General features: G+C 40.4%; 1 protein-coding gene across 1 annotated transcript; it reads right to left on the bottom strand.

The window, feature by feature from the left end:
* Positions 1-13,571: 13,571 nt before the first annotated feature.
* Positions 13,572-17,604, bottom strand: pim3 (Pim-3 proto-oncogene, serine/threonine kinase). The gene is made up of 6 exons (XM_087787824.1): positions 17,224-17,604; positions 17,046-17,155; positions 16,917-16,967; positions 16,442-16,805; positions 15,774-15,950; positions 13,572-15,191 (listed from the first exon to the last, which is right to left on the bottom strand). Exons 1-6 carry the CDS (start codon positions 17,309-17,311, stop codon positions 14,974-14,976), a joined length of 1,008 nt encoding a protein of 335 aa, XP_087643950.1. The 5' UTR covers positions 17,312-17,604; the 3' UTR covers positions 13,572-14,973.
* Positions 17,605-60,948: the final 43,344 nt, after the last annotated feature.

The raw sequence follows: 60,948 nt of genomic DNA, 5'->3' as shown, positions 1-60,948 counted from the left end.
GAGGTGTGTGTTGCCATGGCGTCCAGCTCCTGTTTATCCTTTGGGGCATAAACAGGGATGAAGCCTGCGAGGGTCGCTCTGCAAGACGTGGTTATACATTTTCTTTATACAAGTCCCCCAGATGCTTAAACAGCTATGCATCCAACAAACACCTAAACAGATGATGAATCAGCTTTAAACCCCCAAAAAAGATCTGCCACTGACTAGATAGGCACAGTCAGGGGCTAGATGACAGTGAGGATGAGTCACATATTGATAAGTATATTGGGAGTCTGGATGACCAGTAGGTGGCACAGCATCAGATGTTGGAGATGCTAACGCTATCAGTTGTTCGGTCAACCAGTGGGGAATGAAACAGTCCATATGATGATATACTGTATAAGGAGGACTATGCAGAATAGGTAGCAGGGATGGCGGCATTCCAGCATCTCAGCAGGGGGGTTAAACATGCCGGAGTTGAGTAATAGTAGGATCAAAATGAAGGAGTCGAGTGTAAATTATAGGCCAGGATCCCACAGGCCACAAGTTTGAGCCCCTCCTTAAAATAACCCTTACCCAAATAAGATAAACAAACCTTTGAGTGAACAGTTTAACAAAAGGCACACAGACCTAGAAGATACCCACACACATCTCAGGATACAACACAACACCTCAGGTAACAACACACCCATCTCACCACACATACACCCCTAAACCAAAAACAGATAACACTAGAAAACCACTAGAAAAACAAACCAAACACGCTAAGAAAACAACACACTTGAGATAACCACACACGCACCAATAAAATCATCACACAACTGAAGAGATAATTACAGCATTACGATAAAACCACAGCAGTAGATTAAACTAGACCCCAACATACACTCCAGATCATCGGTACATGACACCCCAACCCCACATACACACACAAACATCACATACACTTAAATAACCTAATAAATACACAACAAATTTGTGAGAAAATAAACATTAATTCACACATTTTTAGTATTTATTAAAATGTATCCTTCAACTCACACAGCAGAGCGGCCACAGTTTGGAGGAAATTCTCGCTCACACCACCTAAGCTGACATTTAACGTCAGATGTGGATTGAGTGCGGGGGTGCGGGGGTGCGGGCGACTCTGCTGGGTCAGCGAAGCCCCTCCTGTCAGTGGCCGTTGCCGGTTCAGCACTTTTGGACGTATATCTGCCATGTGGAGCTCCTGGCACACACAGAAACAAGCGCCTACATCCACGTGTTCTCAGTTACGCTTCGTGTGCAGATGTGTTTTATTAGGAGGTCACATGGAAGCTGTAAATTCATATATGTGATCAATTACTCGATTGATTAGCTAGGCTTGTCTTAACTGGGTGATTCACTGTTTGCTGATGTTGTCCTAAGTTCTCCTCCGTTTGAACGTTTCGATAGATTTGAGTTAATCACTTAAGTGACTCGAATTAATGAGTCGATCTAGTGGGTCCTCATAGTGACATAATGAAGTCAGTTTAGAGAGACAACAACACACACACACACACACACACACACACACACACACACACACACACACAATTTAGAGTCGGGGAAACCAGAGAGCCCTAAAGAAACCCACTCAAAGATGAAAACTTAACACAGATGTGTCTTCTTGACTCAATCCTTTCAAAGAGTTTCCTCTTTTTTACCCCTCAACTGTGAAGTACAATGAGAAGCGTGTGATCGAGCTACTGCGCAGCTTGATCTGGCTGCTGTTACGCAACACTGGTACAAAATCCTGGTTCGGCAGTTCCGACTTGGCTCGCCGCCGGGCTCTCTTCTTCATCTGTGAATGGCACAGCACCGAGGAACTGAGCGGCCCACTCACCAGCAGCCCTTGCAGACACGCACACAAGCACACACACACACACACACACACACACACACACACACACACACACACACACACACACACACACACACACACACACACACACACACACACACACACACACACACACACACACACACACACACACACACACAGTTCTTGGTCAGTCTATTCACAGAGTTGTGGTTGGACAGATTATATCATTCAATCTCTAATAAATAAATGACACAAACTGATTACTCCAATGAAAGATAAGCATCTCACACACACTCACACCTCCATACGGCTCTCGCCCACACAGCTACACACACCCGCACGCTCAGACCTGCCAGCAGAGTACTCGCAGATGGAAGAGTACCAAAGACCCAATTATGTAACAAATTCCCGATTCAAATCGAACCAGCGAGTCAACAGTTTCTTTCACTCTCTACTTGTCGATACACTTTTATCAAATTGAGTTTTGGAGCCTTAAGTGGTTCATTTATAACATAATATATGTTGTCAGAATGTCAGGACAAACATTTGTTTTCTTTTATTTTAATATGTAGTTTAGGTAAGGTTAGGTAGAACTTTATTGATTGAAATTGTTTTTTTCCAATTAGACACAGCAATGCAGCAATTACTCATAAAAATAAAAATAAGAACAAGAACAAAGAGAAATAAAGAGAAAGAACAAGATGATACAATCTAAGTATAAAGATAAAGACAAAGAACATAGATCAAAGAAAAACAACAAAGACAAAGAATACAAAGATTAACATAGAACAGAACATCCAGATACTTTCGCTCCACTCCTGCCCCGGAACTCAGAATTGTACAATTTAGTAGCCCAAGGAATGAATGAGTCCCTGAGTCTATTAGTGTTGCACCTGGGTAGGAGCATTCATGCACTCATTCTGCTTCTCTGCTCACTGATGACAGTATTCAGAGGATGACTGTCATCATCCATGATGGACAGTAGTTTGTCCAGTGATCTCCTCTCAGCAACTGTACTCATCAGTATGTGTCTGTTTGTACAAAACTCTCTATATATAGATATATTTACATTAGAAAATGTGTTCAGGCCCCGCTCACTCTGCTGTGATGCATTGAGGTTTGTCATCGCGTGTCATCGATCCCGGAATTCTCGACCTCCAAGGGACTTGTTGTATAAACAAAGCAGAGCGTGATTACAGCCGGCTGGAGGGGGAGCGAAGCCCATTAATATATCGTTAATTCGCTCTCATGACCTATATAAAGTAATAACTTTAAAACATCATCACAATGAAGGATTTACTGTATCTTGGAGAAGAAGACTTCAACATTAGAAATATGTTAGGAAGTTAATGTTAGTTAATAAAATTAGTTTTTGACATTAGTTTATCTTTAACACTAGATCATTTGAAGCAATAATAAAATGATTATGAACATTTTAAATTTAGGAATTATGATGAATATTACAGAAACTATATGGTCATAATTGTCTTTATTTAGTTTTAAAAGTATTTTTTATATTTAATTTTTATCTGCGATATGTCTTTTAAAAAAAAATTATGACTTCCTCAATGTTTAACAATAATATTAAAAAATGTTTTCCAGAGACTCATAGAGAAGCCCTCAGGAGGAGAGATCCAAGAGAGAGGAGGATGTTAAGGGACTAGTAAGATGCTATACAGAAGAGAGATCTGGATCGTTTTGTTGTTGATGTAGGGATCTCCGGAGATCTGGGGGTCTTGTTCTCAAGTCAACGGAGGAATTGGGCAGCAACCAATCACCAGCAGATCAGGTCCTGCCAAGATGTCGTGGCGAGTGTAGAGCTGCTCATCTGGATCTGAGGGGTGAGTGAGTTGAAGCAGAGAAACAGAGACCAGATGTAACTGTTGCCACGTACACACACACATCCACACACACACACACACACACACATCCACACACACACAGGTCTCACAGTGTCTTTCCCTCTTAAAACAACATTTCCTCCAGACACCATTATTTTCCACCTGCCTGACCACTAAGCTTAATCTCAATCCCACCAGATTCCTCCAAATCAGCCTCAGTTGGAGCTGCAGGCATCACCTCCAGCATAGGCTGGGGTGTGCGGGCCTCACCGGAGGAGGTGAGGGTGGGGTGGGGCGACATTGCACCTTCCTTACACCTGACAGAAGTGTGAGAACAATGTGTGTGTTGTCAAGGCGACAGTACAAGGAACAAAGGAGGCGTTGTTTTGCTGGTAATAAGCGTCACTACAAGTACAGTGATTGTTGCTGCAACCAGGAGAAAACCCCTTTAAGTGACTCTTGGACTGTTGGACTGATGAAGTTTAACGGAAGGTTAATCAGGAAGACGTCTGTGTTTCCTTCTCACAACTCTTTCACTCAGCTGGGACCTTCTCTCCATTCATTTCTTCATCACTCTATCTCCTTCTCAAACCGCTGACCAGCGCTACACCCTTCTCCTCAACCAATCAAATGATCACAGCATCTCCAGAGACCAGTCATCATTAACTGTGATCCGTCCTCCCCATACACCTCCAGTCTTCACGGTTATAGCTCTGTTCTTCATTGCTGCAGTCAACTTTAAACTGGACAGGACCACCGGATTCAACATCTCAGTTCTAAGTGTCTAGATTGCTACTCTTTGTTTCCCTCTTCCCTCTACCTTGCATTGGGAGGCCGTTCACACGGTCTAATTCTGTTCAAGGTTTTTGCCTCAGAAAGCAGTTTACCTTGCGACTGTTGCTCTTGTGAAATTGCTTTCTCTACCTTCTATTAGTTTTGTTTAAATAACTGTAGTTAGTTCGTAATGATTGAAAATTGATTACCATTGCGTAGAAAGTTACCACCAGCAGTGTCAACACCCCATCTCGGGGGAATACCAAATGTTCACATATCTAACCCTCTATGATTCATAAAACTTGGAAGATTCTTCTTTTGCTACCTCATAACATTTACACGTTTTTCAGAACTCTAAACTGTCCAAGCCTCTCCTGGTTGAATAGTTCATGTTGATGATTGAGGCAAACTGTCAAAGAATTAATCTCTTCTTTGTATCATTTGTTATGACTCGCACCTGCCAAGCAAAGAAAGATTTGAAGATTCACAACATATTTAATTCCAAGGAGTCTCTTGTCAAACCCAGTTTCTGCCCAGAAATTCTTACCCATTTAAATGTCTGGATCATCATCATGTAATTCAAAGTAGTGGTTCTACTAGTATGACTAACATCTGCACTAATATATGTGAGCAGTGGGTCGACATGTTTGCGGCAACTTGCTCACATCATCAATACGGTTCTTATGACATGACATCTGTAGTTACAAATGCTCAAGCTGACAAGTCGTGTTCACCAATCGTATATATATATATATATATATATATATATATAATGAAACTTAGTCTCTTTAATTCTCAAAAGTTCACAACTTCCTGTCTTTAAAGGAATTGAACCAACAATCAGCTATTTGTTATTTTATTGCCCTAACAATGGTGACATTTGATTGTTGTACAGGACACTTTAAAAAAAAAATGTTTTCATGAAAGTCTAATGCGTAGTATTTTGTGTGCAAACTCTTGATGAGTCAGCAAAATTTCATTAAGGTCAGGAGGTTTTTTACGAACCGTGAAATATCTTTCACGGTGTGGAAGAAAATACACGTGCGGTGTGTGAGGCATGAAAAGTTACATGAAAAGTGTGTGAACTGAATTTGAGAGTTGCTTTTTTTTAATTAAAAGAAGTTAAGATTCACTCAGATTTGAGGGACTTAAATCTTGTCTGATCTTGTAGAATCCATCTGTGCTGAACAACACTAGAAGAATTCCAGCGGGACCTCTTGGAGCTCTGTCATCAAGCAGATACTTTGAGTAGAGCTATTCAGCAAGAGAAAGTAAAACATACAAGTGACCTATAATCTTTATTATGGGTGTTTGATTGTAAACAGTACAATAATAAAATGAAATATTGAGTCATCAAAAATACGACCAAAGAAACAAGAATTTGCAACAAAATCAATGAATATACAATGTGTCATTGGCTCTGCTCGTCCTCTTGTTATCATTATCCAGCCGGACAATGTCCGTATGTCACGGATCCGGAATTTCAGGATGAAAGCGGGATGTTGCTGATGCTCACGGCTTCTTTGAGCAGCACTGGACACGCCCTGCGCCCCAGCCAATAACAAAAGACCCTCCGCTCCTGCTTCTGACCGGCTAACCCAACAAACATGTCTGTCAATGCACGTGGGCATTCCTGGCGTGCCTGGCTGTTTATGTGGAAGGGGTGACCAGGGGGGTCAGTGGGGTTCATGTGGGACTGAGGGCAAACCGTATGAATGGACGCAGGCAAATGTCCTGGGTGAACCCGCCGTCGGAATTCTGTCTTTTATTGTGGCGCGTCCAAACCATGGGCGATTGATTGAGCTGGAAGCTCCTGGTGATGTAGAACCAGGTGGAACCTTCAGTCTGTTCGCTCAGGACCTCCAGCAGGCATGTTTCACAAAGAGGAAGTTACTTTAAATAATTAAATAATTTTGGCACAAAAATAGGACACCCAAGACCATTCGCCAGTTCTTTGCAGGGAAATATCATTAAACAGTTGAATGAAATAATAATTAAAAAAAAGCTGTTGAATTTGTCAATCAAGAAGCTTTCAAAGTTGTAATTAAAAGAAGATTAAAAGAAGAGGGAAAGCATATACAAATGTAGCTTTTAAGATATGATAAAATATTTCAACCAAGAAAAGAAAGAATAATTGTATACAAGAATGACTATTCGTATAAAAGGAAAAATAACACACACTATGAAAGTAGATCAGTGCCAAAACAAATTCAACATTTTTAATATACAAATTAAAAGTATTAGTAGGAGGGAGCCAACTTGTCACCTTTCTGTGTGGAGTTTGTATGTTCTCCCCGTGTTGTGTGGGTTTACTCAAGGCACTCTGGTTTACTCCCACAGTCCAAAAACATACAAAGGTTGATTGGAAACTTGGGGGAATTGTCCGTAGTAATGAGTATGTGTGAATTTGAATGTGTCTTTGTGTGCCCCCCCTTCCCCCCCTTCCCCCCACAACCCTCATAACGGAGTTATCTCCAGCAAATGAATTATTTCAACCATGGCACTGACGTACTACCATTCAATACTGGTCTGTTCAAATAAAATAAAAAATAAAAAAATGTTTTTGATGAGTCATTTTAGAACTGGAACCGAAACAAACAATTCTAGTCAATATTTATTTATTAAACCAGAATAGAACATTCTCTGCATATTTCAGCATTGGAGCAGAAAGCACAAAATATCCTGTTGACACAATTTGACAAGAACATGATGTATATTTATTCTGGTATTTGTGTTGACGCCAGCTAGCGTGACGCTGATGAGAGCTAGCGTGATGTTTGTCACGGCGGGCTGTTTGCCATGAATTTGCATATGAGGAAAGAACAGTGTCTTTGTTGTGTGCCGGTCTCTGACACATGACTACGGATGATGAGAGGAAAACACCTCCGACACAGTGACACTCACTCACAACGCTTCCACCCGGTCGAGAAGCACAACAGAGGAAACTCATCTTTCTCAAGGTTTTGAATAATTGACTGAGCCGAGCACGGCGTCTATTTTTAGGACGTCAACAGGCCGGTCATGAGTCACGAGCACGGAGACGTTCATCAGCACATTTGCGTAAACACAGGGAGTCACATGAGTGAAGTCGTCGCCTGCAGACACAACACACAGTTGCTCACATCAGCATAAACATGTTGTGATGGAGATCATCACAACATGTGAGGGAGAGGAGAGGCAATAATATTTTGTTCTAGAACATACCATGTGATGGCAAAATAACTGGATACAACCAGTGAAGGTTTATTGAGATAATCTTGGAACTAGGATGAGGAAATGCATCAAACATGTGTCTAATAATGTTGATATTGATAACATTTTTTCAATAAAATGTAAACTTGTTAAATGGATAATATTGCTTAATTTAGGTTCAGCTAATACTGCAATACCTCTGGTTGACGAAGATCAAACTATTGTGGGGTCCAGAGTTCAGAGTCTTTTGCTTCCAGCTGCTGCTGACCCACATTTGTTCTGTGGCCTGCAGTTGAACCCGAAGGCTGCAGGCAGAGTCCCACCTCTGAAAGCACTTCTGAGCAGGAATCCAAGGTTCACGAAGTGAAGATGCTGAGCTGCAGTATCCAGTCACGTGACTCACTCGAGCTGTCAAACTTTGTGGTCACCCTCCCACCTTTTTATCCATTCATCCCTTCTGATATCCATATTGTATCAGTGGGATCCCTCAAGGTACTGTCCTGGTGCCCCTGCTCCTAATTGTACACCAATGTTTTCAAAGCTGGGATTTGTCAACTAAAACAAGGAAAAAATTCTCAATCATTTCGTGTTAGCACATAAGCAGAATTCTGACGCCATGTCTGGGTCTCTTCAGGGAGCCTGCTGCCCCCTCCATCCTAATAAGCAAGGGTACCTCTGAAATATTCTATTTTATTTGCTTGGAGTGTCAGTTTTCCTGCCTTGTAACTTTCCCAAACAGAAGCTGAAAGTGGGCCGTGACCAGAGGCCCCGCTGCATCTTCGTGCGATGACGCTGGACATGACCTACTTCTGCTGCTGCAGGTTGTGCTGCAGTGCACTCGCTCGCCTCCAATAAAAAAAACCATGTTTGCTTCCTTCCACGGCTCCCTGTGGCTCTCGTGCTGCAGAGAGAGAGGGAGGGAGGGAGAGGGAAGGGAGAGAGCGATGGGACTTCTGGCTCGACTGCAGCAGATTTGAAGTGAAAAATGAATCACAGCAGACTTTTATCTTGGTGCGTTTGTCAATTCAACCTTCAAGAACACAGCATTATAAAGGATAAAAAATATTGTGAGAAAACCAATTCAAAAGGTATGGACATCATTTCATAAAAAGAAGACACATCTAGAAAAACTAAAACAAAGTGGCTGAACCAAAGAGCACAGTGACTTTATGCAGGTACAAGTTGTTCACAGTCAATAAACAAGACAGAAACAACAATCATCAAAGGTGCCGGTGTGCGGCTGTCGTTGTGGAAACCGCTTCTGTACACTCAGGTGTTTCGGGAAGCGTCGTGCTGTGACCCAGAGAGCAGGGGAAGAAAGAAATACAGCCATTAGGGAAACAATTGCGGCTTATTATCAGGAATCCCTTGTCTCCACCTCTGGGAACAGACTGTGCTCGTTGTAACACAATCACGGTGACGACCATCGCCGCAGGTGATCAACAAAGAAGGGGAGGAACAGGTGGTGTCAGCACACTCACAGGATCAAAACACTCATGTGTTGACGTTGTCAGAAGGTTAGGAATCACAGACAACTTGGAGGAGAAGATGCTGGATTGAACCAGAGAGGATCTGTCGTTTTTATTTATTGAGATTGTCCGACATCCTATCTCAGGTCTCACAGTCTTGCTTCAGATCTCATCTCAATTCAATTTCAGACCATGTTCCTGTCTCAAGTACGATTCCACATTTGATCTCAGATCTCAGGTTTCATTTCCGCTCTTGACCCAAATTTGAATCCGCGTTTTTTAAATGTCAACTCAAATTCTGTCTCGTCTTTAGCTCAGGTCTCAACTAAGATAAAGTTCTTGACTCACATCCCATCATTTTGTCCCAGATCTCCTCCCAGGTGTCAACTTGGATTGATATCTTGTGTTTTTATACAAGATCATTTCACGTTTTGTCTCATCTCATATCGTGTCTCATCTAGATCCAATTTCACGCCTCATCCTGTCCTCAAAATGGTGTCTCAGCTCTTATCTCGAGCCTCACCTGAGCTCATCATTTTCTGATTCATTTCCAAACATTCAATCGCAAATCCTGTTCAAAAATGAATCAGGCGGCATGTTCCTGCGCCAGCGCGCTGCCTCTCACGCAATAGTGGTAAACAACAACAACAGAAAAACATTAAAACATTATAAAAAAATCACATTTTCAAATTAGCTGGCGTTTAACTTCATTGGTGTTCTCGTCTCCCACCGTTGTTTACATCGTAAAGTCTCTCATAAACGTAACTTCGTAATGAATGCTGACGACGAGGACGCCAGATAGGTCCCCCCAGAAGGGAGTTCTGAGGTAGAACAAGGATTTCTTAGTGAATCAACGTTTTGTTTTCCACTAATACAGACGTCTTAAAAAGCTTACAAGGCACTGATGTATCGCACTTTTTTTTTGACAAAAAACAATTGAGATAATAAGTATTTTAATTAGAATAAAGGAATATAATTGAACATTTAGCTAATTATGAATAAAATAATAACAATATAAGGTTAGACTGATAATTGTACCTAAAATCATAATGTATCAACAATATTTAAAATAGATAAAAAGTAAATGTAAATTGAAGATTAATTGTGAATAAATATACTGTAAAGTAATACAATGAAAACAAGATTAAACTAAGGAAATAAGATTATAAATCTGAAACATGTAATTAAAAAGATTCCCAGAAATGAATTTGTTACACAAACGGTGACACTTAACACTCATAGTTTCTCACAGATGTGTCTTCCAGGTCAGTTTTAACCTGTGATTTTCGGATTATTGGATTGATGACGTCCCTGGATGAGTTTTAGCACGTAGCCTTCACGGGGGAGACTCTGACTCGATGGATTAGGTGATGTGACAACTCACTCGGACTCAACGGTCTCTTGGTCTCACCTTGTTGTTGTTTGGTTTCCTGGCAACAGAGGTTTGAAAGACCTACTTCTGTCTCTGTCTATGTGTGCACAGAGTGACTCTCCACACGTGTTTTCTCACGTCTTCACAAGAACCAAACACCTTCGTGATGTTTACCGTGTCCAGGTGGAACAATGGCTTCCTTCATAGTGTGAGGTAGAAAGTTCCCGGCCCAGGTTCTAGCCACTGGCGGGGGATTTTTAATGAAGCGGCTGCTGGCAAAAATCCAATCACAGGCAAACAGCCGTCCTGATGAACGTAAAGTTACAAACAAACTCTTCCTTAATCACCACTGATCCAGAATTCATGCCATGAGCTTCATAGTGACCGAAGAACAAGAGCAGCAGAAATATTTATACAGATTTACATTGTTGTTGTTTTTTACTGAATATTGTCCTTTTATTACTATTTAAAAGATGGTCACGATCAAAGGGCCCACGGCTTATTGAAAGATGGTTGAATAAAAGTTAGTAGAAGAGATGGAGTCTTCCTGTTGCAGGCCATCCAGACTGAGCCACCCACCCGTCCATCTGTGCCTATCAGGCCACTTCAGGCCCATGAGTCCATCTGGCTCCTTCCTGCGAGTCTGTCGGCTTGTGGAGGAACCTCCACGTGCTGCCACATTGCTGAGGAAGCATCACGCTGTCTCACTGCGCCTGTAGTCTTACGGAAACACATACTGTCTCACACCCTCACTGATACGGAATTCAAGGGTGTCATCATTTGTTTAAATTGACAACTTCTCCCTCGCTATCGACAGCTCCTCAGTTTCCCCCTCCCCTCAGGTCCAGAGTCTGGGTTCCATCCTAGACTCTGCACAGTGTGTCTTTGGAGGAAATTAAACCCCGCCTCCATGGTAAAAGCGGTAACTAATCATTTTGACGGGAGCTTCTCTCAACACGAGACACAAGTTAACACCATTACATTTTTTTTTTAATTGCAAAACTTCCACAGCAACAGGCGTTAATGAGAGAGTAATATTGCAGAGTTAGTGCAAGAAGCAGCGGAGTGGTTGAAAGAAATTGACGATAACCAATATTTATGTGTGCAACCTGTACACATGCTTGTACATACATTTGTACATATGTGTGTATCAGCCTATATGTGAATATCTCCAAACAAACCTAGTAGCTATATTTTTAGGAATACCATTTAGTATTCAGTAAACATTTTTAAATTCATTCATTAGTGCCTTCAATGGTACTTGTTACTTATGCTGTTATACTGATTGTTTTTCTGTTTTTGCTGCTCTACGTGAGGATCTTATTTAGCAGGTCACATGACCAGCTTGCTCTGAGACGACAAGGGTGAGACTTTTCTTTTGCACCTTCTAGTTTGGCAATTCCCACCAAGGTTGCCACCGTGTGTCCTCCTCCTCCATGATAACTTGATCTTCCTCCCTCGTCTTCTCTCCTCCGCCAGTTGTCCTTGGCTTCTGTTTCTAGCTTTCATCTGACTGCATTCAAAATATCACTTTTGTCTTCTGTTAAGAACTGTTATGAGAACCAAGCAAATGATCCATTTTAATCTGGCCACAGATAAGACATTGACAATGCTTTGAAAGTTGTCAACACAATCTCTCTCCAGTGTTGCTCAATGACTTACCAGAGGGGGCAGCACCTCTGCGAGAAACGCAAAAAATCACTTTGCTGCTGAGGAGTAAACCACACATACACAAAACATACGCACACAGAAAACTCATAACACTCACACAACAAAAACACTCACACACGCCTGCGTCATCAGCAGCCTCGGTTACTCACAGTCTTCCTGCCTCTAATAATGGAAGGACTTATGTTATTGTAAAGCTAGGTAGTCAAAGGGCAGGCATAAAATGGAAAAGCAATTAGTTTTATTTTCCGAGTGTGTATATGTGTGTGTGATATGCATACACACTCGGCGCTCAGCCTCACTTGCTCTTTCAGAAATATGCCTTCAAAGAGCCCCACTGTCAGTGACGATCACTCAGTTAATGGTGCCCCCGACTGCTGCCATGTGACACGTTTGTGTTATTATTATGATTATTACTGAAGGCACAAGATTCACCTTCGATCATATCAGGCGCAGATATTCCAATTGTGTCACATCGAAAACTGTAATTGAGTCAACCACATTTGAGCATGTCTATTTACGCAGGTAAATGATGGTCGGAGTCCAGCAGTGAAAGAAACAGCATCAAACATATCATCTTACTTACTCTGACTGACTGCAGGCAGCGTCACCTGTTGAAGACAGTCATCACAGACCCGCTGGCAAGTGTCCTTCCATGTTCTCTTACCAAAAGTTACTGAAAACTAGTGGACACAGTGTTGGGACACATTACATACTCAGAAGAAAGCATGAAGCAAAGTAGAATATCAACCCTAACATGGTGAAAACAGAAACTTTAGGGTTGGTTCAACAACAACGTAGGGATGTTTGCATGAGTCGAAGCCATGAGACAAGAACAGTAGTGCTACTGGGTTTTTTTTAATAAGCATCTCAAGCAGATCTGTGGTGTGTTACCCACTACAATCATCACCAGCAAGCAAGTGAACAAGCTAAACCTAAATTTGATTCAAGTTCTTATTTGTGGAAAAAAAGCCCCTATATCGTTATTTTGAGCTTTTTTCTGTGTTTTCCTTGTTTAAGCTTCTTATTTGTTGATCTTGTTTATCTTTGGTTTGAAGACCCCCACAATGATCCCAGGTAAATGTGGAAATGCATTTTCTCAACCATGCTCTGGAGGCTCATGGTGAGTTTTCCAGCCTTGCATCCTGCACTTATCTCTCCCACTAAGGAGGAGCAAAGGCTTTCAAATGCAGCTCAATCCAAGAGAATTATGTAACAATTGATCCACAGGAATCCTAGTGTAAAGATATTTAATGTTTTGTCTTTAAAAGTTCAAAGAAAGAAAAACGTAACAATTGTATCATGAAACTTGAGCTAATGTGGTGGCAAGCTAATGCTAGCTGGAGATTGTTGTTCATTTGTAATATCATAGGTATAGTAACTTAAAAGTACTTAATGAAGATGAAAAACATGAGGAACACAGACACTGTTGATTCTGTACATAAAAACGGGAGTTTAATTGAAACTTTTGTATCAAAAAATAGCAATATCCATTCATCACAGCCACAGACAGCCGAATTGAAAAAAAAAAAAAAACGTGAGGCCGCATGTTGAAACTTTCCAACTAAGGAAAAAAAGCTCGACAGCGACAGGAGCCAGGTCCATGGGATGAACGCCATCAGAACATCTTTTGATTAAGTAGTTAAATAACATTCAATTACTCTTCTGGAAAAAAAAAACTGAAGTAAACTTATTTTATTCTGCTTTTCATCGACAACCACATCAGTGCATTCTCAACATTCCCCCAAAATATTATTGATATGAAGAAAAAAAAAAAGGTTTTAGGAATGCAAACTAAAAGGCCCAGAGGGAAAGCAAAAGAAAAAAAAAACATTAATTAAGTTAAAAAAGGGGTTTAAGCTTAGACAATAAATAAATAAATAACCACAAGTGTGGAATGTCTACATGTGTACGAATAAATTAAAAATGCAAATAGAAAGAAAAATATACACACAAGAGAAAATCCACACTGTACAATATTTTAAAAAATAAAAAGTATGAATATTGCATTGATTGTGCATTTCACACCCCGAACCCTCCCAAAATGAGGGAGGTCAGGGGGGTGGGGCCACGTAGTGTTGAGCAGTGAGATGGCAGGAGAGCAGAGGTCACCCCCTCCCCTGAGGAGCGAGGGCAGCAGAGGGGTGGAGGTGTGTGTGTGTGTGTGTTAGACATTCAGAGGAGACAGGATCCAGTTTCCGAAAAACACCTGTTCAGGCTATAGAGTGAGAGAGCAGCTTCAAAGAGAGTGATACAGAGTAGAGTCGGGTGTGTTTCAAGTATTCCATTGTTATAGACCCCCCCCACGTCAACCTACCCACCTCCCAGTAAACTCCCCAATAGTTTTTCTATTCTAATGCTATCGTAGCCTCTTGGTCGGGGGGGCGGTTGGCTTTTCAGCACTGACCTCCTTCCATCACAGAATGGAACCCCCTCTCCCATTAAAAAGAAGAAGGTTGAGATAACCCCACCCACACGAGAGAAAAAAAAAAGCAGCGTTCCAAAAAAGGCACTCCAAAATCAAAACATTTAAATAAAAAGTTCATCTCCGAGCTCTATGAGAGCAGCCGTGTCTGAGCAGGAAGGCCTCGCCAGCTGCATAACCAGCTCAAGAGTTAATAGGAGGGGGGAGAGTTTGGGGGGGGGCGAGGGTGAATAAATAACGCTGGTAAAACCGCTCAAACAGCAAAAAAAAGTTCCCTGTTAGGAAACGAGTGAAATGGAAACAGGATTGGGGGTTGATAAATAATTCCCTACAAAAGAGGAAAATAAAGTTTTGAGCTCTGAGGCTCCGGTACAACCCTCCTCAGAATCAGAAGTCTTATTCAGGGTCCATCAGAGGCTCTCCTTGCTCGAGGTTGTGCTTGATGAAGAGTCTGTGTCTATGGTCCTGAGGCGGATCTCGTCACCGCTGGAGGGCTCCTCCGCCGTTTGGGGCGACTCGGATGGCGTCGTGGCGCTCATCCTCATCCAAGGGTGGTCGCAGATCTGCTCCAGTGTGGGACGGTCGGAGGGCCGCAGGGCCAGGCACCACTTGATCAGCTGCTGGCACTCTGGTCGGGAGAGAAAAGGATGTGTGAGCTTAGAAGATTCCATCAGTATGATGAGTATGATGGTGTTTGCATGGATCTTAGTGGCTCTGATGTGGATTCACTTGATGTCTGGAGAAACTCAATATCTGCCATGGTTCATTAGCTTGTAGATTATTTCAGTGAATCATTTTGCATATTTTTTTATGTTAATATAAGTTTATATTAATTATTTGTTTTCATTTGCAATTTACCAACATGTTTTCCTCACATTTGATATGATGAATTTTAAATAGGATGAACAAAATATATATATACTGTATATATAATCTATACTATAACCTGTACTGTACCATTTTAGTTTTTACTGGACACATCAAACAGCCATTCTTATAGATAGTTATAGATATAATTAATATGTGTATTCTAATAATCTGAAAGCCATTTGTAATAATCATTTAAGTCCAATTTATTGTTCAAGTCATCAAATAATTTCCAGTTATAAAAGGGAGGAATAGGTGCAGTACAGCTCACTGATGCTAGGGGGTAGCAGAGTCTGCAGTCTGTGTTGTGCGTTGGTCTGTGGGGGTCTGTGGGTTCACTCACCAGCTGAAACCCTCCTCCTGAAGTACAGCCGCCCCCTGAGAATCTCCTCATCTTGCTCAAAGGGGATGTCTCCGCACACCATGTCGTACAGGAGCACACCTAACGACCACACCGTTGCCGAGCGACCGTGGTATCGATGGAAGCGGATCCATTCGGGTGGGCTGTAGACTCTCGTCCCTATAAAAAAACAAAACAAAAAAAAACACATTAAAAAAAAGATCTTGAGATGACGCAGAAAAGTCAGACTAAACATGTGCGACACACACAAAGTGGCTGAGTCACATCGGAAAGACAGGAGGGGAGGGAGGTGCAGCTCGTCCTCCCTCCCCTCCTTTGGAAGGAGGAACCTGGGATACCAAACACAAGAGACTGCAATGTGATCCCATCACGTGAAGACCTGACTCGGGTTTCACAACAAACAGATGTTACGTGGCACTGACCTAATACCTACAATCGGTGACTCACTAACATAACAACAACAACATTCCTAATACAAATTAGATGTCATTATTGGCCATTATTTCTGCTGTGACAAAACGACGATGACGATGATAATGATGATAATGATGATGATGATAATGATGATGATGATGATGATGATGATGATGATGATGATGATGAGGAAAACCCTCCACTAAAAACAGACCCCTGCGTCACTGAACTCTCACCGTCGAAGTCGGTGTAGACGGTGTCCTTCAGGAGGGCTCCTGATCCAAAGTCGATCAGCTTGAGCTCCCCGGTGCGCAGGTCCACCAGCAGGTTCTCGTCCTTGATGTCCCTGTGCACCACCCCGCAGCTGTAGCAGTGCCGAACCGCCTCCAGCACCTGGCGGAAGAAGCCCCGCGCCGTGTCCTCGTCCAGCGCGCCCTTCTCGGTGATGAAGTCGAACAGGTCCTTGACCAGCTCCGGCCGCTCCATGACCATCAGCCAGCCGTCAGCGCGCTCGTAGTAGTCCAGCAGTTTAATAACTCCACGGAACGACGAGCTGACCTTCTTTAAGAGCAGGATCTCCAGCGGTACCATAGTTCCGTTCTGGAGGAAAACAAACAAACAAACAAACGTAAGTCACTGGGCTCGGAGTCCCGCCTCCAGGCTGCTCCAGCCGGGGGGACGCGACCAAAACAAACCGCTGTCTATACTTACAAGTGTGCCCCACTCGGTCACCCGCTCCTTAGCGACATGCTTGACAGCGACCTGCACAGGATCACAACATTAGCGTCTTCACGACGACACACAGGAAAGGTCGCGTCAATGGCGGATCATAACACTGACCGGTGCTCCGTCTGAGATCCGACTGCCGGCGTACACAGTCCCGAAGCCTCCGCTCCCCAACACCGACCCGACCTGGTACACCTTTTCAAAAGGCTCCTTCTCCAGTTTAACTAAAGTCAAAATAAATAAATAACATTAAAAACTCGCGTTCACCGCGGGGATGCCACGCACTACCTACCCGGCTGAAGCTGGATTTTCACGGGCAGATGATCCATGGTGGTGGTGTTGCAAATGTGCGAGAATGAGCCGAACTTTGACAGCAGCATATTCAAACCCAGACGGTTCCGATCGCCCTCAAACGTGAGAAAAGAACTGGAGGAGAGCCGGTGTCGTGTGGATCCAGCCCAGCAGTGCGCAAACTCCGCCGCACCGCGCCCGTTGGAGTCACGACCGAGGAGTCGCACGCGCGAGAACCGGCATTAAATCTGAACCATAGCAAATAGATCCAAGGATGACGAGTCCACGCGTGGATCCAGTAAACACCTCCGACTAGATGTGGTGAGAGAGGCGGCTGAAGAGAGAGATGGACGCAGCAGCTCCACAGCGTGTTGACGTTAAGAAGAGTCGCCGCTGTCTGAGCTCCGCCGCGGTCTCCCCGAGCCAATATTTTGACTAGCAGTGCGGTGGCTGTATCCCTCCGCCATCAACCCAACTCGACCTTTCTTATCGAAAAATATATCCACTCCGAGTGTACACAGTCCTCTTCACCATTCAACGAAGGACATCCTCGCACGAGATAGACATTTTTTAAGCGGTTTAGAGATCGTAAATATCACTACGTGTCGCGGACTACTTTCTCATAGTACGAGACGCCCATGAATCTCCTGTCTGGAAGCTCTGCGCTATGTTCACTACAGACTCGGCGCTCTCGACCAATCAGGTATCGTATATTAATATACCTTTTCGTTTTTGGACCAATGAGGTATCGTATATAAATACACCTTTTCGTTTTTGGACCAATCGTCTGAAAGTTATTGTAATAAAGCGGGCGTTTGAGTGCACGTGGCGGCAATTTTGAGACTCCCCCTCCTCTTCCCCTCCCTCCACCTCTGCAATGACACACACACACACACACATACATGCACACGCACAAACACATGCACACGATCATACACAAGCCACGTTTTTCCTAAATATCAGTCTCAAATTCAATCCTATTGTGATCAAGGTTAGGCATGAAGATTGAACACCAGGTGACGTTGACATCACGAATGAAAGAAAGATGAACAAATGTTTTTTTTCAGTCTATAGGAAAGAGCTGAGCCGAAAGGCAAGGTTTGTAACGTGCCAGATGATGTCTACTCATAACAAATACCTTATCAATCACAATTCAAATCAAATTTTTCATCACACATGGCTGGAAATGTTTCCCTTCTGAATCTGAGAACAGTTGATATTTGTATGTTTTTAATGAACTAGCTTAGGGAGAAAAGAAAAGGTATTTTTAGATAGAATGTAGATTAACTTTATTAATCCCTCTGTTGGTCTCCTTCAGGAAATTGTTTTTCCAGCTCACAGCAACACAGACGATAGATTCATAAAAACAAGAACAAGAACAAAGGCAATGAAAAGAACAAAGTGCAAGACAGACACATCTCAGTATAAAGAACATAGATCAAATAAAAACAACACAAAAATACAAAGATTAACATAGAATAGATTCATCTTTCCACTCAACTCCTGCCCCCAAACTCAGAATTGTAAAATCTAATAGCACGAGGAATGAATGAGTCCCTGAGTCTATTAGTGTTACATCTGGTGCGTAGCATTGGTGCACTTCATCTGCTTCTCTGCTCACTGATGACAGTGTGTCGTCAGCATACTTCTGGATGAGACTCAGCTCGGAGTTTTAGCAGAAGTAGTACTGTCCCCTGAGGTGTTCCTGTACTGCACACCATCAGTCTCCTACCGGCTTTTGACTTCAGTGACAGCAGCTCTTCTCTTGAGTAAAACATACAATTCTCTCCATGTTAAAAAGTAAACATTGAATACATTATTAATAAAAACCAGAAAGTTATTGATTGTTGCTGTGGAGCAACACACAGCTGGAGAGGCGGCTTTTCTCTTCAAAGCCTTGTGACGCTATTATTTTAATGATATGATAAAAGTTATTTGTGTCATAACCAATAAGAATAGTTTGTAAAAAAACAAGCCGGTGCTCCTTCTTCGGATTCAGGATTAACCTGAATATAACAATGTAACATCAACCTGGTAGAGGGAAAGATGATGGTATTTCACTCAATAAAAGTAACTAGATGACTGTGCTGTCCTCAAATAAGGGGTAGGTTCTGAAAGTGTCTGATGTTTTGAGCGTGTCAGGTAGCCACACAGGAGACTTTATATACAATTATATATATAAACAATCTTGGTCAAGCTAATCATATTTTCAGATTCCGACTATCTCTGCTTTACGGTTCTTAAAGACCAGGAAGTGACAGACCAGAACAATTAAAAAAAAAAATTAATTGACAAAGGTCATTTTAATTGAATTTAGGGTCAAATCAAACGTTTCCTGTGAGGTATAAATTTTAATCAATTTCTTCAATTGAGATTTCTTTATCTCATAAAGCACACTTGCATAAACCACTTGAATGGCATGCCTCACTAATCCCAAAATGCAAGTTTAAATTTAAGGGTAAGACTCTGTCAGACCCGTTAGCTTGATAACTAAACAACTGATAACACACAGGCATGGAAAAAACATCTCAATCTTTTGTGGAGCCAGCTGGTTCCTTTCAAAGTGTAAACCTTCTACTTTTGAAACTGCAACACATCTGACATGACCTCGGCTCGCGGTGAACTTTCCACTTTTTATCTGCTGCTGACGATAACCTAGATGTGTGTGTTTGCGGGCGTTTGTGCTGCCGCTAACCAAACAGGAGCATCTGAACATTTCTGGGAAGCCTAATCTCAGCGTGGGCCTGTCCACTCCATAGTCATGTAAATACACAAACAGTATCGACCACCGCACTCTTCTGCTGAGACGCTAATGATACTTTAGTTTCAAGATAGTTTCAAATCAGGCTCAAGTTCTTTCACTCCAGTTAGGACCATGAAACCATGAACTCTCATTGTTCATGATGTCATAAAGTTAGAGCAGGGTCTTCAAAGCCCGACGGAGTTTGTTATTTTGTGGAGTTGGAGAAGGTACTTGTTATCTAGCAGCATGTTAACCCTTTTCTCTACCTTGAGTAGTCCACACCTTCCTGTCAAAACCACTTTCCTGAAGGAGAAACCAGAGTCTGGGAGGGTATGATGGAGCATGAGATGAACAGATGATCTTCAGCCTTCAGTCATGAGGACTCTATCACTCTGTCGTGGAGAAAGATTTATGCCAAAAGACAAAGCTCTGCATTTACTAGTCAAGTCGTTCTTCATTTCTACAGTAATAATAATGGACAATATTAATTAACTTCAGAGAGGAAACAATGCAATAAACATTGTTTACAAATCATTTGTTTTCCCAGCAGGACAGCAGTTTATTAGCCTTACAGACGTAGAAAAAAGCTGTTACCATGGGAACGCAGCAGGCCGTGTTAACTTTAAGAATCGAAGTCAAAGAGGCGAGGGTGACCCTTTCAGCTTTATTTCCTTTCCATAAGCCGTTGAATCTATGAGAGGCGGATAATATTAACTCAACTCGTAGTGTCGTGTTCTGTGTCACGACCCTGAGAACAAGTCGCTCCACACTCACATAGTGTTTGAACTGCGTCCAGTAGGTCTTGAAAGGCATCCAGTACATCATGAGCTTCACACATCGTATCATAACAGCCACTTCACCCCGGGCACGTGCGTGAAGGGTAAACCAAACTTGGTCCACCTTCTGCAGCCAGGTGCTGAAGAAAGTGCTTTGTGTTTCCTTCTCCTGGCGGTGCTGTGACAGCAAAGAGTGCGAGTTGAGGTCAAGACAGACAACGATTGGAGAAGAGCCATGGAAATGAAAATTCATTACAGCTCATGACTACTATTTCCTTTGCATGTGAACTGTTAAACTTTAGGAGGAAGGAAGGTTTTGAATTGAAGACACTTTTGAAAGAATGTTGGCATTAAAACGAGAAGCTACTCAGAGAGATACACAGAATTGACAACATATGGCATGAATGGTACAAATGCTGAACATGTTCTCTCCTGAAGATATAAGAGCTCCAGCACGCTGCTGTCATAGTAAATGTTTTATGAAAGAAGATAAGGTTGGCTACGAACAAGAAACATTTTCTACATTAAATCCTTTTCAATTTACTCATGATGACAAAATCTTCCTTCGGGAAACACATTTTAATAACATCCAGTTTTATTTGCAAGTAAAGGTCAATGGCCAACACCTATTCATATGTCTGCTGGCCTGTCTGTCTGTCCTTCCTTCTATCTATCCCTCTTTTCATCCATCCATCATCCCTGCGATTGTCCATCTGTCTGTGACAGAGCAAAAAAACTACAAATCAATGATGTTTGTGAGAACCTAAGTCCAAACCAAGATCTAGTCCAGGACCAAGACCACCAGGACCCTAAAAGTCTCTAGGACACTAGAACAGTATGTTGCGAGCTTAAATCAGAAATAAACCATTGGCTAGGCCTTAATATGCTCTTTTGGCAGAAACAAAAACATTCAGCGAAACAACACTACAGTCTTAATGCTACAGTCAAGATGATGTTTCTGTGATGTTGGCGTAAACCATGTGAGGAGTTCCATCTGCTGACCAGTGCAGTAGTTTCTCTGATGCTTCCTATGTTTGTGGCGTGTTCAAAGCTCTCCTGGGAAATCATCATCGCCCAAGAATATATTTATGTTCGCCCATCTTTTTGATCCTAGGACATGGAGCGGCGAGGACGTCAGGGTTGAGCAATGTTTGCTGATGTGTCGTTTTTGTTCCATGTAGCCTGCGTCTATGATTTGTGATTCTCCTGCACACAGAAGGAACACGGCAGCTTCAGAGCCTCTGCTTGTCACGATTATTTTTATCCTCAACTGGCCGGACCAAAAGGTACTGGCGAAAATATATCCAGACTCAGTTACAGTATATTTATGATAACCCTCTGCTTGCTCTAAAAACGGTTGATTGGTGCTGTCAGCTGTTTTTAACATAACCATCAGCAACATCAACACAACACACACACAACTAATAACACAAAATGAATCACCCTCATAAAATAGAGCAGTACATGATGAATAACACAGTGGTGACAAATACGTCATCATAATAATAATACAATTATCTTATTATTTTTTATTTATTTTTGATTAAGAAACTTCACATTTTTTTGTATGTATTAATATTTATGTTGCAAATTACTAAGAGGTAAAGGCGCTTGAGTAACGGAGCACTGAGTCGCACTATTCTGGTCGCACTATACTTGCGGTCACAGGAGCGTCTAAGCTCGCCATATGGATTACTGTCTTGTCTTTATGTTATGTAACGTCAGCAGTAATCTGGTACTTGCATAACTTCTCATTAGCTCGTTCTACACTTTCATTCACACCTTCCTCTCTGCTCACTGCAATACTTTCTGATAACATCTTAAAGAAACACAAGATACCTTCCTCCGAGCTACAGCGAGATGTTTACTATAGTGTGTGCGGAGGAGTAACCAGAGTGGAAAATGTCTCTTTTCAGGATGTAAATATATTTATTTCCACTTGCTGACTCTTGTCATGCAGTCGTCAGCAGTAAATCTCCTGTTTTACATGTTTGGCAAAGAGGCTACGATATTTCCGCTGGAAAATATTCATGAAAAGCTAGACTTGCAGAACAAAGTTGTCATGTGTTTTCAATCGCGTGATGGAAGATCACAAGTGGACAGAGGAATGTTGGTCACAATAGAAGTCGTGAATAAAATAAAAATCAACTTGCTGTGCTACCAAAATAGAAACTGTGAAGGGTTTTGTGTGGCCCCGTGATCACAATTTGGAAGATAATCGTTGCACAAATTGAAGCTAAAATGAATCGAAACTATTCCTTTGTTATCAGTTAAAATTTTTGTATGAGATCAAGGAATACTTTCTGGGCCACACATTGAGATTGTGACACCCACAAGATTCCTTGCTGCCAGAAGACACAGTATCAGTAAAGACAAATATTACTGACTCCTAGGTTCATCTAATGAGTCATCTACACAGACAACTGCTTAGCTTGTTTATAAAAAGTGTAACGCTGTTATTTATCTTTGAGTTTAGGAGTCATGTGTTTCTTGAGATTGATGCAAAAGTGCTGAGTCATAATCACACAACAGAAACACTGCTCTTTTGAATTGAGTCTCACCATGTGAGCGCACACACACGTTTACCCACAACCAAAATTTTAATTGAGACGCCTCGTGTGTCCAAGTCCTTAACCCGGTTTATTTATATCTGCGATCCTAATGTATGACTTGTGTTTATATCGACATCAGAGGAAGGGACAGAACAGGCCGTGGGGCGACACTTTAAAAGAAAAAAAGTCCTGTTTCATCAGTATAGAAGTTGGCTTTTATTATGTTAGCTCTGCCTTTTTGGTTTGACCTTTGAGTGAAGAAGTCTGGCTGGCTCCCGACTCGGCAGTAAAACACTTTGCTACAGGAAAGATTTGCCTGATCATGTTTTAATAGCAGCGTTACTTTCACTGATTTGGCTCCTGAAAGGTTGCGGCTCCACACGGACACAGTTTCTGCTATAAGTCCGTTGACTTTAGAGTAAATGGTTTGTGAAGGTTCACTCCCGTCCTTACCAGCTCAATGTCCACATTCACTGTACACATGTAGGATTGAGCTAAGTGCTGTTCTTCTTTCACCTGACCTGATCCTTTTAACTGCCCATCCCAGTCTTAAGAGGATACTGAAACCAAAGCCTTAAATCTGCAGGACCACGACCCGCGGGGGGGAGGTGAGAGGGCAGAAATGGATGAGCAGGATTACACCTGTGCGTTTAAAAGTCTAACACCTTGATAACCTAACCCTGAACCCTTGATGAATTTCAAAATGTCTGATATTATGTGAATCACAAATATATATCATATATTTCTGAAATACTGAGATGCTCCTATTGTTGACCAGGTTTAACTACTTTAATGCAACAAAGTTGCTTTTGTGATATTTTGACTCATTAACCAGGGTCACTTAAATGTGTAAGAAATGTGCTCAGACAGTCATGGTGATTCAAACAAGATATCTGATAACTAGTTCTGCTTCTTCCGACTTCTGAGAGCCTGATGCCACATCTGGTGGTGGACGCAGGCGGAGCAATGACATTTGCATCTTTGTTTTGTTGTTTACAAATCTGCTGGGTTGCGTTTGGAAGTTGATGGAGATTTATCTATGAGATTGGAGGTTGCAGTGCAGGGTGTAGCATACGTTTGTGAAGTTAATTTGCCGTTTTAACACGCATTTGCTTCTTTGTTTAATGCTATTTCAAAGAGGAATGACAGTAGTGCAACTTTAAAACAACTGTAAACTGGGAAAATAATCTTTTAATTAAAGTCATTGTCGCACCAATACTTTATTTTGTAAACTATACTAACTGTATTGCATGGTGAAGAAATCATCTTGTTTAATCTGTTTTACTATTTTAGTTTTATAGATAAAACCCCAAAACTTTCACTCATGTACTCAAGACGTACTTTGTTTTCCCAACATACATTTTAATTTATTATTGAATGTATGTTCAAAATTTCTTCGCAGACAAAACTTTTTCTGCACTTCCACAAACCTCAATGGTTTTCCACCTCAACTCCAACATTATTGGACCAACGGTGTCTCTCCTCTCAACATGACCATGTCTCCAAACCTCCCCAATTGAACTGTTCCACTGAATAATTTCTGACTTTGGTCTTACTTGTATCAACTTGAGTATTTTCATATCTCCCACTAAGTCTATTGCTAGACATCATGTTGGAATATATACCAACATTTAAAGTAAATAGAATAACAGGTGTCACATCCATCATAACATTTCCAAAACCCAACAATCAAATGAGGTCATCATGCAAGACCCTTGTGCAGCGACACTATGATGACATCATTATTTATTCATCAGCGTGGCTGACAAACACATGTCGCTGCCCGAACAACGCCATTTGAACTCTTGATCTGAAGGGCATGATGTTACGACTGCGACAAAAGCAACCCAAGCAGCTGCGGCAGCCTCCTCCAGTGTCACCTATGACACGGGCACAATGAGGAGAACCCGCCTCTCCCGCCTCCCCTGCTGCACAAATCCTTCACACCTGAGTGCTCGTGGTGAAATGAAGTCGACAGCGCTGGTGGAGTCTCTATTATTAGGTCTTCCAACTGAATTGGTGGAGGGTGGGCTAACATGCTGGGGTAATTAAGAGGTGTAAGGTGGCTTTGTGGTGGGCGGGGGGGATCATGATGAATTCTTACCATCCCACTGACACGGAAACCTAAAGACTCAACTCAGCTTTGTGACCCTGGTCTAGAAAGGCGCTATATAAATAGAGATTATTATTATTATTATTATTATTAGGCATCAAGGAAAATATGGCAATAGTTGTCTTTGCTGGTGTGTGGAGGGTTGATTGATCCTTATTGCAAGTGTATATTATCTTTTAGAAGCTTATTTACTATCCCTAGTCTCTAAACCCTTGTGATATCTCAGGGTCAAGGTGACCCAGAGGCCTGAAAACAAACGTGTTTAAGGTTTCCCTTGTTTTGTCTGAAGGTGAATGACCTCCACGACACTGTATTTCTGAAAGTCAGGAAGGTCTTTCATCTTGACCCAGAGACAAGACAAGGGTTAAGAGACTAGGGTTATTAAATGTGCTTCTAGATAAAATACACTTGCAATGAGGCTCAATCAACCAGACACTACTGTCCATCATGGACGATGACAGCAACCCTCTCAGCACTGTCATCAGTGAGCAGAGAAGCAGAATGAGTGCACGAATGCTCCTTCCCAGGTGCAAAACAAATAGACTCAAGGACTAATTCATTCCTCGGGCTATTAAATTGTACAATTCTGAGTTCGGGGGCAGGAGTGGAGTGAAAGTATCTGGATGTTCTGTTCTATGTTAGTCTTTGTATCCTTTGTCTTTGTTGTTTTTCTTTGATCCATGTTTTTTGTCTTTATCTTTAGACTTAGATTGTGTCATCCTGTTCTTTCTCTTTATGTTCTTGTTCTTATTTTATTTTGATTTATTTTTTATAAAAAAATGCTGTTTGTATTGGCTATTGGAAAAAAACAATTTCCCGAAGGAGACCTCCTGAGGGATCAATAAAGTTTTACCTTACCTTACCTTACCTTTCACCAGCAAAGGCAACTACTAGCAATACAAGGGTTAACAACATATGCAATGAAAACATGTTTTATTTTATAATTTTTTATCATCTCATTTAATTTTAGTGATTAAGCATGTATACAGTCATGTTATTACAGTTTGTTTTCTTCAATGTCTTATTTATGACAAAAGCAAAAATATGTCAGTTTAATTTAAAAACAGATTTTCCATGTTTTTTTGATGATGAATAAATGATTTTACATACAACAGTTATGACATTTTAATGACAAAAACAGTGCTTTTAGGAATGTCATGTTTTCTTTTGTTTCTGTTGACACACACAGGGATTGATAACACATCAGTGTTTACAAATGTATCAATATTCTATGGTTTATATTTGATAGAGAGATCAAAGGAGTGCACAGGGAAGATTTTTTAAATTATTATTACTGGCTCTTATACATCCCTTTACTATGCTTTTTATATTTATGTTGTAACAATCATGTGAAGTTGCTTCTTATATTATAATTTTGGGTAAAATACATGATTTAAACACCTTCACATTCAGACTTTGTAGTGTTTAATAAAGCAAGATCATTTTTTTACGTAATTAGAACTGCTCAATAAACTTGAACACCCTCTAAGGTCCACAGAGATGTTCCTGTTTGGCATTTTTGGCTAGACTTTTTGTTCTCCACACAATGATGCTAATGGGAAAATGTCCAAATAAATGAGTCAGTTATTCCTCACTGAAGTAGGTTTAACTTTTTTAATTGCTCATGACATCTTTCAGCAAATCTGTGGGGTCCTTCCCCTGTGCTAATTCTGAAGTATCCTTTCCACATTATTCGGTTTGCTCATAGTGGAGTGAAAGTATCTGGATGTTCTGTTCTATGTTAGTCTTTGTATCCTTTGTTATTTTTCTTTGATCTATGTTCTTTATCTTTATCTTTAGACTTAGATTGTATCATCTTCTCTTTATTTCTCTTTGTTTTTGTTCTTATTTTATTTTGATTTATTTTTTATGAAAATTTGCTATATTTTCTGTGGCTATTGGAAAAAAACAATTTCCCGAAGGAGACCTCAATAAAGTTTTACCTTACCTTAACTTTATATCAACAAATCAATTTAGAATATGGTTGTTGCTACGTTGAGTTCTACCTAAAATGTACATCATTTTCACACTTCAACACTCTTCGCTCAGTCTATGTAATCTTTATTTCTATTTCTGTTACCTGTTCATTAACCTGTCAAGCAACATCGCAATCCAGGCATTAGACCTCGGATGGATTACAGACCTCCTGTCAGGAAGGAAGCGGCACGTAGAGCTGGAGTAACACCCCTTTGACTCTTTAGATTATCAGCTCATACCAAAGCCGTTTTCGCTCCTTTCAACAGTCTTACCTACGGTTCTTCATTGCGACAACGCCAACAGGATATGCATATTTAAGCCTCCATTTCTCCCTGATTTTATCACGAGAGGATCATTACCATGTTCAGTGTCTCTCCAACACTGATTAATTTGCAATCTTCACATGCAATCTTAATGTAGATAATATAAGTAACATTCACAAATCAGGATCCATATCACACTGTATGTCCGAGGTTACTAGATTTTCTGCACAATCTTCTGACTGATGACAGCCAAAGATCCGATCCAAAACTGTTGTGGGTCAGCCACATGGTTTGTTTACCTTCCTCAAGTAAACGTGGCGCTCAGTTGTCTGATTGTAGATCCAAGTATACAAAACAACACACATAAATGATGAGAATTAAGGCTAAAGTCAGAGCACAAGCATTGAAACATCTTCTCATTAGCACGGCTCAGCGGTTTGTATTACATGATTGGTTCTGCCCGTTGTAATTGGGTCACTCACCGTGGAAGACTATACGGCAGAAGAATGAAACGCTTCTCAGTCAATATTGGTCTGTGCTAATGACATTGAACAGGAATATGGCACAGCTCCAGTGTGTTTATAAAAATATAATTATTCCGACAAATGAGTCTACATTCATTATTAGCTAATATTCCATGAACCTGAACTCCTTCATTATTGTCGACCAACGTTCTTGATTCAATTTGGAACTACTAACATTGTAATTAGTGCCGATGCAGCACAGTCAGGTGGGCTAAGGTCTGAATCGCACATTCCTGATTTCCTTCATGAATTTTTAGTATGGAATAGTTCAATTGTGAGGATGTCAATTTGAGCTATTATATAATCAATCATAATCCATATTTGTCTTTACATAACCTGCACTTTTTCTAGACGTGAGATAGCCTTCTCATTGAGGCCAGCTATATTTTGTACATGCAACATGCCCAAATATTATATCAAAAGTCTTGAATCAGCAGTACTTTTCAGGATATTGAAATCATATGGTGGCCTATGCTAAGTCCACTGTGTAACCCTTGTCTAGCTCCGCCCCAAACTGGCCCAGACCTAAAGTGACTTCCTGGGGGCAAATGTGATAGGTCAAGCAAATTGCCAAAACGTCTCTCGGTCTCAGTCTTCACCAAAAGGAAGATTTGAGTACCTTAGTTCGAGAAACATAAAATATGTCCTGCCTCTCCTGCAAACTCATCCGTCTCTTTCTCTGAGTGACAGATGGATTGCAGGTTGTTACGTTGGGTCCTTGAACTGCAAATAATTACGAACAGGAATGTTCACACCTGAACGCCGTGAGAACTCACCCGTTGGCAAAATTGTTAATTATTTTCTTGAATTTAAACTAGCGAGGAATACCTTCGACTCCTACCCCCTCAACACACACCAGTTTGGAGAAACACCTGCGAGTGTGACACCACCACCTCTACCCCCCCTTAATTTTAATGGTTTACTGAGATTCCACACAGATCCACTTCCCACTGAAATTCCTCACTATACGGTCTGAGAGTGCGATCAGGAACCGCTGGGGTGGAAAAGATTATGAAAGCAACCCGAGAAAGATGTTTTTCTTTGATTATAAGTGGAAATGATTAATAATTAACACAACACGAGTGTTACTGCCACGCATGACTAGACACTTAATGAACTTTTGCAGTCTTTGTTGGACGCTTCCTAACATCAGTGATTGTTTTCGCTCCACCTGCCATCTCTCATTCAAGTGATGAGCAAAACACGTTTGGTCGATGAACCCTTGCACCGGCCCACCCCACATTCTTCCTGACATTTAATTGGTTGGCCAGCAGGACCCCGACCACTGTTTGTCCAGGGCTTCCACATTAGCGTGCAAACAGCAAAACACACATAAAACTCACACAAACACACCAAAAAAACATTGAGGACATGCGATAGGAGCGGCAAGGTTGATTTCCAGAGACCGCCCGGTGCTGTCTGTGGATCAGGAAACAGAGGTTATCTTAAACTTTCCACTGCAGAGAGAAAGAGAGAGAGAACACCTTGACTCTAGCAAGCCGTGTTTGTCTTTCATCAACACTGTTGGTGTGTAAATAGACTTTTTTTCGTTCAATTTTCCATCTCAAACTTACCAAAACACCAGCAGCCTGAGGGTGCAATCCCCACTCCCGTGAGCCAGAAATACAATGAAAATTGAAAAGAAAAAAGGAAAGTTTGAGTAACACCTCCCTGATTATAGATACATGTTAATATTATCTACAGAGAAAATAAAGGCTGGGAAAGGAGGTTATAAGGGGTACAGTAAATGCCACATTTTTGCATGATAGATGAATAATAAAAATTAATACAAATTACCCAATTTATATTTTGTCCACGTAAAGATAACCAGATATGTTATTGAGCATTATAATGTATGTGTAAGCAAAAGGTTTCCCGTGTGTAAGTATTTATAATGTTATGGCAGATTATATAATAGAAAATGGAAATAAGAACATGTTTGCTTATTCCTCTCTATACTCTCTGTGCTACATAAGGATCCAGATAAGGATAAAAAAGCGAGACTTTCCACTGCCAGTGTTCCGAGGCGCTGCTGTGAACAGCACCACATGTGACCTGATGGATTGGAAGGTGAACCTCAAACTCACCGCTGGACAAAGTGTCGCGTGTCTGAAGGTATTTTTATTCCAGCAGTGGAATCATTAACAGAGCCAGAGCTTTGATCAGATGTTGCAAGGTCGGTGTGTGTATGTGTTGCAGCTTTTTCTGGTTGAGACAGAAATGAAGCTCTTCACTGCTGGTACACATGAAAGCCTGTAAAAACTACACTTTTAAAGTCATTATTCAGATATAAGAGGTTATAGTTTGAGGTGGTGGATCTCAGGAGGTTCTTCACATGAATCTTCACTGAACAGCTTATTCAATTGTTTGCTAGACTCTGGTTTTGATGATAAGGTTCCAGGGTTGAGTCAGTACTTGGGTACTTAGGCCAGTCTGTCAAACTGAGCCTGAGAAACCTGGGTGTTGTATTTGATAAAGACATGTCTCTAGTTCAACACTGCAGAAAACTGACCAGAAACTGTTTCCTTCAACTGAGAAAAATCTCTAAACTTATGAAAATGTTGTCACAGCATGATCTGGAGCTTGTAATCCATGCGTTTGTGTCTTCTCGTCTGGACTATTGTAACAGTTTGTTTTCATGTCTTAACAAGAAGGATCTGTTTCGCCTGCAGTTGATACAGAACTCTGCAGCGAGAATTCTGACCCGCTCTAGTAGAAGAACTTACATTTCTCCGATCCTTAAAACCCTTCACTGGCTTCCAGTTTCTTTCAGGATCAACTTTAAACAACTGGTTCTTACTTTCAGAACTATTCATGGTCAGACTTCTACTTACATCAGTGATCTGATCCAGCCTTACGCCCCACCTCGGGCTCTGAGGTCTGTGGATCAGAATCTACTGATGGTTCCTGAACACAATTCCAGACCAGTGGAGAGAAATTCTTCCAGACTGTTGCTCCTAAACTTTGGAACGATCTTCCTCTTCCTCTGTGTTTGATGGATCTACTGACTCCTTCAAGAAACATCTTAAGACATTTGTAGTTGTGCAGGTTTTTCCCTGAATCCATGGGACTGTGTTTGTTTTATGTGTCTTGGCCTTTTAAAGTATCTATTTTAACTGTGCATTGTTTTTGATTGTTAAAGCGCTTTGTGACCCTGGTCTAGAAATGCACTTTACAAATAACTATTACTTACTTACTTACTTACTTACTTACTTACTAACTTATTTACTTACTTACATGTAAACATTATTAAGGAGCCTTGAAAGACAGCTGAGTCACAGCTCAACAGGGTCCTAGATAAATACGTATAAAAAATGTATAAAACACCATGTTCTTCTCCCAGTTACAGAGCACACAAGGGAAAAGTCGAGTAGCTGCCAACACAAGATATCAGAGCTACCTGTGTAGTGAACTATGACTAGATTATTGATACAAGAGGCTGAAGTTAGTTTTTTCTCTGTTGTCATCAACCTAAAGATACTCTAGTATATTTTTTACAGTAGATTAATCATTTGTGTTTCTTCTAATGACTCAATATGCTCACAAACTGATGAATAATCACACTGTGTGTATCCAGGTAAACACCAAACTCTTCACACAGCCACTGTATGTGGTTTCAAAGTGATGAGAGCCAGCCAGGTAATGTATAGGTTTTTATAAGAAAATATCAGGACAAAAAGATTCTTATAAATGAATGTCCTGGCCAAAAAAAACAACAAATACAGCTGCTTCTTCAATGGAATGACGCAGTTGATCTGCCACGACACATAAATCACAATCATGTATTGTAGCCGCTGGCATCTTGAACACTGAACAACACATAAAACTATATTGCCTCAAGTCTGAAACACTAGAAGAGGACACAAACACATACACGCAGTTAGGCCAATACACAGGCACACACAAAGACATAACGTGCTGTAGTCGGCTGTGACGTTATCCCTCGCTCCGAGGTAACTGGAACGCAGTAACACACCTGGACTTAGACACACACACACACAGAAGGCATCACAAGCGAGAGGACGAAAAAACGTGATAGATGATATATTACAACGAGAAACTGCTACGGGGGTAGTGAAACTGACGTTAACAAAGTGCGTGCGCAACTTTCGATCGTCACTTCTGGTTTTGAAAATTTGTGTTGTTTCGACTTTGAAATCACCAATTTATTACACACCAAAAGCCAAAAGAAAAAGGGTTTTAAGCACCCGTGTGCAAGGTTGCACATGGGGAGTGAAATAATTTACTTTAGATTCTTCAATTATTTTAATTGATTAATCATAATCTAATTTGTCTCATAGATTAATGTGTCAACATCAACAGACTCTCTTTAGATGCAAAAAAAGTCCTTTGACCGCTTTGAGTGGGATTGCAGACCTTGAAAAATAAGATTTTGGACACAACTTTATTTCAATGATTAAATTGCTATATAAGCGACCTACAAACAAGCTACTCTCAAGCCACAGGAAGTAGTTGACATCATTCTTAAACGCTGATTTCATGACGGTGTTTGACTTCAGGACTCCACAGCGAACACCCCAAGTGTGTGACTTTGCCTAGGGTGCAACCACATTATCCTTCAAAGAGTACACATGTTTGGAAGGACGACCCACAGTGTGACCAGATATAAACTGTACGTCGCGCGCAGTGGGCCACACACCCCAGTCTGTTTATGAGCTTGTGAGGTGTTTTCCCGCTCAGAACAGTCCACTCTGGTTTCCATGATCAAAGAGTCTGATGTTCCGCCAATTCTTTTGATGCTGTGGCAACAAAGAGCCTGTTTATAGTGTGATTTCGACAGCTACTTACAAGAAGGGCCAGAGCACTAGTTAACCAAAAGACTAGGCTGCCTCTATATCTTCCTTTAGCCCGGGAAGTTGTGAAATAGAAAACACTTTTTTAATTTTCAGTTAATATTCCCAGGAATTCTTTCTTCCACAACAAAATGTGTATTCAAATGTTAAATCATAACTCCTGACAATAGCTTGAAAAAAGATTAAGTAACATCATTTCATTCCCACATTTCAGGATACCCACCGTGACCAATTCTGTGTGAATCCGTTTGGAAAACTGGAGCCTTTAATAGGAATTCCGGTTAATTACTTTCTAATGGTTTTTATCTTTCCAAGGAGAAATTGGAATATTAGCATGAGAAATTAATTTCATTTGGTTGACTTGAAAACGGGAAAGTCCGGTTGACGACGAGCCCGAAGCATAATTGTCTCTCGGAATATTGTTTCGTTCTGTTTGACTGCGTCGTCGTTTCTCCCTGTCGTTCAATTAATATTCAATGAAATTTGTTAATACATCAAGAGTGCGGCAGGCGACGGAGCAGCTCATTTGTTCATGATTAAAGATACATTTTTTTCAGTTTTGTTATTTAAGAATCCGGATAATAGGTTTTAATAAATGAAGCAGAATCAATCCTTCACACTTCGTCATTTCCTTAGTCTCCTCCAGGCCCATTGGTGCGTCACGGAAAGTGGCTAAAAATCCTCTTGTTCCTGAGTCGGCTTGCGGTTTGTCTTCTACCAAACAGTCACTGGAAGAAAAAAAAAAGATGCAGCATGCAGTTGACTTACTCAATGTACTGATAATTAATATCAATGAAAAGTCAATAGAAGAATTATTATTTTTTTTAATGAAAAGAGTAAACTATAATGACAATAAAAAAGCTTCATATCAATCAATTCAAATCTGCTAAATAAACATATGACTTTTATAAAAGTACGTGTAATGTATTAACAAAAGCTACACATTAAAAATCTATATTTGTCAATGTTTAAAAACGTTAAAAAAAAAACGTTTAAAACATATCAATTTGGTAGACGAAATAAAAAGTCAAGAAAAATGGTGAAATAAATTGCTTCCATTTAAAGTTGCGTGGTGAAAAGAAATGATAAAACACATCATTCTGGAACATTGGTCTCAAGAAGTTACACAACTTTTACACAAGCTACAAAAATGACTTTAGTAGTGAGAAAAAAAGATAACAAAAATATTGTAACGATGAATGTTAAAAAAGTAGTCTGAGTGGGAAGTAGTGGTCAATGAAATGCAGACAACAGAAAAGGCATAAGAAAAAAAGTTTGTACAATAAAAAGTCAGTCAGTTTGGCGTTTCCAATAAAAACAAAATATTGTTTAAAAACAGCTTTAACGTGTTATCATTTTTAACATATAAATGTTATTTGTAAATAACAACAAATCAAATCCGTTCTCACAAGCTTAAGACATGCGACGCAACACAACACTCACAATTTGTGTGTGCATCTTCATTCTAGCTGTCACGGATTTTGTCCAGAGTTCATGTTGATAGGTGTGAAAACCCCAGAGAGGCTTTTCATGGAACACTTGAGCGGGCACAGTTTGTACGCCTCTTTGTGGATTTATTTAAGGGACGCGAGCATGTGCGCTCTAAACATGTGTTGAACTCTTCCAGCTACAGTAACACATGGCTTTATCTGCATGTGATGCCAGTCAGTGAGAACCCATGACTGACACGTTGGAGTGGAAAAAAGATAATTTGACAGAGAACATGAGAGAATTGCACGTGAGTAATATTGCCGTTTAGATATGTATTTCTGTGGATCAGGACTAAAACTCAAAAGGGTTTAATACTCTTGTAAAGTGATTTTGAGGAATCCCTCTCATTAATAATGTATGTAAAAGAGATCATACATTTTTTTACTAATTCAATGTCTGGGATGGTAAAAAAAGAAAATTGATCTGCCCTATGAAAGAGACTACTGGTTTACAATATAATGGGAATCTTAGTGAGTATAATGTAAGAATGTTACGTATAAATAATGTTAAATAAATAAATAAAGTTTTCTAGAGTGACCAAAACCCAGTGCTCACTTTAAACACCGGCTGATGGATAGAAGTTTATTCAATCTGTAATTGTTCTTCAGTGTCAGCAGCTACACTACACTGCACTCCTCTCTCTCCCCCTCTCTTTTTCCACTACAGGCTCGCTCCAGCACCACTCTGGAGGTGTGATGCGTCATGGAGGGAAGCCAACTATTCAAAAGTGTGAAGTAGAATTTTTACTGTAATGTCACGTCCCTGTTATCTGCAGAGCCCTCAGGGGAAACTAACTTGTGTGCTAAAGCACAGCATGTACCATCAGAAATAGACTAAGAGGGAAGTAGAGAGGCAGGAAGGAGAGTTGAAGTCATGTCAGATAAGGACATTTATTCCTGGTAAGATCCAACAGTAGTTTGTTTTTCGATGGAGAGTAAAACAGACCGTTTCTTAAAATGCTTTCTGTGTGATTCTTTCGGTTCTGCAGCCAAAATGAAAATGACCCAGATTTATTAACCAGGACTGGCACTCATGATGTCTTCCCTCTATACTAGTACTTGTTGGAGGGGATTTGTTTTGGTCAGCGCTGCTGTGTCGCGTGTCAACAGTGTGGTGCGTTGATGTGGCAACAAAAGCAGACGTAGGTGAGTGCCACTGATGCACGTGTGACCTGCTAGCTGCTCCAATCTCTGTTGACGGTCCAAACAATGCGTAAAAGTGGTAAAATTCCAGATTCTTGGCATTGTTGTTTAATATGGACCGCAGCCACAGCAGGGAGTTGTCAGTGGAGGTGAGAAGACCAGACAAAAATCCACAACAAATTAAACAAAAAAGCACATACACAAAATACTAGCTAAGTCTTTGGGGGTTATCAAGTTCTTTGCTTAATCAAAATTCCTGGTTGTTTTTTCCCTACCAATATTAATTCATTCTCATCACGGGTGGCTTCAGCTGCGTGTCATCATCCAGCACCGCTCACCCCGTCAACGCTTTCATAAAAGTAAATGGTTATTAATCTGAGCTAATTATCAGAGTTTCAACTCGTCTCCCACGTCTTTTTTCCTTCCAATTTGTGCCGGCTATTTCAACGGCTTCCAATCGTCCTCGCTCGGTTTAACCAGCGCCCCCAACCCTTCTTCTCCCCTGTCTTGAGATGATCACATATGGAGAAGCTGAGTCGGGATATCCCAGCGTCACTGTTGATCTGCGTAAACAGTCAATAGCTGTCGCTGAGCAAACATCTCCACAGCAAACGCTAACGCCTGATGACTCATCGTTATTCAAAAAGGAGATTAAGAAGTACTTTTTGAGTAGGAAAACCTATGAGTCACTCATTTTTACCTGAGAGTCTGCTTCACTGTGAGTGTCTGAGGACACCTGGCCTGGTGACGTCCCTGTCCTCAGGAAGATCATTGGAATACGAAGGTGAAAACTCTATACATTTAAACATGTTTTAAACACCTGTGCTAGGCACCCTTCTGTTAAACAACATAGTCTGACACCAAGTCAAGAAGTGGTTAAAAAGCAAGAAGTGAGAGGTTGTTGGCTCAATTCCCTGTCATTTCGGTTTATTGGAAAAATCTATCTAATCTTACTGTTGTTCTTTTAACGTGTTCTTTTTATTGTCAATTTGTTGTTTAAGGACAAACCCTAAAACGACAAAGAAAATTTATTGGAAACAAGAATGTAAGCGTGTGTTTTATGTATGACTATATTTATTGATCTATATTTATTTAACTACTGATGTGTATCGTTGCAACTAAATTAACATTTCAAACCCATTTTTATTTTAAATGTCAGCTGATGACAGTACAGGATGGGAAAAAAATAAAATAAACAAGTATAAATGAAATAAAATTAGATAAACAAGAGAAACAATAAAATAACATAATACATTTTATTTTTTATTAAAGTGGCATATAATATTAAAAACAATTTGTTTAATAACTTTAAATACGTTTAATGAATTTCTCAGGGAACAAAGCTAGTAAAGAATCCTTTTAATAGGAATTCATCAGCAGGAAAGAACCTGTTAAATATAAAGTACAAAACTTGAGTTTGTGAAGTGCTTTAATGTAATGTGTTTTTAGTTCTTTTTTAAAATCCAGGTTTCTCAGCCTTCATCCCTCTCCCGCTCCTTCCATCTCAAAGGAACCTGCTGAATCTGGGATATCCCAGCGTTACTGTTGATCTTAGTCAAGTACACAGACGGTAGCAGAAGCTAACATGCTAGACCAACACCCCACCTAATGCCAACAATCCATGATTCAGCGTTGATCAAACAGGGTGTGGATCAAAGTGACGCCTTTGACCTTTCAAAACTGCTGCGGGGACTCAACCGACATGCTCTTCATCGCACTCCTTGAGTTCTCATCGCAGAATCTTCTCACATTATTGTCAATAGATAACACTTACTTATTATGATCTCAATTACACGGCCGAGGACATCTTAGTGTTCTACGATCAACACAGCTTTCATCCACAACCAGTCTCTGCTAGAGGTTCTTTTTATCACAGAGATTCTAAAGATGTCTTTGAACTTTTTTTGAAGTTATTAGTTCATAACTCGTTGAACTCTAATGATAACTCAAGTTCTTTGTTTTAACTTTTTTTTTTCTATCATCATAGACTGAAAGAAAATGGGATTGTATTAACAATCTACATTTCTTGGCAGTTTAAACATGCCACAGTTAAGTAATGACAGGATTCAAATGACGGGGTCGACCATGTAAATGAGCAAAACAGTCATTTGGGAGCAGATCTGTGCAATAAAGCTGCTGAAGAGGGAAGTCTGGATGTCTTTACATGAATGATACCTTGAATAAGAGGACGGACTTTGATGCATTTAAAAAATGAAAGAAGATTAAATTAATTTACAGATGACTGAATATTTGAAGGTATGTCAATAATTCTAGCCTCTCCTTAATTCTGGAGAAAGTGAACAAGTTCTTATCAGAAGAACTTGTTCACCTTAGTTAGTGATGCTTTAACAAACTGCCTCAATCCAGCTTGTCTGCTTACCTAACTCCTTCACTCAGAGTTGCCTACTCAAACACGGCAAGGGACTCCTGCCTGAAGGCAAACACATCTCGATTCTTCCTGTGACACGTTTATTCAAGGTGTAAAGGTGCAAATGTGACAGCCAAGTCGTAGATTTATGTGAAATCTCACAGGTGGATCACTATTTAGATTATTTTGCTGTTTATTGGATCTCTAAGGGACGAGTTGTGTGGAATGTTGCTGCCCCACATCTAGCGTCTAAAAATATAAAATATAAAATATAACAATAAAGGATCACTATAACTATTGTTCTTTTACAAATGATTTTGCTGCCTTTAGCGCAAACACAGGGATGCAGAGACAGTTGAAGTACTTTAATGGGCACAACTCTTTCAATTATTTTTTGTCTGGACACGAGATGTGGGCACCAACCCTTGAAACACAGTTTGACATCCAGCATAAAATATTAAGCACAGTGTCTATCCACAAAATACCTCTCAGGTTGGATAAATTGTGTTATCATTGATGGTTATTTATTAGAGTAAACATTCAAAATACATTTTGGTTGTGCCTTTAAAAGAGTCAGACCTATGTCTTACTCTTGAAAAGAAGAAGAAAAAAAAGTGATGTACATTTTTATGTCAGCATTTTGATTTTGTACACATAAACCTTCAGTTTCAGTTCATTTATTTAATAGGACAATGTGCAGTTACATTAAAAAGATGGCTGCACCAGATTTAGCACAATGCTACTTTCCATCTGTAGTCCTCAACAAAGATGCAGACAGTTTACATACTACATCACATACAAATAAAGCAAACACACAATAATATACAAAAACACAGTACCATCTAATAATGTCATCTGATGGCCAAATACCCGTCTGGTACTTTTAGTGCGAGCAGGACTGGTGGTCTAAAAGCCGGTCTTTGGGATTTGTTCCTTAGATTGTCTGTTTGTCCTTGAACTTGAGGTCTCAAACTCTCAAAGAGTTTAGTTCTAAACCAGTGCAAACGAAACTTGGTTTGAAACTTCTTGAACGTTAACACATTTTGGTCATATGACAGAAGCAAATATTTTGACCTTGTTTAATGGTTCATTTTAATATAGAATCATAACAACACCTAAAATATCATAAGTCAAATCCACTTCATACTTTTCTTCATAACAGCAACCAAAACGGTTCATAAACTGTGGCAGAATGTATGTCGACAATGTGACAATAAATGCACAGAAGACACAAATAAAGTTTAGAAATAGATTGAACCTATTCAGTCTGTTAAGACTGTCCAGATGGTCAGTTGGTCAGGAATATACTACTTAATAGAAAACCCGCTTTGGTAAGAATTTAGATCAGACCCAAAACAAACTTTTGTTTTTTCAGACCTTTTCTCTTCTTTTTGTTGTTTGTGTGGAGGTGACAACCTCCCTGGCTTCCATAAATATATATGCAGTGGTGGAGGTCATTCACCCTGAACCAGAAACCACGCTAGGGATACCACAAACACATTTGTTTTCGGGCCTCTGGGTCACCGTGACCCTGAGAAAACACAAAGTTTAAAATAATTTCAAAGAATATCAATTAAAATTTCTCCAAAAAGATTTTGCTGAATGTCTTTAAATACAATTCAATAATTTACAATACATTTTATTTCAACATGTTTTAAGAAAGTCTACAAGTCATTAAGTGAATTCAATCAGGAACATATACAAAGGTCTGCGATGCTTTCAGGAGGAGACCCCAGAAGAAATAGAAACAAGACGTGAAGAAAAAATTCACTCAAAGTTTTATTCAATCGAAATAATGAAATAAAAGTTAAAAATAGTCTATTACAGACGCCTTGCCTTGTCTCAAAATTTAATTATTTCCTGACACATTTCGTTATTTTTCTGCACAACATGTTTATTTTACATCATTTTACTAGGCCACATTCTCGCCCTCGTGCGTAACTCATTAATGTTCTTTCCATTGAAGGATCCCTCTCATCTGGTGCCAAAACATTTACAGGTGAACACATGCAGATGTGAGCTCATTTATTACTGTGAGAACGAGAATCGGCGTGATTTCCCTCGAACCGGCCGCAGGTCCGTACCTGTTAGCGACTCTTAGATGTGTGTTTCACATATTTCATGAGTCAGTGTGTGTCAATTATGCAATGCAACACAAAGCTTTGTTTCATTTTGTCTTTTCCTGCTGCCAAATACAGAGCTGCCTCACTGGGCCGCAGCCCTTTTAAAAGTGGCTTCTATATTTATCCAGCTGAAACACTCGGCCTGTCTGAGAAGCCTGGACCGCTACCAACCTGAACCCAAAACTAGGCCAGATGGACAGACCTGACTGCGTAGGCATGCCTGCTTGTCAGACGCTGTGATTATGTTGCATAACAGACCTCCAGTGGGCTTGTTTCACAACTCACACCACAACTTTTGTGCCCTTGTTTCGTTCTTTCTTGCTTGAAGTATGTTCTGTTCTTCTATGGGGCGAAGCAAGTGAAGTAAAGAGACTTCCTTTATTCAGAATCCTGATTGCTCCCCAATTCAAATGAAACACCTGATCTCTCCCGTGTGTTCTGGCTCTGTCCCAGACGCTCCACCCAGTTGAACATCTCACAAAGGTGACGTCAAGGAGACAAGATACCAGAGCCACCCAAACTTACTCCCTCTGAGAAGTCTTTCCTGTGGGTTAATATATGAGAATGCCGACTCAACACCATTAGTATTTTCCTTTCAATTTGAAGAGGACCTGCATAAAAAAAAAACACTTGGGTGGAGATTTTGGAAGTACTGTGTTCGCACAGATTTCTGGAGCACAGATTGGAAGTGATTTACTAAGATTGTGGGTTTCCTGGTTTGCAGAAAGGCAATAGAAGATATAGAAGTTGAAGAAGTGAATATGAGGAAGTTTTGAGTCCTGTATGTGTGATCCTAACAGCTCTGCATAATAACACATTTGTAATGTTTGTCCGTACATTTGGAACATGCTAAATAAATACATGCTTTCTACATTTAACGGTCTAGTCATTTAATTAAACCCGAACGCCCTAAATGTCTTGTTAACACCCCAAGTTGACACTTCTTATTCTTGTATTTACCTATTCAATACTTATCCCTAGTTACAATCAATGACGGCCCATTTTAGGGGTTACTGTCCAAACAATTCAGTGTAGAATTTTATCATATTTGATATATCATAAGATAACTATCTTGGTCTATCAGTCTTTTAAACCGACAACAAAAAAAGGCAATTTTATTTCCATGGAGTAATTTCCATAACCTTTCCATGACCTTTGACTTATGGTATGTTTTGTGTTCCAGTTAGATTTGCCTTAGTTAGTCTAGTAACAGGTCACTTTTCCCCAAGCCAATTCTGTTCCCACCGAGTGTAGGACCCTTTTGGTTATGGCTTCCGTTTCCATGGAGCTCAGATCTTTTCTATTTCTGAAACTCTGCCTTTCTGGTAATCCACGTATGAAGGATCAATGACACGTTCAATACTGAGGCAGAGTCAGAGGGCAGAATACATTTGTAAGTCCAGGTAAGTGTGTTGGTTATTAAACTGGGTCACTGTTGTTTGCTAATTTCAGCCATGTGCACTCAGATGACTTAATGAAGAAACCTCGGCGCAAATAATGCTACACAGCAGCTTGTAATCCGACGTGACAGATGGTTGCTAGCTTCTACCGTCCACGCTCAATAAATCCAATTGAGCCATAAACGCTCTTTATTGGGGCCGAAGAGTCGTGGCAGACTTTATCTATAACAAGTATTCTTATCGTGAGATTACTCCAGCGTGCTGTTCAACCGCATGATAATGCAGCGAGCGGTTGAGAAGGAGGGTTCGTGGAGGTGGTCTGCCTGGCCTAGATCTGTGTGGCCTGGATACACACAGGAGTTTTAATGGGAACATAATGATATCAGCGCAGATTTACCTGGGCAGAGTCCTGCGGATAAATGGGGCAGAGGGATGAGAGGATGATGGAGCGACTCAGCAGTACGAGATATGGTGAAGTTTTAAGTGGGCGTGCGGATTAGTTAAAGGCAGGGATTCTGCTTCTTGTTAAGGAGCAAATTATTCGATTCAGTCGAAAGAAAGAACTCGGTTCTGACTCCAAACAAGAGAGACGGCTGCCTTGCAGTTCTGCTTATGTCACACAGATACAGCAATGAGACAATCTATGTATGTGTTTTTTCTTTTTTTCTAAAACATGTTGTTGTATTCTTTATAATTGTTAATATTCTGTCGTATTTTCCATTAGTTTCTAATCTTGTCATATTTATTCCTTAGATATTTTCTGTCTTATACTTTTACTATTCCTATATTTTTTTTAACCTAAAATGTAATTGTTAAAGTTTTATTCATTCTTCATTTGCTACTTCTAAATATACTATTTTATTATTGTCTGTCCTTGTAAATTAAATTCAAATTAAATTCAAGATTTTCTTAATCATTTTATTTTTTTTACATCAAATATTTCGCATAAACCATTAATATTAATATGTTGTTATTATTATAAGTTGAATAATGTATGTTTAATCTCTTTTTCTTTTTTTTTTAACAGATGAAATCACTACTTTCAACAATCACATTTAGAGAAATGATTGGTTGTCATTTTCCAAATTCTTTTGAAAAAAGAACAACATTTTTTTCATTTTATGGCTGTACACGTTTAGAATTCATGACACATTTCTAAGACTAGTTTTGTCTCATCAAGTGATTGCACCAGAATCAATCCAGCCTCGTTGTCTGTAGATGATGATGATGATGACCATAAATCAGTAGCAGACACCAACCAGCCTTCTCCACTCATCTCACTGCACCTCCCTCTCTCCAGTCTGGTCTGGACAATTGTTGCAAAAGCCGGGCGGTGCGGTGTCATAGCGTGTAGCCAGGATCTCACTGCCCACGGTCTGGAAAGAGTCAGATGCACAGACGATGAAGAAACTTTTTTGGATGGGCGATGTCGACAACCATTCCCCGACAACTGGTTGAGACACGTACTAGCAAACAAGAAGAAAATATAAAGAATATAATTAAAACAAAGGTCAAATTTAACAGTGATTTGGAGTATTGACAACAGTTGGCAGCATGTTGAAGTAAACTGATATGTTTTCAGGTGGATAGTGTTCCTGAGCATTGATGATGACCTTGGGAATCTACCATCTGCTCTTGAGCAGAACACACTGGTCACCTGCCAGGTCCACGGTGTAAATCCTGACCTGCCGGGCGGTCTGGACTCCACGCCTCTAACTCGTCCAGAGAGGAAATCACCTGGAATCTGGATAGAAGCAGTTGTGGAGTAGCCAGCTCCCCGGGGAGGGAGCCAGGCTGGGATTAGTTAACCCCGTCTAACCCGAGCTGCCTCGCGCCTTTATCCCTGCAGTGTAAGCTCTTAATGAGTTCACTACCTCCACGTCACTCACGACTCTGTCATGTGCGTCTTCACTGATCCTCCTTTTCACTCTTCAACTAAGCTTCATTGGCCGTAGCTGCGACAGCGACGACTTTTTTTCCATTATTACAGCCGCAAATTGTATGAAGTACCTCGGTATATAAAAATCCAAAAGCAAAAAGGTTGTAGTGCACAACAAAATATTAAAATGTGTTTTAAGATCATTCACCAAGATTAAATAAAAGAAGATATAAACAATGTATTTTACACACTCATTGACATGATTAATTTTATTTCAGAATTATCCACAACATATCCAACATGTATGAAATCTATTGGTAAATCAATAAATGAGCCTGTAATAATTGCACATTGATTATGGTGGGGTAATAATAATAGTATAATAGTATAGTAATTGGGATTTCATTTTTGATACTTTTGTTGTTTCTTCATGATTGCTGGTTGAGCTGCTGGAAGCGCTTGGTTATTTCCTCTGAAGATTTGGAGAAGGTCTGGGTTGGGTTCTGCCTCTCTTCACCTCTGCATCTCTACTTGAGTATGTTCATAACCCATTTAAGAAAACCCAGAAAACGAATTTTTTCCCTGACCTCATAATTCCATCTTAATTATTTCAACTTTTCTATGAATCTGAGGGGAGAGGAGAGCCACAATAAAAGATGACGGCTAATGTGTGATCTCTTGTACTTCACACCGGTTGAAGACAAAAGAGTGACTGATGGCTAGAGTCTTGAGTAGCAGTGGAACATGTGTAGGGAGTGTTTAGGTTGGTGTATGGACATAACCATATATGGCCGCTGGAGAAGAAAGGAGGCTGCTGTTGTTGCGATGCGTGGCCATTAAGCTTTGGCGGCGAGCGGAGGAGAAGGTTTGTCTATTTAGGGGAATGACATTAGTCAACGCCCCATCATTGAGTAAACACACTAGGTGTTCCTAGAAGTTCTTGGCGAAAGTGCTCCTGGAAAATGGCTGTGACCCCCATGATCTCAACAGTTTTAGATGGTCTTTCCTGGTCAAAAAAGGTGAAGCACTAACTATTGTTCATAACCAGATTAACTCAAGATTTCTTTGAGTTTAGGGTGAACATACTTCATGGCTAGTTTTTTCCGATTGGCCTGGTTGGGTTTTCGGTAGTGACCCATAAAAGCACATTTCCATCACCGGTGCTGTTCACTTTGTTGAGGTCACAAAGGGTCTAATGGGCGTACTGTCATCGGTTACACTGCCATGGGAGTCGGTGATTGGACGACAGTTAGTGAACAAAATCATAATGGCTTTGTAATAGCAGTCATTGTTGCCAGAACTAAAGGGATCCTACTCTCGGTGGGAACAGAATGGGCTTGGTGACAAGTGACCTGTTACTAGACTACCCAAGGCAAATCTTACTGGAACACTTGGTTGAAAACTCGCCACTGGTCCAAGCTCATGGAGCGGTTAGGGAAATAACTCCTTATACAACACCAACTTGGACTTGTGTAGAGGGTCATTGAAGTACTGCAACACCTCCCCTTCTCCTGGGGTCCACACTTCCATTACCCAAACTCCTCTGCGCAAGAACTATCTCACGTGAAGCTACAGGGAGCGAGGGAACAAGGAAGACGTTGTGATCCAATTTTCAGCTCTCTCCTCTCCGCCTGTGTTTTGTTCTGTGCTTGTTTAAACAAGCTCCCGAGAGACGCGTGCAGAACCGGGGGGCTGCAGGGAGGGCTTGTAAATGATTCTGTGATGCCCTGTGTGCATTATTCTGCATCCATGAATGAAATCTTCTCCGCACACAGATCCTGGAGCAAACATAGATACCAAGGACCTCCTGCTGCCGAGGGTCATGAGCGTGTTGACCTTACATCGACCTTCTCTTGTTATAAGTCCCAAAAGTTATGAGCATAGGAAATATAAGTAGATAAAGCAGGATTGAGGCACTCTAAGCCCGTCTATCGTGCAGACCCCCACTGTTCAGGCTTAAAGGCCGATTAGGGCATATGATATTGAATCCTCTTTTGCCTGTAGGTATTGTGTGAGTGTAGATAAACCGCCGTGTCTGCTCATGCATACGTGCGCCGGGTTCCACCGGTCGCCACCGCTGCTCGACTCTTTAAAACCCCCCTCAGGTCAGAAGTTCAGCTGAGAGCTAAGTAATGACCTTCAATCAACATCCATCACTCACCAGGTAGCGTTAGGGGCTTAGCGTCACCCTTCGCCGGCGAGGCTCCATTAGATTAACATAATGTCCTGATTATTCCTGCTAAGTTGGGTGTTTACCATGAGTGAATTTCCTGGTTTTTGAAAACAGCGCGAAAGCCCGTCGGTCACAAGTCGGGAGATCAAAGCAGGAAAGACAAACATTATGACCAGGTTGAAGGACATTGTTTGGTCCGTAAACAAGGTCCAGGTTGACCTGACATTGAGAATGCCAGGAGCATGTCAACATCTTACTGCCAGGACACAAAATAAAAATCGCTTCCTTGAATACATTTGGGAGACCATGAGACATGTCGTCTCTGGTTCGATTGATCTCTTTCTGATAGACTCCTTAAGACAAAATAATGGCAGACGACATGTAGATTCATTCAGACTATATCTAGGACCCTTACTTGGTAGAACTAGACGCAAAAGTAAACCCATTTAAATCACACTTGTGATCATAAATTGTGAGTTTGACTCTGTTTGTGTCACATTTGAAACCTAGATATTCGCTTATTCGAACTGAGTCGTCATCAAGACGGAAAGTAAACAGACATAAATCAGACAGTCAATAAATTCATCTGGGACTTTGTCAAACTTTGGACGGTTATCACTGACTCAGGGACTCACTCAGTTGATTCCTTGAGGGCATCAAGGTTGCCATGTAGGAGAAGTTTGACACAGTTTCCATGACGTCATGTGTATAGCTTCACTGGAAGAGGATCAGGTAACTGTCGCGCTCTTGACAGATTCATAGCATCGGCAGTTTTATTCGGAATCCCTTCAGGATGACAGAGCGACTACATTCAAGAAGCCGAAGTGAATCCTTTTGTTTTTCGTTCAAATATCCTCTCAAGATGACAATTCAATGATAAACTTCCATCCACTAAACTTCAGAAGACCACCTCGCCCCTTCTGAGCTGTTTATTTGTGACCCGGAGTGACAGGGAGCCTCTGGGCACTCAAGAGGTTCACATACCTGGAGGTTCAGGTTCTGCTCCATACGTCAACACATGTGGGATCTCGTATCCAGTTCTCCACTTTCTCACCCAATGTGCAAATAAAATAATGGAAGCCACCCCGGGGGTCCAGCCCTGGAGTGGTACCTGGATTCTTCACAGTTTCTTTAGTTTACTTTTAGCTATACACGTTTTGATATCAGACATTAATACGTTTTACTATTTATTTTGTCGATCATCTCTGGATGCATTTAAAATATGTTGCATTATCACATTTCAGTTGGTCGGCTTTCGTCAAAACCCCACTGACCTTGTGTATATATTTCTCTCTTGTTCTCCTCGCGTGACCATAAAAGGCGTCTTTCTTTCCTGCTGGCGTGTTTTACTGTGTTTGAAGTGTGGACGGGTCACACAGTAGTAGCAGGCTGACCTGGTTTCATGTTTCACAGGAACACACACTGCGTCTCCTGCACCTGTTGCTGATTGTGAATCTTGGTCATATATGTGGATTTGAGTCAAGACACACTTGACGGTGGCGTCTAAAACTATGCGTGGACCTACACACTGGACCCTAACCTACAAAAAAAAAAAGACCTGAGAAGCAATCATCCATTATTCAGCGCTGCAGCAGCGACCGCCGTTTATCCAATAAGAGGGACTCTGTAATAAGAGAGTGGAAGCATTTCAGCTGCTCCTGAGTCCTAAATAGATCCCCATCCGTCTTCTCTCCCTCTTAGTGGGAAATTTATTCCCTCATGCGAGCGGCTTCAATTATCTCGGCTCGATTTAGAGGAAGTGTCACTCCAAATACTGCACTTTTGAGTCCTGCGCTATTTTTGGACACTGTGTTTTGTTGTTGCTAAATTTGTCACACTTTCAAATCGGGTTGAATTACAGTGTCAGTTAAAATGCGCTGTGTGCACGTGAGTGTCCAAAAAAAGTCTATTTAAATCTTTCCCAAAATATTGATACTTTTGAACATGAGCATCCCTGATACATTAGAACAAACATGAAATTTTACAAAAAGGCTTCTATCAAATTACAGATTTATGTAAACAACTGCTACAACAGAGCAGAAGCACTCGGACGATTTTATTTATTCCTTAAAAAAAATGTAATTATAAATATTAACATCACTCCTGTTCTTAGTCTTTTAATAGTTTTTTATTCTTGTATTCGTTATTTCACATTAAAATATATTTTTTTAATGTATTTGTAAGTATAAAATTGTTCATTTTTCATTTAAATTATGAACTTTTTTGTTATTATTACAAAACATTAAAGTTGTTTTGTACCATTGTCATGAAATCTGGACCAAACCATCCCCTGGACTAGTGTTTGTGTTCATGTTCATGGCTGTTACTATGGATACGTGCATGTTCAATATGATTAGTCTGGAAAACATCAAGTTAAAAAGGCTGTTTTTGCTGCCACTTATTGAGTTACGGTGCCTCCATAGCAGCAGGCCTCGCTTCCTTTGTCTGCTGTAATTAAAGTGTCCACTTGGCCTCGATGGCCTGAAGCCACTTGTCTTCTCTGCAGGAAGAGAAAGTTGTCACATCCCACTCCTTCAAGCCAACGCCACATCATTATCCATCGCTCATGTGTGCGACTGCGCTCTTTCATTTCTGTAGCCCACGTCGTCTCTGCTTTTTATTTTCGTGCGACCCCGCCCTCCACGGCTGCTCCCACACTTTGTATTTTTACTCTGCTCCAAAGGAACAAAGACAGGAAGTGAGGTGCCATGGACGTTATTTTTATATTCTAGCTGTTATTTTGAGTTCTGAGCTTGTTTTGTTTCCTTATTTAGAGCTAAATGGGCTTATTTTGGTTGACAAACAATGATATCATCAGCATTTTTGTGAATATCTGTGTCAAGGCGATCTGAGTTGATCAGCCATAGGATGCTATGATTTACTTTCAGGATATAGTTTTAAATAATTTGTGCACACCAGAAAGTGACACTGACAGAATTTCAAAGTTTTCAATTGTCCTTTTTTTTTTTTTTTGAGACGGTAAGAATTCATATTTTATTTCCACTCATGGCAGGGATTTTTCTTTATTTTATTATTTATTCATTTTTTCCTGAATATTCTGATTCTGATCTGACCATTTTGAGGTCAACTTTAAAAAGCAACTAATGTGAATACCCCACTTTCCTGACTTTCCTCTACAAGTTGCAGTAAGTCCCTCATCCAGACAACGTTTTGAACTTATTACTTTATAAAGTTGCCCCTGTATGAAACAGGAGAGTGGAGCCCAATTTGCTGTTGTATATGAATGATGAAATAATCGCTTCACTCCTCCTCCAGCCAGCTGTAATCATGCCCAACTATTTTATACAATGAGTCCCTTGGAGGTGGAGACTTCCAAGTTTGATGACGCATGTTGACAAACCTTGATGCTTGATCCATCACAGCAGAGTGGGTGTGGTTAGGGACCATGAAAAAAAAAAGAAAATAAGTGTTTTCAGAAGGCGGGACTTAAGTACATTTTCTAATGTAAATATTTCTATGAAAAGAGATTTTAGTACAAACAAACACATACTAATGTGTACAATAGAGCTTCAACATCTATTTAAGACACACTTAAAATAACACATTAGTTGCCCTTTTATACAAATTATAAGCACTAGATTTTTTAAATAAACCATTAACATTTGCTATATTTTTTTAGATGGGTGGTTAAACATTTCTTAAAAAAAAGTTTTGCTTTTGTTTTTCTTTATATTTCAACATGGTGGTCTCTACAGTCATAAGTATCCTTCCCCACCTGACCGCCTTGATCTGGAACATTGTTATTTACTGTGTCTTCTCTTCCTTCATAGCCGCTGTCGATGAGTCCTTGGTGCGGCTGAGAGAACGACCTGATTCACCCGCCACAGAACTACCTCACCACTTTGTTGGACGACTAAATAAATAGACTAATTCGGACACAGCTGCAGCCTCGACCAAAATCTTGGTCACTGGCTCGACTGGCTCGGGCGGATCACAGGCGTCTTTGAAAACCCGGACCAATGGGTTGGTTTGGGTTGAACAGACTTTGGTTGTGAGTCAGTAATGGGGAGTTAGCGAGTGCAGGCGTGGGAGGATTGTGGGTCTTGGTGGAAGGCAAAGAAGAAGGGAAGAGGGGGGGAGCTCATCCCGCTGCCACAAGCGACAGTGACCAGCCATCAGAGTCTGCAATCATTCCAAATAGCTGCAGTACATCCGTAATAAGCATTTTTCCTAGTCTCCATTTGCACATAAACACCAGGCGGACGACACAGGGGGGATTTTTTTTAAAGCCACAAAACTCTCTGGTATGAATAAAAGTAAGTAAGTAAGTAAGTAATTGTAGAGAGAGCTGAGCTGTGTGATGGGGAGAGAAACTGGGTTGACCAGACCTCGGAAGAGAACAGACAGGCTGATGGACAACATTCTCCGTAGATCAACGGAGAGTCGTCACCTGAACACAGAATTAAGACAGAACCCTAGAAGACTGACCACAAGAAGCTCCTCCTGACACTATAGTTGGACTTCAGTACAGCTGAATTGAGACGGAATTATAGGTGAATCCCTCCTTATTATCTATTTAAAGTTGAAAATGATTAAAAAAAAACAGTTTCATTTGCTAGCAATTAAGAAAAGAAAATATTCTCATAGTCTCATGGCCCCTTTTGACTTAACAAAAGATCTTAAAAAAAAGAGAAAGAAAGAGGGTGTGGTTGGACAACTCCCTGTATCAGTTTCAATTTGCAGAATAACCAGTGAAAACAAAAAACCCACAAAATTGGATAACAGTTTAAAACAATAATGAGTGAATGATTCTGTTCAGAAAGTCACATTTTAGCCTAGAGACTAATTTTGTTGTTATTTTTTTAATTGTGAAGATATCTAGTTTTTCACTGCACTGTTGGAACTTCTTTGTTGTGATCTGGGCTGGGTTTCCAAGTCTTTCCTTGGCCAAAACTAAAATTCAAAAACAGAAGATGCAAGAATCTGTTTTCCTTGTTCACCAGCATCAACACAACCTCACTAGCGGTTACTCACAACGCCTGCTCTCAGCGAGGTGGCAAACAGATGACCTAATCTTCTGAAAAAGAAGCAGCAGTTGCATAACTGTTCCGGACAAGATTTTATTTCTGGACTTGTTCTTTGCCATTGTAACAAAACACAATGAATACAACCAAAACTCATGACAGAATGTTGTGTTACATCCTCTCTGAGTTCTCGTAAGGAAAGGGTTTGCGGTCGGATGAGCCGTCTGAGCGAGAAGTCTCTCAGATAAGACACTATTTACCAACAGAGGACGATGCGGAATGATAATCTACCATGAACAGTCTGTGGAATGTTAGTGTTTGCTACACAACATTCCTGATGAACCCTGGCCTTCAACAAAGGCGATGGCAGCACGCCGCATGTCAGCTGTGATGCTTGAAACCAGCTGCTGAATATTTGGAAGGACATTTGTTGGTGTCTCACTGGGACAGACTGTGTCTACATAGTGACTGATCGCTCAAACACTGACACACAGACGAAGCCTCGACTGATTCACCTGAAGAAAATTGTAAGGTCAAGTCAAATCACAGCTTCCTAGCTAACTTTCACATCTGATTTAGCTTTGTGTTAATCAAACTACATGATATCTTTGTATATATTGTATTTATTTACTGAAATGTCTTAAGGAAAAGGAATAAATGCTTTTTTTTTGTTAGGTTTTCAAATAGTCAGAGGTCAATTTAGAAGTAAAAAGACATGGTTTTTCTGACTTGACTTGACCTTTTCAGGCTCCTCCTTACATCACTGATCTGATCCAGCCTTACACCCCAGCTCAGGCTCTGAGGTCTGTGGATCAGAATCTAACGCACACAGTTCAGGACCAGAGGAGAGAAAACATTTTTTCAGGCTTTTCCTTGATTTTCTGGAACTCCTGTTGTGTTATCAGTTTTATCTTGCCCTTTAAAGTATATACTTTATTGAATATTGTTTTGATTGTTTAAGCGCTTTGTGACCCTGGTCTGGAAAAGCGCTATACAAATAAAAATTACTTACTTACTTACTTACTTTATATATTTTACCCTATGATGATAGGATTGAACATCTTTGAAAACTCAAGTCTTTAGGACTCATATGGACTTAATCTGTTATGGAGAAATTCCTAATCTCATCTGTGGTCACCAGCATTGGGTAGTGACCCAAAGACAGTTGGAGGTTCTCTTACAGCTCGGTCATCCAGCAGAGACAAGACACAGAGCTACCGCCATATATTTCATCTGATGTTGGATATGGAAAAGAAAGTTAAAGGATGGATATTTGTCTTTGAAAAAATGGTTGTTTTGGCTTTTACACTGTAGCTATCAGTTGGCTGTGAACTGAACATGAAATGTCCTCTCTGTCCACATATGATGTTATGGTGCAAGGAAGGAGAGTCGAATCCAAAAGTAGGCATTAAGAACAGGGGAGTGGTGTGGGTGAGTGTCCAGGGCTCTGGTGGATGATGAAAACTTCAGGCAACCACTGAAGTCGTTCCATCCACAGACAGGTGTTGGGATGCAATTATCCACGTAATATAACAAGAAACGTTTAGGAGTTACTTGAAGATGAAGTCTGTTGACTTCTATGGCAACATTCAGATCTCTACTTCCTGTTGAGTTGACGACACGAGTTGTTACACTTTTGAACACAACACGGACCACTCGTGAGCTCTGTCAGGAACCCTCTCCAAACACTCCTTTGCCACACGTTTATCCTCACATCTCTCCAACATTCCCTTCGTCACTGCCGTCTCAGTTGTAGAGCACAGATGTGGAGAGCGAGAGACGATAATGTGGAGGCGGCCCCCCGTACTGGGCCCCTCTGCTCCCTGCAGCTCCTGTGTTATTGTTTTGACTGAGGCTGGGGTGAGGGGGTTCACGTGGGGTAAGTCCCGGCGTATTATGTCTGGGCATCTCGGAATCTAGGTCACAATCAGACTTCATCATCTCCCCCCGCCAGCCGCCCCTGACTTCTTCAGTGGTGTCTGCCAAAACCGCTGCTCTTTAATCCACCGCGCTTTTTTTTCACTCCTCGATCGATGCGCTGCACCCTCGCTCCCCCTCCCCCGCTCCCCCATCTCTCGTGGCGCCAAATGCCAGCGTTTATCAAGGACTGGCAGCTGCCAGTCCACGCTGGAGGCAGACGGGGGAAAACAGAAGGGGAAGGTTTGAGTGACAAAAAGAAGCAGAAGTCAAGGTGGTCCCGCCTTTTTTTTTTTTTTTTTTTAAGGTTGAGTCATGTGACATTAAATAGAGGCACGCTGGTTACCAGTGGGATTAGAACCCCACCCTTCTGCACCACTGATCACACAGCTGACTACTTCCAGTGTTATGGACTGCATTTTTTATCTTGAGAGCTTTCGTTTTATTATTATTTTGCTTTTAAAATGTATTTATTAGTGAAATTTTCAATTCAATCCTTTTTTTTTAAGATTTTTCAGTCCCAAATTAAAATTTAAAATTAATTCGTGCCATCACTTGATGACCAAAATCTTTTTTTTTTCATTAAAATGATTTATTACAATGTGACAATTCGTTTGAGTATTTATGTATTTGTTTTGCACTTGTTTTTTTTAAATGTCTTTAATAAATAAACTAGTTGTTATAGAAACAGCAAAAGAATCAAAGATTTTTTTTTTTTCTTCTGTTTTTATCCATGTTATTACATTTTTTTCAATATCCAATGTGGTGTTAAACTCTATCTTTTTTTATCAATATATTTATTCCTTTAAATTTGCTCGTATGTGTTTGTTTAAAGAATCTGTTTATTTATATGTTTCAAATAAAACTGGTTTTTTTATGGTTTACAAAAATATAAAACAAATTAAAACAATTCAAAAAAGTTTTTTTAAAACACATCAGTTGCATTTGCGGCTTAAATCCTAAATTATTTTAAACTCATTAAGGAAGTTATCTTGTTTACAGCTTGACGACCAATAAGCAGTAGAAGACAACTGACTGGAATGGTTGAGAATGACTAGGATGGAGTCGAGCGTCTGGTGTGGATATGATGAGGCTAGTTAGCAAAAGAATAAAAAAAACAAACGTGTGTATGTGTGTCTCGGTACCTGGGTAAAGCTTGTGGCTCATCTGTTGTCTTTTCACTCCAGTTCAGGCCTGAAGGTCACACATGAAGATATGCATGGAAACATCGGGGAGAGTCCAATGCTACGTATTCCCTAGATAGATTTTCCTCACCCTGTCACAAAGATTCAACGCGGCAAAGTTTGTACATGAAGGTGAGAAAGATTCACGTGAGAGTCGAGTGCTGAGGAAACACTTTTATCTTTATGAGGCCCGTGAAGATACGAAGCTGCCAAGTGACCTCAGCCCACTGAGATTTACACAGGAAAAGATAATTCCGAGTTTATTATTCCTCGAAGTGTCTTGAGAAGTTGTGGACATTTTGTGCAGAAACTTATCTTTCTCACACAGATAAAAGAGCTTCTGTGATAAAGGTGAACCTGCAGAGGACACATTTTTAATTAAACATTGACCACTTCACCAGATCCTGGAACAGTGATTAAAGATTGTCTTCGTCTTGATCGTCTTTGCTTGTCAAAAATGTGGATCTAACATTTCTGAGTGAATGCCGGAAACAAAGCTTCAAGAAGATCTGCAGCTTTCCCGGACGATGAGCACCAGCTTCCCTGCTGATTGGACTGTCAGATTTCAGAGTCCAGTCTCTCATATCCAGGATCAAATTGTGTATCAAGGAATTCCACAGAGCATTATTTAGAGCATTTCATTTTTAAGTAAAGATGAACAAAAAAATAGTTGAACCAGAGTGCATATATAGTGTATATAATAACTAAATGCTATTTAAAAGCATACTTTAAAAGAAATATCACAAGGAATATCATTTATTTGAAGAAGAGCACTTTGAGTCGCGATTCATAAAAAGTAACAGCAGGAAGCTTCTTATCTTTATTGTGTAAGCACGCTAATCGCCGGCTCTGAACCTTAACGAGGCTAAACAGATGAGAAATGCCACTCTTTATCTCTCTCGGCTTCATCGCCGCACATCAACAAGCGACTGTCTGTCTGTCATTCCAGTCATGCCACTGTGAGTGTTTATCACCAGTCTGCATCAGCGTGGCGGCAGCATGCCATTTGGTGAAGGTGACATGTGTCGTGAGGTTTGAGGGCAGTGGTACAGATGAAAGACGTGTTTGGGTGCAGTTGCGAAACACACACAGGCGCACACACACGCACACACACATACACACATACACACACACACACACACACACACACACACACACACACACACACACACACAATTTGAGTCTTTATTTTCTTCTGTATGCTTTGGACTGTGGGTAGAAGCTAGACTGACGCAACGATTGGTATAAACTCCACACAGAAAGAACACGTGTTCATTTCCTCAAGCGGGAATCGAACCCACAATAAAAATAAATAATAAATGATTGAGTAAATTCAGAACCTAAAACACAATTCAAAAATAAGAAACATAACTAATATTTAACAAGAAGAAATGTTGACAGTCAAAGAAAATTCACAAATTTGTTTCATAAAAGAGCCAAACACAAAAGTCCTTCAATCTTGAGTAATCAATTCTCCCAGGTGTGTGTGTAGGTGTGTATCTGTGTGTTTGTGTGTGCACGTCTAATAACCAATAAAATATCTTCCCACAGAGGTTTATTAATAATGAAAACATTGTCAGTATTCACCGGCAACACAAATCCATACGCCCGCTGCTGCATCGATGTTTAACCTGTTAGATAGGAGTCAGGGGTCAGAGGTCAGCTAAGGCACCCTGTTCAGAAGATAATCAACCCTCAAGAGGAAGTGATGACAAGGAAGGCAATACCAACCGTGACAAAAGAGGCGATAAACGAATAAACGAACGCCCACTCGAGAGCTGTCACACCTGCCCTTTTCTGATTACCCATGATGTCACTCCCTCGTGACCTTTGACACCGTAGAGTCTGTTATTGAAGGATTTAACATGTGGCAGAAAATCTTAAATCAATATAGATTATTCGATTCAAATGAAAAAAGTTTTGAAGACAAACAAAATCTATTTAGGTCTATAATTGAAGTGGACCAGGACCTTCAGCCTGGATCACCATGAAGCAGAAAACCGAGATCTTCTGCACATTTAAAGTCTTGATTCTAAGCCCGAACTAGTAGAAGTAGATTTGCTGTTGTTTGTTTGTTACTTTTATTTTGTAGTTCTCGACCACATGAGGTTCAAGGTCACCCTGACAGGGAGCAGTGCATGCCATGGCTGGCTGCTGATAACATCAAGGTCAATGTCAAAGGCGGTCAACAAACATCAGAACTGTGTCGATGACATCATAGCGAGAGAGTTTGTGATGTTGTTGACTTGGGATCCGGAGCACAGCAGAAGATCTGTCTGATTAGCCAGCACAGTGCTGGTTAGCACCAGGCAAAACTAATACAGCAAAGAAAAAACAAGTAATAGCAGTCCAGACCAGAAGTAAGACCTCCTGAAAATGTCCTCAATCTCCTGCAAGGTCCCGTCAAGTTATGACATCAAAATTGATGCACCCAAAACCAGATACATTTGAACTATGGGCCCCTAACAGGTAAACCTTGTGTCATCTCTGGGTCAAGGTGAACGACCTTGATCGCTGCATATGTACTGTATTTCTGGAAGCCGTGTAGGTCGCTCACCTTAACCGGAGACAACACAAGGGATACCACAAACACATTTGTTTTGGGCCACCGGGGCACCTTTGTCCTTAGCAACAGTGCTCATATAGATTGATTTTCCTTAAATTTTGGAGCGATTTTCATCAGTTCGTCAAAAAAGTACCTCTTTTCCAAGATCCAATGGCTCAAGATTCAACTGTTCTCCAGGTTCTTGGCAGGCCTTCTGCGGCATTATAGGAGGTGTGCTAGTAGCTTCGGGGACCTCCAGGAGGGTGTTGATCTCTCGGGACGTTGTTTGTTTGTGGGACAGTTGGCGGGTGGACACCAGTTCCAAGGTTTAAGGGGAACCCCTAGGTGACAATTTTTTGTTTTTTTCATTACAGTGAGTTTAAGGATTGGTTTGAGGACTCTGAAATAATTTAGACTTAAAATGATTCAATAGGTGTGTAACTGTTTTGTTTCTCTGATCCAGGTGGACATTGGTCTCAATTGCGCTGGGAATTCAATGTTGACCCGTGGCCAGGGGAAGACATCTTTCTTGTGAAAAAGAACCAGTGAGATGATTCATGATACTGTTTGAGAACAGGGGCCTCACACCTTAAGGTGTAATTTTCTAGTGGAGCATGTATGCTGTTTGGCCCAGGGTACCAGAGGTCGAGCAGACCTGGATTAAGGTCTTGATCTATGATTATTCTGTGTATAAGCGTAACTCTGTGTTCTATAGAAGACTTGTTTTCTTACCCATAAATTAAACCCACTAAAAAAAACATCTGTACTTTGTATTCCTTATTAATCATTTCTTTGTGAAGATTTCATGACAAACTATGAAAATTGTGCATGACTAAGTTGCTTTAATTAAGGTTCTTACCTCCAGCTGTCAAGACACCCACGACCCACTTTTTTTCAGGGCGACAACTGCCTGATTAGTCGCTCTCTGGAAATGTCATGCAGACACAACACACTTTCCCGCCTCTATTTAATCAATTCAGAGCACTCAGCATCACAGTGTGAGAGGAAACTCTAATCTGGACAATAGTTTGTTTTATTAGTCAACAGATGCTCTCAAGTTGTTTCACTCTCATTTCCATAACTCTGACTTATTAAGACCATAATCCTCTTGTTAGAGTTGCGGAATCCGCCAGGGAGCCGAGTAGAAGGTGGGGTCGGGTATGAACTCATTTGAACCGTAAACCCCCCTCTCTGTTCCCCCTGCGTCAGCTGCTCGCGGATGCTAATGATTAATTGCTTATTTGGTCGGACTGGGGTTTGATTGGCGGGTGTGCGGAGCTGACTTGACGAGCTGTCACAGCCGTCAGACAGGACTCCACAGCCAGAGATAGACCAGATTAGAGGAACTTCTTACTGCCTCATACACGTGCATGCATGGCCATAACAATCAATTGGCGTAATCGTATGTCATTTAAATCATATCAACTGACACACACACACATGAACATTACATTCTGTCATGAGGGAAAATCATTATTAACCGCTAACTATCAAATTACACGCATTGCACACTTAGATGTAAATAAATAAATAGCAACAGCAATCTCTTTTAGACCTCTGCTAACCTCCCCGTGCTCATTTTAATGATCTATTTTCATTTAAGGCTTTTGGCCTATAGAGACATTTATTTTTGAGATCCTATTTATCTTTGTCCGAGTTTAGAATGAATGTAACAGCTTGTATCAGGCTAATGCTAACTATTAGCATGGACTTCTCTGCTGTGCTGCAGTGGGTAGTGTGTCATAGAAAGTCCTAGAAGTAAGAATAATAATTGAAACATATAATAGTTGTATCTAGAAGAACACAGCTATTATTAAATTGAAAACAATAATTATAGAGAAAAAAAGGATGAAAGAACTAACACAAATATCTAGATGGTAAAGTTGTAAAGAAAATAATTGATATCTTCAACAAATTAACATACATTCAAAACAAAACAGTAAATATGGACTGCTTTAAAAATCCCACAATACATCTAATAAGGTTTAAAATAGTTAAGAAAGATCAATAAATGAAACAAGGTAAAGAATAATACAAAAATAATAATAATTGTTATTAATAATAAAAACAATATATTAAATGTTATATTATTCAAAAATATATTAAACATGAATGTTACAAGAACAATTATACTTTTTAACAAAACTTGACCATTGAAAGTCCATAATAATAATCAATAAGAAATCAACCGCAAAAAAAAAAAAAAATTAAAGTTGACTGAACAAAAAAAAAAAAATTAGCTTTCACAAAAAACATTACCCACGGAAAATTATACAATTAGATTGCAAACATACAGTAAATCATTTTAGTAATGTTGTTTTAATGAGTTTAAATTAAACTTAACTCAACAGTTAACAGGAAACTATTGTATGTAGGGCCCTTTCCAGACCAGGGTCACAAAACTCTTAAACAAGCAAAACAATACCCAATAAAATATATGCTTAAAAGACAACACCGAGACAAACACAGGAGTCTCAGAGATTAAAGGAAAACCCTGCACGAATAAAAGTGTCTAAAGATGTTTCTTAAAGGAGTCAGTAGACATAGCAAAATTTTTATTAGTCCTGCCTTTGCTCTGCAACACTTCAACATTAAACCATTAACACTTCTCATTCTTGGAATCCTGGAATTACCAGGATGTATGGCTAATTTAATCAGCAAAATGGTTCTGAAAAATGGCCGCCAAGTTTTAGAGTAAAAAGTAAAAAAAAAAAACAACAGAGGTATTGAGTGAAAACAGGTGTGAGCTCTAGGAGGGTTATGGAGTTCTCTTGAGAATCGTTCACATGCTCAAACTCATCAATATCATCCCCACCACAGTGACTATCACGGCAACACTATTACTCAGCCTGCAGCAGAGAGCGTGTGGTCACCATCACTGAGAAGCGGCAACAGGCTTCTATTGATCAGTGCAATCCCACGTGCTTTGACTGAATACAGTATATGTGTTTGCCTTTACCTCCTATTTCCTCCGATTTGGATGTGTTTGTAGAAAAATGCTGTTTTCTAAATTGGTAGCATTTATCTTCCACGTGTCGAAGGCTTGAGGGGCAACGCAGCAGGAGGCTTCTAAACATTGCGGGAAGATAAATCCTGGCAGTCGATGGTAAAGCCAGTTTCATACAAACACTACATTAAACATAACCTTCACAATTACCTTTGGAAAGGGATTATTCTTGGACAGGATCTTTTCACAACATGAAAATTCATGAAGCCATCACACTTCAGCATTCTAGCTGTACAGAACATGAAGTGTGTCAACATGATGTTCTTTTCATTTTGTCTCATAAATAAAAGACCCTACAGCCTTTTCTTTTTACAGCAATTTTGCATCACAAGTGCTTTAGTTTTGCATTAAAAATAATAAATGTTATAGCTAAAATAATAAAGGTACTAGAAAATTTCTGTATTTTCAAGGACGGAAATAATTGAGCCTAGTCTGTAGTGAAATTTACAAGCAAAAAGTATAGCTAGGTGTTTTGAAAAAAAAACAACATACCAAATGAAGAATGATTTTTTTTACATGTACATGTTCCTTCCCCTTTTTGTGTGGAACCCTTGCTGTCACTGAGCCTCCAGCTTGTGGTCCTTCTTTAAGGCTGTGACGCTGATTTATATCGGCACTGGTGACCAAGATGATACCCTCCTCTAGCTTGTCAGACGTCCTTCAATTTAGACTTTTAGTAGTTTGATGTAATTGGCTCCTATTTCTAAGCTTCCATTCTTGTCCAAGATCTTAGAAAGGGTAGTCTCGGAGCAGCTGTCATTGTTCCTGGATCAGAGCGACATCCATGAGAAGTTTCAGTCTGGCTTCCTTAAACATCACTCTATGCAGACAGCTTTACTGAAAGTGTCCAGTGACATCATGATGTCGGCTGATTAGGGTAATCTGCCAATCAAATGAAGTCTGAATCAGTTGATCTGTTGTGTGGAACGCCTCAAGGGTCAGTTTTGGTTCCTTTGTTATTTTTTATGCACTTTATTCCCCTGGGTAAAATCATTTAGAGATTTCCTGATGTTTCTTACCACATGTTTGCTTATGACATCCAGCTCTACTGCTCTTTTGATCCAACTGAGCCCCAGAGGCGGAAGATCTTAGTCAATTATTTGCTAGAAATCAAACAATGGCTGAGTGAAAACACTTTGTAGCTGTATGTGAACAAAACTGAAACTTTGGTGATTGCGCTTAATGACAAAATTCCAGGGTTGAGTCACTACTTGGGTGAAGTAGGTCAGTCTGTCAAACTGAGCCTGAGAAAAACTGGGTGTTGTATTTGACAAAGACATGTCTCTAGTACAAAACTGCAAAAAACTGACCATAAACTGTTTCCTTCAACTGAGAAAAATCTCTAAACTGAGGGAAATTATGTCACAACACTAGAATATGTCTATTTTCACGTCTAAACAAGAAGGAGCTTTCTCGCCTGCAGTTAATTAAAACGCTGCCATGACATTTCTGACCTGCTCTAGTAGAGGAACTCACATTTCCCTGATCCTTAAAACTCTATTCATGGTCAGGCTCCTCCTTACATCAGTGATCTGATCCAGCCTTAAACCCCAGCTCGGGCTCTGAGGTCTGTGGATCAGAATCTACTGATTGTTCCGCGCATACGCCTCTAGACCAGAGGAGAGAAATCCTTCCAGGCTGTTGCTCCTAAGCTTTGGAACGATCTTCCTCTCTCTCTGTGTTTGATGGATCTACTGACTCCTTCAAGAAGCATCTTAAAACATTTTTATTCGTGCAGGCTTTTTCCCAA

Source organism: Callionymus lyra, chromosome 3, assembly GCF_982586985.1.
Source record: "Callionymus lyra chromosome 3, fCalLyr1.hap1.1, whole genome shotgun sequence".
NCBI lineage: Eukaryota > Metazoa > Chordata > Actinopteri > Syngnathiformes > Callionymidae > Callionymus > Callionymus lyra.
This window is presented reverse-complemented; position numbering and strand designations above follow the sequence as displayed.

What these genes read in the sequence shown, in the direction of transcription:
- pim3 (XM_087787824.1), bottom strand. Translation starts at nt 17,311, where the DNA reads ATGCTGCTGTCAAAGTTCGGCTCATTCTCGCACATTTGCAACACCACC. An exon ending in GAAAATCCAGCTTCAGCCGG is followed by an intron (nt 17,156 to 17,223) that starts GTAGGTAGTGCG and finishes TTTTGACTTTAG; the next exon opens with TTAAACTGGAGAAGGAGCCT. An exon ending in CGTCTACACCGACTTCGACG is followed by an intron (nt 15,951 to 16,441) that starts GTGAGAGTTCAG and finishes GTTTTTTTATAG; the next exon opens with GGACGAGAGTCTACAGCCCA.